The following is a 72,089-nucleotide window of genomic DNA, read 5'->3' as shown; positions in this document are numbered from 1 at the left end:
CCAAGCATCAAAGTAACACACACCTGCCTCCCCAAGCATCAAGGTAACACACACCTGCCTCCCCAAGCATCAAGGTAACACACCTGCCTCCCCAAGCATCAAGGTAACACACCTGCCTCCCCAAGCATCAAGGTAACACACACCTGCCTCCCCAAGCATCAAGGTAACACACACCTGCCTCCCCAAGCATCAAGGTAACACACACCTGCCTCCCCAAGCATCAAGGTAACACACACCTGCCTCCCCCAAGCATCACGGTAACACACCTGCCTCCCCAAGCATCAAGGTAACACACCTGCCTCCCCAAGCATCAAGGTAACACACCTGCCTCCCCAAGCATCAAGGTAACACACACCTGCCTCCCCAAGCATCAAGGTAACACACCTGCCTCCCCAAGCATCAAGGTAACACACTTGTCTCCCCAAGCATCAAGGTAACACACCTGCCTCCCCAAGCATCAAGGTAACACACCTGCCTCCCCAAGCATCAAGGTAACACACCTGCCTCCCCAAGCATCAAGGTAACACACCTGCCTCCCCAAGCATCAAGGTAACACACCTGCCTCCCCAAGCATCAAGGTAACACACCTGCCTCCCCAAGCATCAAGGTAACACACCTGCCTCCCCAAGCATCAAGGTAACACACCTGCCTCCCCAAGCATCAAGGTAACACACCTGCCTCCCCAAGCATCAAGGTAACACACCTGCCTCCCCAAGCATCAAGGTAACACACCTGCCTCCCCAAGCATCAAGGTAACACACCTGCCTCCCCAAGCATCAAGGTAACACACCTGCCTCCCCAAGCATCAAGGTAACACACCTGCCTCCCCAAGCATCAAGGTAACACACCTGCCTCCCCAAGCATCAAGGTAACACACCTGCCTCCCCAAGCATCAAGGTAACACACCTGCCTCCCCAAGCATCAAGGTAACACACACCTGCCTCCCCAAGCATCAAGGTAACACACCTGCCTCCCCAAGCATCAAGGTAACACACACCTGCCTCCCCAAGCATCAAGGTAACACACCTGCCTCCCCAAGCATCAAGGTAACACACACCTGCCTCCCCAAGCATCAAGGTAACACACCTGCCTCCCCAAGCATCAAGGTAACACACACCTGCCTCCCCAAGCATCAAGGTAACACACACCTGCCTCCCCAAGCATCAAGGTAACACACCTGCCTCCCCAAGCATCAAGGTAACACACCTGCCTCCCCAAGCATCAAGGTAACACACCTGCCTCCCCAAGCATCAAGGTAACACACACCTGCCTCCCCAAGCATCAAGGTAACACACCTGCCTCCCCAAGCATCAAGGTAACACACACCTGCCTCCCCAAGCATCAAGGTAACACACACCTGCCTCCCCAAGCATCAAGGTAACACACCTGCCTCCCCAAGCATCAAGGTAACACACCTGCCTCCCCAAGCATCAAGGTAACACACACCTGCCTCCCCAAGCATCAAGGTAACACACCTGCCTCCCCAAGCATCAAGGTAACACACCTGCCTCCCCAAGCATCAAGGTAACACACCTGCCTCCCCAAGCATCAAGGTAACACACCTGCCTCCCCAAGCATCAAGGTAACACACCTGCCTCCCCAAGCATCAAGGTAACACACCTGCCTCCCCAAGCATCAAGGTAACACACCTGCCTCCCCAAGCATCAAGGTAACACACCTGCCTCCCCAAGCATCAAGGTAACACACCTGCCTCCCCAAGCATCAAGGTAACACACACCTGCCTCCCCAAGCATCAAGGTAACACACCTGCCTCCCCACAAAACATTACCATACACCAATCTTCCCTACAAAAAACAAAGGGATATAATAATACAAACATTTCGTTAAAACATTTTCTTATTCACAGTAACATGCTGAATATATATACTCATTCGACGTAAACATTATAGCAAACATTTTGCTTCGTTCAATAATACATAAAACATTCTGAATAAACATTTGTGCACGTTCCAGGTGACATAAATGTTCGAGGTAAACATTTCGGCTCATCCCAATTCACGAACGGATTTCCAGATTGAGAAATGGCTTTTTGAATAGTCATTTTCCACACTTGGCGACAGATTATGAAGGATCTCTGTGTCACTTTCTCCGTCCTCCTCGTACAGGTACGTGGGTGCCTGCTGTCCCACTACCATCAACAGCGAGGGGGTGACGGCGCCCCCACCACCGCCCCCTACCCCCGCCCCCACACCTCGCCCCACCACCCCTCCAAGCGAGGCTAGAGGTAAGTACCGCCTCCATCACCTACCTCATCACCACCTACCACACACACCTCATCCCCTCATCCCCAACAAGCACACAATCTAACCACGACGCTCCAACAACATTTAAAACATACAAAACACAAGGAAATCACATTAAGGTGATGTATCAGTGAGAAAAATCAATTGGAGAAAGGAGGGACTCGAACCCTTGACTTGGGCAGTCCTAAGCAGCGGACCTAACACGTAGCACTACGACATGGTGAAAGTCATGAGAGAGGAAAGTCAACACGACCTTTTGCCTTAAAGTCATAAGAGACCCTACATCTCCTGCATTGTTCAGAGACAAATTATTAAATGCTGTTAACACCCTATTGACTGGTGCCGACATACCAACTCACTCCTTTTATGATAAATGGCTGAGCAAAATTGCCAACAATCTCATCAAATCAACATTCCTTTTAAGTGCAATCTACCTGTCTCTGATATTCCTCTTTATCTGTACCCCACCATTCAAGTATCATACACACCTGTCACCAAGAAAGGTAATTAGAATCTTGCTCTTCTCAAAGCTGTCACACTTGAAACAATTGTCTCCTCCATCGAGAATTTAAGATCTCACGAGCACTGTGTCTACACCGACGGCTCAGTCCACTCTTCTACTGGACGGACTGGATCAACATGTAGGTTTTATAGAAACAATATTTTCACACAGACTGTCAGTGTTAGATTAAACAACTGGCTGACCTCCACACAAGCAGAACTAGCAGCATTACAACTAGCTACCAGTACATTAAAAAACATTGGAGGAGGAGTAATATTCTGTGATTCAAAGTCTGCTCTTCAAGCAATCGAAAACTTCTCCTGGAAGATCGACAGAAAGAACCTCATATTACCAATTATAAATGACCTAATCGCTGCACAGAGTAAAGGGTTTCGAATTTCCTTTGTATGGAAACCATCACACATAAATATTACCCATCATAATCAGACAGACATTGCTGTCAAAACAGAGATGACATTGTTGTCATCTCTGCTGTCAAAACTATATTGTTCCAAACACTTAGATCTGACAGGAAAGAAATTACTGACTTCCAACTACTTGAAAGCACCAGTATAAAAATCTATGATATGCTCAGATCTGAAACCTATATTTATAGGCAGCACAAAACGTCCACCAGACTGTGCGACACAGTGGTTGCCAGGATCAGGTTGGGTTACCGTTACCTGTGGCAGGTGGCTACAGGTGACAGATCTCCCAATCCTGAGCACTCCAGGTGCAAACTCTGTGAGCAGGAACTACGGCATGATCTCCCGCACTACATCACCGAATGTCCAGTTATTAGACCTTTCAGACCCGTTGGCATGAGGTACCTAGAGCTTTGCAATTACTTTATTCACTCTCGTGTTCTTGAAGATATCCTCATATTGCACATAAAATTTGCCAGTGCAGGCTACTGAACATATGGCCCTGTATGACTAACCATCCTGCGAGATGGGGACGTTTAGTATCACTGCTATCTTATTCACTCTTGTGTTGATGATGATATCCTCATAATGCACCCGGAGTCTGCCAGTGCAGACTACTTATCACATGCCTCTGTATGACTAACCATCCTGTGTGATGGAGATTTTTAGCAACATGTAGCTAGCTTTTTGACACTCTGTACTCCCCTTGATATAGTCTAGGGCAGCTGCACAAATGCAGATGTATCTAAATGTGTTAATAAAAAAATAACAAATGTAAGTCATACAATCTGGGATACCACTGAAGTCACAGGAAGTCTGGACGCTAGTATGATTTCATTGTGTATGTGAAGCTGGAGTGTATGGTGGAAGTACTCCATTACCTAGTCTAGAGTGTATGGGGGGTTATATGTCAAGTGTGAACTGGCTTCAGTAGAGGCCTCCAGATGTCATGTGGCTACAATGGTATCTCAGGTTGTATAACTTATACCATGTTGTGGTCCAGAGGTAAAGTGTGCGGCTTGCGAGTACCCAATTCCAGGGTTCAAAGTCCCTCATTGCTCCAATATATTTTATCGATAATAATACTTATTATTATTATCTCGACAGGTTGTGGGTTGGTGGCCAAGAGGCCTCCGACGCGCATCGTGGGCGGGAAGCCAGCCGACCCCCGGGAGTGGCCGTGGGTGGCCGCCCTCCTGAGGCAGGGCAGCAGTCAATACTGTGGGGGAGTCCTGATTACCGACCAGCACGTCCTGACTGCTGCCCACTGTGTCCGCGGGTAAGTCTGCCTAGAGAATCATTTATGGTTAACAACCCACTTGGGCATGATTCGTATCTCTCTTTATCAAACACACACATGGTAATGAGTCCAGCCAAATAAATACTTTTCCGCCGCCAGATTTGACCATAAGACGATCTCTGTCCGTCTGGGAGAATATAACTTTAATCAGAGCAGCGCAGGAGCCCAGACCTTCGGGGTGCTGAAGATCAAGGAGCATGAGGCCTACGACACCACCACCTACGTCAACGATCTCGCGCTCATCACCCTAGAGAAGAGCACAGAGTTCAACGCTGACATCTGGCCCATCTGTCTGCCGGAGGGTGACGAGACATACGTTGACAGGCAGGCTACCGTCGTCGGTAAGTCGGTCTCATCTGTCTCATCTATTATGTTCTCATCTATCATGTTGGCAAGTCACCATAAAGCCTCCTGCCTCTCACGTCTCCATGCGCGAGAAAGTAACAACGACATCAATAAGAACTTACTATCCCTCTAACTATCCATTTGAAGATGCACTGCTGCTTTCAACTAGCCAAAATCTTGAAATTTTGACAGTCTTAGGAGAGTTATAGGCTAATATAATTTTATTTATATTTGCATTCAATTTGCCTAAAGTGATGTTTGCACGTGTTGTATGACAGAGTCGGACCCGCAGCTCTCACAAACAAGCTGTTCTGGTTAATATGTAGAGTCTCTTATATTCTCCAAGGTCATTACTCTCATCTTACCACAACCATAACTAGTTGGCCGAGACGGAGAGGTCAAACAACATGTTTAAGCTTTCCTAATGAAATAACACTTAACTTGCAGGACATAAAATTAAATAAAAAATAATAATTAGCAATAATAAAACAAAAGACTCCCTACAACGAAACTTTATATTAGCGCATAACTTGATAACTCCGCAGTAACTGACCTGTTCTCCTTACATGACTCCTCATGTTCCCCTACAGGCTGGGGGACCATCTACTACGGGGGTCCGGTGTCCAGCGTGCTGATGGAGGTGTCTATTCCCATCTGGACCAACAGTGACTGTGATAACGCCTACGAGCAGGACATTATTGACAAGCAGCTCTGTGCCGGGGACAAGGCATGGGGGCAAGGATTCCTGTCAGGTATGTTGTGGTTGTGTGGTGGTGACTGTGTGGTATGTTGTGGTAGTGCGGTTGTGTGGTGGTGACTGTGTGGTATGTTGTGGTAGTGCGGTTGTGTGGTGGTGACTGTGTGGTATGTTGTGGTAGTGCGGTTGTGTGGTGGTGACTGTGTGGTATGTTGTGGTAGTGCGGTTGTGTGGTGGTGACTGTGTGGTATGTTGTGGTAGTGTGGTTGTGTGGTGGTGACTGTGTGGCGTGTTGTGGTAGTGTGGTTGTGTTGTGGTGACTGTGTGGCGTGTTGTGGTAGTGTGGTTGTGTTGATGTGACTGTGTGGCGTGTTGTGGTAGTATGGTTGTGTGGTGTTGAATGTGTGGCGTGTTGTGGTAGTGCGGTTGTGTGGTGGTGACTGTGCGGTGGTTATCTCATGTAAAAAACTAAGAATTTAGGAAAGTGCAAAAGGGCTATTGGCCCATATGAGGCAGCTCTCATTTACATCCACCCAAACTCATTAAAATATGTCTCAACTCTGCTTGAAAGACGGTCTTCTTGCCTTATTTTCTCTTAATTTAATACTATCCTGGAACATTGCATTTCGTATAACACTTGTCAGTTTCACTTCCATTATTGCGATAATGTGTGGTTATTCTGCCACTTTTCCCTGTACCTCTTGCCCTTTACTTGTAATTCCATCTGCATTAGTATGCAGAATTTTTATGCTTCTCATTACTACTGATTTGTTTTTGGTTTGTCCGAGGAGTACTTGCTCCTGGTTCTCCTTTCCATTTCTGATAGGGAGAGGAGTGAATGACGATGGAGTACTTCCTCCTGCTGGGGATGGGTTCCTCATCAAGCTGCTCTTTCTATCTGTGGTACTCTCTCTGTTGTCTGGTTTGTTTGTTCTCGTGTATTGTTTGTACAATTTTGTGGATCTCATTGCATTTTTTACTTGATCTTCTTTCCGTATTTCTTGCTGCCTCCGTCTTCTTTCATCATATCCTGTCTAATGCTTTATCATAGTTTGCTTCATCCCTTAAATGTCTCTTGTATGCTAATATATTTTTAACTGGATTATTGATCTTTAGGATAACTTTAGCAGGCCAATTTCGTTCATTGAAAAATCTTCCTAGCTGACATTTCCAGTGTTGCCTCTCTGGCCATTATTTTGTGTTGCAATCTTATTATTTTACACTCAGGCTTCCTGTCCCCCTCAATATAATGAATTATTATTTCATTTTGGTCTTTCTCCTATTTTCTATGTATTTCCTTCTGGCTTTGGTAGATTGTTGATTACTGCAGATCCATCCCCAACTCCAGCCTTGTATATTTCACAACTTGTTGAGATCTTACAGCTTTTATTACTCTTTACTTAATTAGTTTCTTTCTTCTCAGGATTGTTGCTACACCAACAAATATTTTATCTTGTCTTCTTTCCTATTTCTCATGCAATCTACCTTTTTGATTCCCTACATTGCCCTAATTACTTCACTAGTTCTCTTTTCTTCCTTTCCCACCACTTTTATTGTCTTGTAACTCATTTATATTTCCCTCCTTTGAGAGATTGTTTTCTTTCAGTTCGTCTACTTTCTTAAAAGTTTCTTCGTGGAGTTCGTCACTCCTGGTGAGTGTAACCATCGGGTTCTCAATGACTTTAATTTTCCTTTACCCCTCATGTATTTCCTGAAAGTGTCTTTCGAAATAGGTTTCCACTTTTTGCAGTTCCCCGCACACGATAACAACTCCAACACGTACAATTGGCTACACTGACGCACTAATGCATAAGACCCTCACCAATTCTGAGCATAAATCACTGACCTGGAGTCAGTTGGTTGTTATTATTGTGAGGTGTCCCAAAGTTTCCTGTCTGGGAGTCTTGTGGTTGTGTGGTGGTGAGGTGTGGTTGTGGTGGTGGTGTGGTTGTGGCTATGGTGGTGGTTATATGGTCATTAGAAAGTTGTACGGATATGCGTGACTCCTGAAAGCAGTACGTATGAGAAAATTGCACCCGTTGATCCCTTGTCTGGTATAACAATTTCTTGCACTGTATTGTTGCAGGGAGACAGTGGTGGGCCGCTCATGTTGCAGCAGGGAGGTGCCAACAGGTGGGCCGTGGTGGGTGTAGTGTCCTGGGGTATACGCTGTGCTGAGGCTGCCAGCCCCGGAGTTTACACCAGAGTCAGCAAGTATACCGACTGGATCAGAGCAAACCAATAGAGACCCCCCACATCTTCCACTATGGACTAACAAACGAGAACTTCCAGTGAAAACCATCCACCAGAGGGAGCTTCCATGAGCCACTCAACATCCTTCACCAACTCTCTTCAAGACCTCATCCAAACCTAACATGAACTGTAATAATTTAGCACTATCAAACAATACTGGGCAAAACATATATTAAAGTCATCTCCGTTTATTGTTGCAAGTGATATAGGGTTTCCAGGCACATAATGCTTCTTTCTGAGGCACATAAGAAAAGAAGAATGATGCGAGTAAAACGATTAATTATGATTAGAAGAGTTTGCCCTAACACAGGAAATATACAACACAGAGAATGGTGCAGGCGACCAAGGACCTTTCATCCAAGCAACCACCTCTGGGTCCTGTAGCGCAGTAGTCTAAGTCCTCGACTCAGATCGAGAGACCCGAATTCAACTCTCCTTAAAGAATAAAATTATTTGGACACAGTTCCTTTCACCTGATACCTCTGTTTACCTAGCAGAGGTACCCAACTCTTGTGGGTAACATCCAGCAGTAGGTCAGTAGTTGGCCTAGATGGACATCAAGTAAGCCTAAGTAAAGTTTTCTTTCCCCCAACAAATGAGAAATATATGTCGATTCGGTAAGAAAACTTACAGTCATGCTTTAAACGGAATTTTCAGTGTTGCATAGTCAAAGTTAATGAGCCATGCTGCTGCTGTCCTTCTCTGGTGATGTTCCCTTGTGTCTTGACAAGTTCTGCACCATCAAAGACTCGTCACGATAGGAGAATTTGGCTGGGTTGACCCTTACATTGTTACCATCATCATCTGAAATTTCCTCTTAATTATGCTGAAATCACCATATGTCATTGATCTATGTGGGTTTTCAATTTATATGTTTCTCGTGCGCACTTGAGTATAGGAGTTTTAAAGATTTAGCAGTTTAAGGGTCAACATGTTCTGATGTTATGAAGACTCAATTATTGTTCACTGAATGGGATTATAACAAAGAACGTGACGGTGTTTAAAACTTCACTCAAAAAAAGCCGATTTGATTTATGAATATGAACTTATTCATAATATTTTTTTATGAAAATCTCAGTTAGTAGAGTATGGAAAATTCAAATGGTGCAATTATTACCAACATGGAATAGAATTAAGAGGAGTTGAAGATACTTGGACAACCACTTCAGGATCTCAAAACAAGAAGCTTGTCAAAGACTTTGTGAGAGATACTCAAGTAACATTTATAGTAACCAAACAACATTAAGGAAGAGAAATTATATAAAATTAATATTACTCAAAAGCACTCTCGCAGAGGGTTGCAGGACCCCCCCCCCCATACACCAGCCCAGAGCAAACATGGGCAAAACAACAACATCCTCTGGCAAGGTTGTGACAACTACAGTTATCTACAACAACAACATCATCTGGCAAGGTTGTGACAACTACAGTTATCTACAAAAACAACAACAACATTCTCTGGCAAGGTTGTGACAACTACAGTTATCTACAACAACAACAACATTCTCTGGCAAGGTTGTGACAACTACAGTTATCTACAACAACAGCCTACAGTTCCCTGCCAATGTTACCTCCCTTCACAGGGACAGGAAGCCGGTGGCTTGACAAGTTATATGAACAATATATATATAGTGGATCAATGTGAGGACATTGAAATCTCCATGACAACAATTTTTTAGTATTCAAAGAAGTTGTAATTTTAAGTTATTTCATAATTAAATATTCATAAAAAATTAAACTGTTTATTTTATCCGTTTTTAATTCAGTTGTTCTGAGGTCATACTGGCTGAAATTGAAATTGAAATTGAAATTGAAATAAGTTTATTGAGGTAAAATACACAGAAAGGGATGAGGTTAGCTCAAGCTATTCTCACCCCGTTCAGTACATCGTGTTAATATATACATAGACACACATCACAAACAATAAACATATTACCGAACATTCTGAGAGATAAACATATACATTTCCTTACTGGCTGAGTAAACTAGGTCGTTATGTACACACAAGTTAGTCAGGTGGAAGTAAATCCCACTTCACAGGTATTTAAACTGATTGACTACTGTAGCGCAGTAGTCTACGTCCGCGGCTTGCAATCGAGCGCCCAGGGTTCAATTTCCGCACATGTTTCCTTTCACCTCATGCCTCGTTTCGCCAAGCAGTAATACTGGTAATCTGGAGTTAAGCAACTATTGTGGGTTGCATCTTGGGGGAAGGTCCGCAGTTGGCCTAGCGGGAAAGGTCTGGGATAAATTCCAAGAACAGGCTTCCTGTCCCCAACTGACAGGAATTATTTCACATGTAATGTTTCCTTATCTCATCACCGCCATAACATTCATTTAATCCAAGACTCCTGGACAGTCACAGTCAGAACTCCTGGGGGGGGGGGGGGGGGAGGATGGTTTGGTATGTTTCCTTTTTTCCTTTCACCTAATGCCTCTGATCACCTAGCAGTAAATATGTTTCCCGGGAGTTAGGCAACTGTTAAGTGGCTGTATCCTGGGAGGGTCATTAGTTTGACCTGGAAGGGGGGGGGGATATAAGGGGCGCTCGATACAAGCCGAAAATGCATGTATGTATGGTAGGTGGTGGGTGGCAGGGGGAAGTGGGTACAATCACTGGTGGGTGGCAGGGGGAAGTGGGTACAATCACTGGTGGGTGGCAGGGGGAGGTGGGTACAATCACTGGTGGGTGGCAGGGGAGGTGGGAATAATCACTTGGTGGGCAGTGGGTGGCAGGGGAGGTGGGAATAATCACTGGTAGGCAGTGGGTGGCAGGGGAGGTGGGAATAATCACTGGTAGGCAGTGGGTGGCAGGGGAGGTGGGAATAATCACTGGTGGGCAGTGGGTGGCAGGGGAGGTGGGAATAATCACTGGTAGGCAGTGGGTGGCAGGGGAGGTGGGAATAATCACTGGTGGGCAGTGGGTGGCAGGGGAGGTGGGAATAATCACTGGTGGGCAGTGGGTGGCAGGGGAGGTGGGAATAATCACTGGTGGGTGGTGGGTGGCAGGGGAGGTGGGAATAATCACTGGTGGGCAGTGGGTGGCAGGGGAGGTGGGAATAATCACTGGTGGGCAGTGGGTAGCTGGGGAGGTGGGAATAATCACTGGTGGGCAGTGGGTGGCAGGGGAGGTGGGAATAATCACTGGTGGGCAGTGGGTGGCAGGGGAGGTGGGAATAATCACTGGTGGGCAGTGGGTGGCAGGGGAGGTGGGAATAATCACTGGTGGGCAGTGGGTGGCAGGGGAGGTGGGAATAATCACTGGTGGGCAGTGGGTAGCTGGGGAGGTGGGTATAATCACTGGTGGGTGGTGGGTGGCAGGGGAGGTGGGAATAATCACTGGTGGGCAGTGAGTGGCAGGGGAGGTGGGAATAATCACTGGTGGGCAGTGGGTGGCAGGGGAGGTGGGAATAATCACTGGTGGGCAGTGGGTGGCAGGGGAGGTGGGAATAATCACTGGTGGGCAGTGGGTGGCAGGGGAGGTGGGAATAATCACTGGTAGGCAGTGGGTGGCAGGGGAGGTGGGAATAATCACTGGTGGGTGGTGGGTGGCAGGGGAGGTGGGAATAATCACTGGTGGGCAGTGGGTGGCAGGGGAGGTGGGAATAATCACTGGTGGGCAGTGGGTGACAGGGGAGGTGGGAATAATCACTGGTAGGCAGTGGGTGGCAGGGGAGGTGGGAATAATCACTGGTGGGCAGTGGGTGGCAGGGGAGGTGGGAATAATCACTGGTGGGCAGTGGGTGGCAGGGGAGGTGGAAATAATCACTGGTGGGCAGTGGGTGGCAGGGGAGGTGGGAATAATCACTGGTGGGTGGTGGGTGGCAGGGGAGGTGGGAATAATCACTGGTGGGCAGTGGGTGGCAGGGGAGGTGGGAATAATCACTGGTGGGCAGTGAGTGGCAGGGGAGGTGGGAATAATCACTGGTGGGTGGTGGGTGGCAGGGGAGGTGGGAATAATCACTGGTGGGTGGTGGGTGGCAGGGGAGGTGGGAATAATCACTGGTGGGTGGTGGGTGGCAGGGGAGGTGGGAATAATCACTGGTGGGTGGTGGGTGGCAGGGGAGGTGGGAATAATCTCTGGTGGGCAATGGGTAGCTGGGGAGGTGGGAATAATCACTGGTGGGTGGTGGGTGGCAGGGGAGGTGGGAATAATCACTGGTGGGTGGTGGGTGGCAGGGGAGGTGGGAATAATCACTGGTGGGTGGTGGGTGGCAGGGGAGGTGGGAATAATCTCTGGTGGGCAGTGGGTAGCTGGGGAGGTGGGAATAATCACTGGTGGGTGGTGGGTGGCAGGGGAGGTGGGAATAATCACTGGTGGGTGGTGGGTGGCAGGGGAGGTGGGAATAATCACTGGTGGGCAGTGGGTGGCAGGGGAGGTGGGAATAATCACTGGTGGGCAGTGAGTGGCAGGGGAGGTGGGAATAATCACTGGTGGGTGGTGGGTGGCAGGGGAGGTGGGAATAATCACTGGTGGGTGGTGGGTGGCAGGGGAGGTGGGAATAATCACTGGTGGGCAGTGGGTGGCAGGGGAGGTGGGAATAATCACTGGTGGGTGGTGGGTGGCAGGGGAGGTGGGAATAATCACTGGTGGGCAGTGGGTGGCAGGGGAGGTGGGAATAATCACTGGTGGGCAGTGGGTGGCAGGGGAGGTGGGAATAATCATTGGTGGGTGGTGGGTGGCAGGGGAGGTGGGAATAATCACTGGTGGGCAGTGGGTGGCAGGGGAGGTGGGAATAATCACTGGTGGGCGGTGGGTGGCAGGGGAGGTGGGAATAATCACTGGTGGGTGGTGGGTGGCAGGAGAGGTGGGAATAATCACTGGTGGGCAGTGGGTGGCAGGGGAGGTGGGAATAATCATTGGTGGGTGGTGGGTGGCTGGGGGAGGTGGGTATAATCACTGGTGGGTGGTGGGTGGCAGGGGAGGTGGAAATAATCACTGGTGGGCAGTGGGTGGCAGGGGAGGTGGGAATAATCACTGGTGGGCAGTGGGTGGCAGGGGAGGTGGGAATAATCACTGGTGGGCAGTGGGTGGCAGGGGAGGTGGGAATAATCACTGGTGGGCAGTGGGTGGCAGGGGAGGTGGGAATAATCACTGGTGGGTGGTGGGTGGCAGGGGAGGTGGGAATAATCACTGGTGGGTGGTGGGTGGCAGGGGAGGTGGGAATAATCACTGGTGGGCAGTGGGTGGCAGGGGAGGTGGGAATAATCACTGGTGGGCAGTGAGTGGCAGGGGAGGTGGGAATAATCACTGGTGGGCAGTGGGTGGCAGGGGAGGTGGGAATAATCACTGGTGGGTGGTGGGTGGCAGGGTTTGTGGGAATAATCACTGGCGGGTGGTGGGTGGCAGGGGAGGTGGGAATAATCACTGGTGGGCAGTGGGTGGCAGGGGAGGTGGGAATAATCACTGGTGGGTGGTGGGTGGCAGGGGAGGTGGGAATAATCACTGGTGGGTGGTGGGTGGCAGGGGATGTGGGAATAATCACTGGTGGGCAGTGGGTGGCAGGGGAGGTGGGAATAATCACTGGTGGGTGGTGGGTGGCAGGGGAGGTGGGAATAATCACTGGTGGGTGGTGGGTGGCAGGGGAGGTGTGAATAATCACTGGTGGGCAGTGGGTGGCAGGGGAGGTGGGAATAATCACTGGTGGGTGGTGGGTGGCAGGGGAGGTGGGAATAATCACTGGTGGGTGGTGGGTGGCAGGGGAGGTGGGAATAATCACTGGTAGGTGGCAGGGGAGGTGGGAATAATCACTGGTGGGTGGCAGGGGAGGTGGGAATAATCACTGGTGGGCAGTGGGTGGCAGGGGAGGTGGGAATAATCACTGGTGGGTGGTGGGTGGCAGGGTTTGTGGGAATAATCACTGGCGGGTGGTGGGTGGCAGGGGAGGTGGGAATAATCACTGGTGGGCAGTGGGTGGCAGGGGAGGTGGGAATAATCACTGGTGGGTGGTGGGTGGCAGGGGAGGTGGGAATAATCACTGGTGGGTGGTGGGTGGCAGGGGAGGTGGGAATAATCACTGGTGGGCAGTGGGTGGCAGGGGAGGTGGGAATAATCACTGGTGGGTGGTGGGTGGCAGGGGAGGTGGGAATAATCACTGGTGGGTGGTGGGTGGCAGGGGAGGTGTGAATAATCACTGGTGGGCAGTGGGTGGCAGGGGAGGTGGGAATAATCACTGGTGGGTGGTGGGTGGCAGGGGAGGTGGGAATAATCACTGGTGGGTGGTGGGTGGCAGGGGAGGTGGGAATAATCACTGGTAGGTGGCAGGGGAGGTGGGAATAATCACTGGTGGGTGGCAGGGGAGGTGGGAATAATCACTGGTGGGCAGTGGGTGGCAGGGGAGGTGGGAATAATCACTGGTGGGTGGTGGGTGGCAGGGGAGGTGGGAATAATCACTGGTGGGTGGTGGGTGGCAGGGGAGGTGGGAATAATCACTGGTGGGTGGTGGGTGGCAGGGGAGGTGGGAATAATCACTGGTGGGCAGTGGGTGGCAGGGGAGGTGGGAATAATCACTGGTGAGTGGTGGGTGGCAGGGGAGGTGGGAATAATCACTGGTGGGTGGTGGGTGGCAGGGGAGGTGGGAATAATCACTGGTGGGCAGTGGGTGGCAGGGGAGGTGGGAATAATCACTGGTGGGTGGTGGGTGGCAGGGGAGGTGGGAATAATCACTGGTGGGTGGTGGGTGGCAGGGGAGGTGGGAATAATCACTGGTGGGTGGTGGGTGGCAGGGGAGGTGGGAATAATCACTGTGGGTGGTGGGTGGCAGGGGAGGTGGGAATAATCACTGGTGGGTGGTGGGTGGCAGGGGAGGTGGGAATAATCACTGGTGGGTGGTGGGTGGCAGGGGAGGTGGGAATAATCACTGGTGGGTGGTGGGTGGCAGGGGAGGTGGGAATAATCACTGGTGGGTGGTGGGTGGCAGGGGAGGTGGGAATAATCACTGGTGGGTGGTGGGTGGCAGGGGAGGTGGGTATAATCACTGGTGGGTGGTGGGTGGCAGGGGAGGTGGGAATAATCACTGGTGGGTGGTGGGTGGCAGGGGAGGTGGGAATAATCACTGGTGGGTGGTGGGTGGCAGGGGAGGTGGGAATAATCACTGGTGGGTGGTGGGTGGCAGGGGAGGTGGGTATAATCACTGGTGGGTGGTGGGTGGCAGGGGAGGTGGGAATAATCACTGGTGGGTGGTGGGTGGCAGGGGAGGTGGGAATAATCACTGGTGGGTGGTGGGTGGCTGGAGGGGCATTTGGAGGTTGTCCTTGTGAGATGGGTCGTTGTGGGTGCGCATTGAGCCGTGTGTCCAAGGTTGTCTCCAGAAGGTGACCTCTGGAAGGTGGGCATTGGGCCTCTGCAGGTGGGTATAATGGGTGTTTGGAGGTGGGTAGTGGGCGGTGAGGCGTGGGGTTTGATCAGTGTGCCCAGGGAGATTTGTGGCAAACGGTGGGCGGTGGGTTGTGAGCACTGGAAAATGGGTCTTCATAGGTGTGCCACGGGCGGTCGTGGGTGAGTGGAGCGCCATGGGTGATGACGGTTTGGTGGTGGATCAAAACGGTCGCCCTGGACGCTGGAAGGTTGGTCACTCAACCCGTCCTCTTAACAATAACGTCACTTTTCGCTGGTATGCGCGCTATGGCCAAATTTGGACGTAATTGGAAATGAAATCGACTGACAAAAGTGACGTACTGTTCCGTTTTCTGTTTGAGTCGTCCGGCTTACTCGGCAAGCTTAGAAAAGAAAACTTTCCATTAACGTTTTTCATACAGTTTTGAAACTTTATGAAAATTTCCTGCCCACCTAACCTACCAGAGGACCCTTAACTTACTGTTGTTGAAAAAAAAATCTCAAATATATTTTCATTTTTTTTTTCATTTTCAAAATACGTCCAAATTCGGCCATACGGGCAAACGGTTAAAAGCGACGGTATTTTTAAGAGGACAGGTTGGCGTCGTGAAACATTAAATACAACAGATATTTATCGTGTAAACAGATAAAAAAAAACAAAATAGGGAGGACCTTTGACAAACCGCTGCCTTCCTGTTCTCGTCGAGGCAACTGGAGATGGTGTCCCTCAGGTAAATTCAGGTAAACGGCGAGGAAGTCCTGCGGCCGAGCTGTGAAAATCCAACAGGATCCCAGTTGGAGGAGGTGCCAGCTAGCGCGACCTGTCCTTTCTGGATTATAAACCTCCGTCACTTTGTTGTCAGCTGCTAGTGTATTCCAGAGTACGAGCGGGGTCCTGCGGTCCTGGCCAACGCTCCTTGGAGCGAGGGACATATTGCCTTCATGGTGAAATATTCACAGGAGATCACAGAAGGAATATTACACCACAAGAGCGGCAGTTTAGAGAACTTGGACACTAGAGAGCGAGGCTATATAACTGGGCACCGGAACATGTGGTTGAAGTCTCCTCTGGTGTGTTGTGGAAGGTCTCGCTGACAGAGACTTCACTTTTGGGACATTGTGGAATACTTGAGGCTGTACGACGCTGTCATCTCGCTGGAGGGTATGTGGGTCAGCCTTATAGTAATGAACGACGCTCTCCTTCACTGGATTGTGTCCGCCAGTGACTGTCGGGTCCCTCCCATACATTATTCACGGCTCCAGACTTGCCGTTGTGCGTCTTACTAGTCCAAGACCTGGTGTTGTGCGTCTTACTAGCCCAAGACCTGGTGTTGTGTGTCTTACTAGTCCAAGACCTGGTGTTGGGCGTCTTACTAGTCCAAGACCTGGTGTTGTGCGTCTTACTAGCCCAAGACCTGGTGTTGTGTGTCTTACTAGCCCAAGACCTGGTGTTGTGCGTCTTACTAGCCCAAGACCTGGTGTTGTGCGTCTTACTAGCCCAAGACCTGGTGTTGGGCGTCTTACTAGTCCAAGACCTGGTGTTGGGCGTCTTACTAGTCCAAGACCTGGTGTTGTGCGTCTTACTAGTCCAAGACCTGGTGTTGGGCGTCTTACTAGCCCAAGACCTGGTGTTGTGCGTCTTACTAGTCCAAGACCTGGTGTTGGGCGTCTTACTAGCCCAAGACCTGGTGTTGTGCGTCTTACTAGCCCAAGACCAGGTGTTGTGCGTCTTACTAGTCCAAGACCTGGTGTTGTGCGTCTTACTAGCCCAAGACCTGGTGTTGTGCGTCTTACTAGTCCAAGACCTGGTGTTGTGCGTCTTACTAGTCCAAGACCTGGTGTTGTGCGTCTTACTAGTCCAAGACCTGGTGTTGTGTGTCTTACTAGTCCAAGACCTGGTGTTGTGTGTCTTACTAGCCCAAGACCTGGTGTTGTGCGTCTTACTAGCCCAAGACCTTGTGTTGTGCGTCTTACTAGTCCAAGACCTGGTGTTGTGCGTCTTACTAGTCCAAGACCTGGTGTTGTGCGTCTTACTAGCCCAAGATCTGGTGTTGTGCGTCTTACTAGCCCAAGACCTGGTGTTGTGTGTCTTACTAGTCCAAGACCTGGTGTTGTGTGTCTTACTAGTCCAAGACCTGGTGTTGTGCGTCTTACTAGCCCAAGACCTGGTGTTGTGCGTCTTACTAGTCCAAGACCAGGTGTTGTGCGTCTTACTAGCCCAAGACCTGGTGTTGGGCGTCTTACTAGCCCAAGACCTGGTGTTGTGCGTCTTACTAGTCCAAGACCTGGTGCTGTGTGTCTTACTAGCCCAAGACCTGGTGTTGTGTGTCTTACTAGCCCCTGAACCCCACCAAGACGGCGGGATACCTCCTCCCAACACATTCCTGTGAGTACCAAATTGTGCTTGTAAGGGTTGAGCTTCGACTATTTGGTCCCACCTCTCAATGGTCAATCACCTGGTGTACAGGATCATGGGATTATTGGGCTTTACCATATCTATCATGTCTATGGAGTCTGGCTCCATCTGCTCCCTCCTTAGTACACCACATCTATTTACTACTCTGACACTGACAAAAATGTATTTATAATGTCCCTGTGGCTCATTTGGGTGCTTCATTTCAACTTTTTTTCCTTGTTCGAGCACCACCTTTGATAGTCTATTCTTGTCTGCCATATTAGTTTCCCGGGGAATTTTGTATGTGGGAATCATGTCTTCCCTAACTCCTATATTTTCCAGTTTCTTAGTTCTGGGAATAGTCAGGGCGGGATATTCTTGAACTTTCTCCAGCTTCATTTTACTTTGCGAGGATTTCGGGGCTCAACGTCCCCGCGGCCCGGTCCTCGACCAGGCTTCTTATATATTTGTGTTTAACTAGATCTTGTGTTATCAAGATATATTATGCAATCTAGATTATCTTGTGTTTAACTAGATAAGGACTCCACGCTGGAGCTGCATACTCCAGGATTGGTCTGATATATGTGATATACAAGGTTGTTAATTATTAATTACTCAAATTTGTAAAAGCAGTTGTTATGCTAGCCATCCAAGCATAAGCCATTGATGATATCCTCTTAATGTGTGCTTCAGGAGACAAGTTCGAAATTAAATAAATTCACGGGTCTCTCTTTTTCTCTCGGCCTGATTCTAATAGGATTTCATCTCCAATTTTGTACTTTGTGTCTAACCGTTTTTACCCTTCACCCAATTTCATTACTTTGCACTTACGTGAGTAACCATTTCAGTTTATCACTGTCATCTTGTAGTGTGTGGCTATCAGCCTCCCTCTGACTCCTCCTCAACAGTATTAAGAGGAATGAGTCTATAACCTCCGGATGATCATTTACATATATCTGAAACAGGATACGTGTGAGTACTGGATTATGTTGGACCTCGCTGGTCCCTGACCCCATCTCCCCTGGGCATGGGTAAAGGTGCAGGGTAAGCCAGGGAGAATGAGGGTTAGTCTGGGATGAGGAATGTGTAAGGGAGGGAGTGTGTTGGGAGAGTAGGAAGGTGGAAGGTCTAGGCTTCTGTTGCACTTCTCTTCTTTGTCACCCTGCAGGTTGTGGGTTCCCCACTCCCCTCTGGAATTGTTGATTGTGGTTTCCCGGTTCCCTTCCTTTCTCTGTACCTTAGTACATTTAAAAGTTTGCTCTTCTTTATTGTTTGCTGAATTGGAGCTTCAGCTCCTGGGCCTCAACTCTCAATCATAAACTGCCTGTCTGACTCTTCACACAATCCTCGTGATTTTGCTGTACAGACACTTGAATTAGTATAGTTTGTGAATGGCCTAAGTGTACAGTCAGTACACAATCTATCGACAGTCAGTAGATAGATTTATTGTTAGTATATGGAGTTAGTGTATGGAGTGAGTGTATGGAGTTAATGCATGGAGTGAGTGCATGATGTTAGTGTATGGAGTGAGTGCATGGAGTGAGTGTATGGAGTGTAGAATAAAGTGAAGTTAGCCTCCACTTTTCTCACGAGTCATTGGGTTTCCTACATCTTTCTTTCAAGAAGAATATTTGTCCGATGACTTTTATAACTGCTGTAAATATGTGCACGACACTGCACTGTTATAGTACACATTGTTCCCGCTTGTCGCACTTGTCACCACTAACACGTGGCAGCACGCTACACGACGGTCACCACAGGTCTATCTGGTTAAGAAAACACTATAATACAGATCTAAGTAAAACAATTAAGAGAGAGAAACAGAGAGAGAAGAACGGGGAAGGGAAGATGGGGGGGGGGGGAAGGGGAACGTAAGTGTCCCCCGCCCATTTAAACATCACCGGAAGGGGGAGAAGAGAGAATTCCCCCAAGGTTACCTGTGGAGGAGGTTCGTTCCGCCCCCACCACCCGAACCCCATCACCACCCCTCACCCCCCCCACCCCACCATGTCCCACCTCCCCCCCCCCCACACACATACAGCTCTAGCATCCGGACTATTCTCCACCAATTTCATTAATGCCCTTATTAGATTAATTTCTAAGTCAGGAAAACCCTAACTCAAGCGAAAAATTAGAGACCAGTTTGTCATGTCGAGGGTCCAGGCAAAATATTTGATAAAATAATTAACCTCAGACTTATGAAGCACATGGAAGAGGAGCAAATATATAACACCAAAAGTATAACGTCAGAGTAGTTAACAGATGGACTACATTAGGCAGTGATGTGGAGGAAGCAGACTTCATACATCAGTTTCAAATACAGATATGATAAGAGCCCAGTAGGCTCAGGAATCTGTACACCTGGTGATTGACAGGCGGGACCAAAGAGCCAAAGCTCAACCCCTGCAAGCACAATTAGGTGAGTACACTTAGGTGATTACCAGACAACATGGGTTTAGAGACCCCAGAGGAGTTCATGTAGCTGTAGCCCTCATCTACGAACATATAGCCAACGGCAGAGTCGAAAAAAACCCAGTGTAACATAAACGTGCTCGGAGATGTCTCGAAAACTGTCGACAAAGTCTGGCACACTGGCAACAGAATACAAGATATCTGAACTAGATCTTCCTCAGAGAGAGTGTGCCACGCCGTGCTATAGACAACAGAACAACCCAGCTCACTATTGGCAGCTACTTGGGTGACGCAACAGCACTGACAAGTGGAGTGTCACAAGGAAAGTTCCTCTCGGCCACGTCTTCAACAGGCGGACAGATATTTCATAAACAACGAGAAAAAAATTGAAAAACAAGTGCAAGAAACAAGTTTAAAATAATGCACATTGCAAAAAATCGAGAGTATGACTTTTGACAATCGGCCCAACCAACACACGAATGTTGGCAGAATACTCAGTCAGAATTAACAGAACAGGAATTAATAATTATCTTAAATGACACAATAAACGAAATCAAAACAGCGTTAGACAAACTGAGAAGATTCCGTACCCCCTTGGCAGCACGACAACACACCTACACTCATACAAGGCTCCAGTCCGGCCGTGTCTACAACATCCTCCAGTACCACTTTACACCTTAATGAAAACTAACATAGAAAAGCTAAGAGCAGTGCAAAATAGGGCGCTAAGAAGAGCAACAAAACACCGTCCAGCCATATGATCAGACAGTCCAGGAGCTCCGAACACCATCAAAGTGCTAGAAGACCCAATGCTAGGTAGACTACCCCAAGATGAGACGCCCCGCTCCCACAGCTGGTGGCCCAAGATGAGACGCCCCGCTCCCACAGCTGGTGGCCCAAGATGAGACGCCCTCGCTCCCACAGCTGGTGGCCCAAGATGAGACGCCCCGCTCCCACAGCTGGTGGCCCAAGATGAGACGCCCCGCTCCCACAGCTGGTGGCCCAAGATGAGACGCCCCGCTCCCACAGCTGGTGGCCCAAGATGAGACGCCCCGCTCCCACAGCTGGTGGCCCAAGATGAGACGCCCCGCTCCCACAGCTGGTGGCCCAAGATGAGACGCCTCGCTCCCACAGCTGGTGGCCCAAGATGAGACGCCCCGCTCCCACAGCTGGTGGCCCAAGATGAGACGCCCTGCTCCTACAGCTGGTGGCCCAAGATGAGACGTCCCGCTACCACAGCTGGTGGCCCAAGATGAGACGCCCCACTCCCACAGCTGGTGGCCCAAGATGAGACGCCCCGCTCCCACAGCTGGTGGCCCAAGATGAGACGCCCTGCTCCCACAGCTGGTGGCCCAAGATGAGACGCCCCACTCCCACAGCTGGTGGCCCAAGATGAGACGCCCCGCTCCCACAGCTGGTGGCCCAAGATGAGACGCCCTGCTCCCACAGCTGGTGGCCCAAGATGAGACGCCCTGCTCCCACAGCTGGTGGCCCAAGATGAGACGCCCCACTCCCACAGCTGGTGGCCCAAGATGAGACGCCCCGCTCCCACAGCTGGTGGCCCAAGATGAGACGCCCCGCTCCCACAGCTGGTGGCCCAAGATGAGACGTCCCGCTACCACAGCTGGTGGCCCAAGATGAGACGCCCCACTCCCACAGCTGGTGGCCCAAGATGAGACGCCCCGCTCCCACAGCTGGTGGCCCAAGATGAGACGTCCCGCTACCACAGCTGGTGGCCCAAGATGAGACGCCCTGCTCCCACAGCTGGTGGCCCAAGATGAGACGCCCCACTCCCACAGCTGGTGGCCCAAGATGAGACGCCCCGCTCCCACAGCTGGTGGCCCAAGATGAGACGTCCCGCTACCACAGCTGGTGGCCCAAGATGAGACGCCCTGCTCCCACAGCTGGTGGCCCAAGATGAGACGCCCCACTCCCACAGCTGGTGGCCCAAGATGAGACGCCCCACTCCCACAGCTGGTGGCCCAAGATGAGACGCCCCACTCCCACAGCTGGTGGCCCAAGATGAGACGCCCCGCTCCCACAGCTGGTGGCTCAAGATGAGATGCCCCGCTCCCACAGCTGGTGGCTCAAGATGAGATGCCCCGCTCCCACAGCTGGTGGCTCAAGATGAGACGCCCCGCTCCCACAGCTGGTGGCCCAAGATGAGACGCCCCACTCCCACAGCTGGTGGCCCAAGATGAGACGCCCCGCTCCCACAGCTGGTGGCCCAAGATGAGACGCCCCGCTCCCACAGCTGGTGGCCCAAGATGAGACGTCCCGCTCCCACAACTGGTGGCCCAAGATGAGACGCCCCGCTCCCACAACTGGTGGCCCAAGATGAGACGTCCCCGCTCCCACAGCTGGTGGCCCAAGATGAGACGCCCCGCTCCCACAGCTGGTGGCCCAAGATGAGACGCCCCGCTCCCACAGCTGGTGGCCCAAGATGAGACGCCCCGCTCCCACAGCTGGTGGCCCAAGATGAGACGTCCCGCTCCCACAACTGGTGGCCCAAGATGAGACGTCCCGCTCCCACAACTGGTGGCCCAAGAGCCTCAATTTACTCAACAACAATCAAGTCCCACAATACATAATTGCAAGATGAAATAAAAACGTAAACTCCGCGAGAGAACAAAGAACATGACCTTCAGAACAGAAGAACAAAACATGTACACAAACATCTCAGTGTATGTGTGTGTGTATATATATATATATATATATATATATATATATATATATATATATATATATATATATATATATATATATATAATGTACATGTTACATCATGTACAATAGAGTGCACATATTGTGAATGGGTGTTACCTATTAACAACGTGACTTGGAGGTCATGGCTGACGTAAATTGCTTCATCTTCGTCACTCTCAGAAAATGGCAGACTGTCATGGCTGAAGTAACGGTGCTATCTTTTGTCACGCTGACAGAGATAACAGTCCACAGCTGCAGTAACTGACTTGAACTCATCACCTCGGAATATCGAGTCCAATAATACTGGTGAAGGGGCAAGGTGGAGGCCCCTGACCTGACCTTTAGACCGTGCCAGAGTCACCGTGTGTGATGCTCTGGTGACTCAGGTGAAGGCCACACACACACACACACACACACACACACACACACACACACCTCGCCGCACTCCACTCCACTTGGACTCACTTGCGTGGCCACCGCCTTACGCAAGTCACTGCTCAATGGGACAATTGAGAACAAACAATTAAATGTTTATTCATGGCCGGAGTAACGCCACGCTTGGCTGTCGAGCACACTGTCAACGTTATGCTACGTCTGTGTCTTTACTGCCATGAAATGTCTGACAACAAAGTTTCGTCATCTAAGATGTTTGAGTTAGTTGAGAGCCATTGTCGATTAGCTGGCTTCCTGTTGTACTCACCTAGATGTGCTTGCGGGGGTTGAGCTTTGTCTCTTTGGTCCCGCCTCTCAACCGTCACTCAACTGGTGTACAGATTCTTGAGCCTACTGGGCTCTATCATACGTATATTTAAATCTGTGTATGGAGTCAGCTTCCACCACATCACTGCCTAATGCATTCCATTTATTAACTACTCTGACACTGAAAAAATTCTTTCTAACGTTGTTGTGGCTCATCTGGGTACTAAGTGTCCACCTGTGTCCCCTTGTTGGTGTTCTGTGTGGGTTAGTAGACGAGAGAAAGTGTAAATGCCATATTAGGTAGGGTCCTGCAACGGGTGATTGCCTTGGATCTGTAGTATAGTGGCTTAATGACTTGGTAATTGCTGATGATTTATTGGTAAAAACAGAATTTGGGATAGTTGAGAAGCACTGTCGATTAGTTGAAGTCTTGTGAGGGTCAGAAGATGAGAGAATCAAACCTACTATAATTTACTAACTCAAGAATCACCCCATTGTTAATATTATATATTCCACACCTTATTCTACTCCACTTTAAGCACATTATACATTCCACCAAAATTTACATATATTAAATAACTATAAAACAAAGTTCAAAGCAGAAACCAAACTTTGCAACACTCCGCAAGAAGAGAGTTTGGGTTAGTTGAGAGCCGTTGCCGGCGATGAGTCACAATAACGAGGCAAAATTATGTTGACCAGACCACACACTAGAAGGTGAAGGGACGACCACGTTTCGGTCCGTCCTGGACCATTCTCAAGTCGATCGAGAACCGATCGGTTCTTGAGAACCGTTGTCGATTAGTTGACGTCTTGCGAGGGGCCAGGAGACGAGAGAAGTGTCGTGCCGTAGTGGGCAGGTTTTTGCTACGGCTGATTACCTTGGATCTGTAGCAGTAGGGTTAACCCTTAGGCTGCTACAATCGCTTTCTGCAACTTCTTCCTCTGTACAAATCGACATATACAGGCTATTTCTTTTTGGCTTTTCAATACTTTTTTCTACTCAGACCACGTTATAGTGCTTTTAAATACCTGCGCTGTTTAGGGGGTTAATGACTTAGTAATTGCTGATGGATTATGTATGAAAACAAATACAACCACGAACCACCCCCCATCCCCCGACAACTGTGGTGGCCTGGTTATCTGGGGCGTGTGCGTGGGACTACCCACCGCACAGGTTCGAATCCTCATCACGGTTCCTTCGGATTTTCGCATTGATACAATCACCTGTGATTACTCTCTGTGTATGATCTCTCTGGTTACACATTGTATTTTGAGCAGCCTATTCCTCGTTCATTATGTATTACCCCCCATACTATACATAAATTACCTAATTATGTTAAGTTATGTCCTAAACGATCTATGTATTACTGGCTTTATATATTATACGTTGTATACCTACAAATATTCCACTATATCATGTTTCAGATATATCTGTGTATAAATATATATTTTTATTAGTAGTAGTATGTGGCTGTAGGCCTGTGGCCAGTGGTGGAGTGTGGTTGTTCACGCCTTGTCCCACACACCATCAGCCAATTACTCATAGTTGCAGTATTTACTGGGCACAGGACCCCCCCCCCCCCATGTGCACGCTGCGTCCCATCTTGACGCAGTGCTGTATGTGGGACGCAGTGCCTCATGTCCCCATGTGGACGCAGCAGCCTATGCGGACGCAGAACAGTGGACGCTATACCATGTTTGGGTTGCGTCAGGTGTTGTACACATAACAACAACCGAACAACCGCTAAACACTCACTGAGAATTCACTAATTCAGAGTTTACTAAATAATCATTAAACACATGCAAAATCACCAATCAACAATCATTGAAAAATTATTTATCATCACAAAATAATTACCAATCACTGCACATTAAATAATTACAAAATAATTACCAATCACTGCACACTAAAATAATCACAAAACAATCACTCAAGAACCACTAAACAACAACTAAACCAACGACTGAACAGTCACTGAACAGTCACTAATCGAAATAACTGCAAACAATCATTAAACCATTAATCACAAAACCTCTAACAGTCACTAAAGAACCATTAAACAACCACAAAACATTAAATAAACCACCAGTAAACAGGTCAGATGGTCCGAGAAGTCGTGAAGGAACGCCAACTTACCCGTCCCGGGGAATTTCCATGTTTCTTGATAACCTTGGCAGAGGTCGGTTTTTGCTTGGCTCGTGTGAACACGTGTAGGCAGGTGCCGGGGTCCCCGAAGGCAGGTGCTGGCTGCCACGAAGCACAGGTGCTGAGAGGGGCCACGTGGGCACGTGTTGAGAGGGGCCACGTGGGCACGTGCTGAGGGGGCCACGTGCTGAGAGGGGCCACGTGGGCACGTGCTGAGAGGGGCCACGTGGGCACGTGCTGAGAGGGGCCACGTGGGCACGTGCTGAGAGGGGCCACGTGCTGAGAGGGGCCACGTGGGCACGTGCTGAGAGGGGCCACGTGCTGAGAGGGGCCACGTGCTGAGAGGGCCCATGTAGGGAAGTGCCAGGGGACAGGGCACAGGTCTGACTCCATCCACAAGTTTCCCACTCTGACTTAACTCCATTTATGCTAACTGTTTTTCTCTGAACTAACCAGGCTGTGATGCAACACTTGATACCCGCCAATACCGTGAGCCTCTAGTCTTCCAGTGTCACTCGTGGAACACAGTATCAGAGGTCCTGCTAGAGCCAAGGTGCAGAATGTTGCAATGTTTTCCACTATCAACTACTTGATATATGCTGGACAAGAATGAGAGTATATTTGGCAAACATGAATGAGTCTTACTGAAGCCACGTGAGTCCTTGATCAGTCTGTTTTCAGAGATGTAAACGAATGACTTTTGTAATTATTGATTCAAGAAATTTTCCTCCAGTTAATAAAGATTCAGCAACTATTCAGGACGATAGTTCGACGGACGCAATCATAGTAATAATTTACACCACATTAGCAACTTTCATATATAATAAGTCAATGGAGTTGTGGAAAGACAAGGGAGCCGCTATACCTTCTTTACCTTCCTTGGACATCCTGCCCATCACCTCAGGGGCCTGGCGCCTTGCCGGGGTTTAATTGTTCGGTTTAATAACTTCCTCGCTGGTAATAAGCTAGTCAACCGGTCTTCTTGACCACCTACATAGATGGGTTCAGCTGTTGACACATTATCAAGTTCTTCACTAGTAAACACAGAGACAAAGTGCTTATTTAAAATACCACCCAAATGTTTCTTAGTTAACCTGTTCCAGTTCTCAGTGGGTCAGACTTCTCCCTAATCTTTGTTTGATATTCCTCAAGAAAAACACTTTAGGATTAGTCTTTGCCTGTCTTACAATGCGTTATTCATAACTTACTTTCGTAACATTTATTTTAAGTTTGAGAAGCTGTTGTTCTCTAATAACTTCCTCCATTCTTATTTCGTTTCTATATGCTGTAGTTACCTTTTACCTAGACAGTTGTATAGTCTCAAGACTATCATTTGGGGTCACTCTTAATCGTCCCGACCAATTTATATGATATTGAATATTTCTGCTTTGTTCCGAGTTATTCCCATAGCTTGACGCTAGCGTGCTGGAGCGTCAGGTCACTTACTGGTGACCCCCCTGGTGACCCCCCTGGTGACCCCCCTGGTGACCCCCCTGGTGACCCCCCTGGTGACTCAGTCTGACCTCTAGGGTCATCACACCTCATCTCCCCCCCCCTCTTTGGTCAAGGCTGGTCAGTCTGTCCTTCTCCATAAACTCCTTAATCCCTTAAAATCAGTTTCACGAAACTGATTTTGGTGGCACTACACCAGGGTGGGGGGTTTCTCCATTATTATTAGTAATTATTATTAGTTAGAAAATCAGTAGGAGCCGTGAAGAGGATTCGAACCTGTACTTTGGGTACTCCCAATGCCTTAGGCCACTACACCCCGTCATGGTCAAAGAACTGCAACCTGGGATCCCACTGAGTCGTCAAGGGTTCCTGAGGCTTCACTTGAAGCCTAATCATCGTTGTACACAATTCCCCCCTCCCCCCCCCCCCCTGGACTCTGTAACCCTGCGAGCAGTAGAACAGAATATATGATAAACATTAAGATGAAGCAATGAGAGATAATAGGACGGGTTCTCTTCTTGTTTGGAACAGGTGTTGACCAGGTGTGTGTACCAACAGGTGTTGACCAGGTGCGTGTACCAACAGGTGTTGACCAGGTGTGTGTACCAACAGGTGTTGACCAGGTGTGTGTACCGACAGGTGTTGACCACGTGCGTGTACCAACAGGTGTTGACCAGGTGTGTGTACGGAGAGGATGAAGAGTGTGGTGGCGGTGTTGGTGTTGTGGGTGGCGGTGTGGGCGGCCGCGGGCGTGGAGGACACGCACCAGGAGCACCAGCAGCTCCACACCAGAGTAAAGAGGCAGTGTAAGTCCTCATTCACTCACTCACTCACTCACTCACTCATTCATTAACGTAATTTCCTCTCATATTCAAATTCCTTCAATTAAGTAAAACAAACGTCATTCACTCGTACAATTTCACTCATACACTCATTGCTCCCTCACAGGTGCCTCGGCTTCTCACACTTCTCATAACCAACCCGTTCTCGCACTTTCTTATAGTCAATATTGACTTATTAAATACGTGCATATGTGACATACTAAACATACTAGTTTACCTTGAAAAGCTTCATAGAAAACACCGACCTTACCTAACCTTCTTAGTATGTTAAGATAAGCATCTTATTGCTTCGTAATTACAATTATTACTTAACGTATTATAGGTATAGGTAACCTATACCTATTATAGGTATAGGTTAAGTAATAATTGTAATTATTAATCCCTATAATAGGTATAGGTTACCTATAATAGGTATAGGTAACCTATACCTATTATAGGTATAGGTTAAGTAATAATTGTAATTACGAAGCAATAATGATGCTTATCTTAACATACTAAGAAGGTTTGGTAAGGTCGGTGTTTTCTATGAAGCTTTTCAAGGTAAACTAGTATGTTTAGTATGTCACATATGCACGTATTTAATAAGTCAATATTGACTATACGAAAGTGCGAGAACGGGTTGCATACTCACACCTCCCACTCTGATGCCTCGCTAACTCATCCCCAACTTACTCGTGTCTTATATTATGATGTGTAAATGTTTAGAAGTTGGGCGCGTTTCCTATCACCTAATGCACCTGTTCACCTAATAGTAACTAGGTACCCAGGAGTTACTCAGCTTGCTGTAGGGATTGCATTCCTGGGGGGGGGGGAAGTCAGTATAAGTCTAACACGTATATATACATTGGCTTATATACAATGTATATATGTATACATATATACATTGGCTGCCTGTCCCCCAACACAATTATTATTATTATTATTATTTAAATCATCATTATTACTAATTATAATTGTATCATAAAATAGGCTGCATTTTATGCAATGTTTGCTGTTGTTGTTCGTGTTGTTAGTGTATTATTTTTGTATCATTATTGTGAATGTATTGTATATACTGTATTTTTTGTATTAGATTTCTTTATCGACTGCATCTTTTTTTAGTTGGGTTTCACGGCAGACGAGGCGGGAACCCCCACTTTCTCAACGACCGTTTTGGTAAGTCGGTAGAGGCTAGTTGGCTAGTTAGCTGCCTGGTTATTTACCTTGTAAACTGGCTGGCTAGCTGGACGGCTTGTTAGTTGTCCAGTTTACTGGTTAGCTGGGAGACTGGTTTATTAGCTGGCTGGCTAGTTTGGCTAGCTGGCTTGTTGATGGCTAGCAGGCTAGTTAGCTGTCTGGGTGATTGTTTAGCCGGATGTCAGGCTGGGCTGGATGACTAGGTAGTTGGCTAGCTGACTAGCTGCATAGCTGACAGGTTGGCTAGTTGGCTGACGGCTAGGTGAAAGGCTTAAAAAAAGCTTAGTCTGACTTCATCAGTTAGAACTTAATGTTGCTTATCGCGTGGCTTTGTACACAAAATTAATGCTTAGCTAAATCAGTTTAAAATATATCTAAAGCATTTTGCCAATATTGTTCCTAATATATAAAGCTTCAAATCTTAAGCTTTGGATGCTTAGCTTTTATTAAATGCCGTTTTTGGTAACTCTTTTGAAGTTCCTAATGCAATATTGTATATATAAAGTGATTTAAATTAAATAAATGTACACTCACACAGTCACTGCTGTACACTCATGTGTGGACTGCTGTACTTACAGTCAGTTGTACACTCATTCAGGCACTGCTGTGTATACACCCACACAATAACTGTTGTACACAGTCCTTTACACACACACTGTCACCCATGTACACTCACTGTGTCACTGCTGTACATACACTCGATCTATCGTGTACGAAATCAATCACCGGTTTAGACTCAGTCACCCACACAAGCTCTTGACATATCTATTATCTCTCGCCTCTCTCTCTCTCTCTCTCACTTCTTTCTCATCCCTCACCCGCCTCACCCCCGGCAGGAGGCCGCCAGGACAGCCTCTTCCTCCCCGGTGAGACTCCCAACTTGGACGACTCGGCTTTGTTTACCCAGCTCGAGAACCCTCAGGACCCCTCCAGTTTCCAGGAGCGTGCCCCGCCCCGTTAGTCCCCAAGAACTGTTCGCGCAAGCTTGCCTCTCCCGCTTCAGTGCCGCTTCACTTCCTCCCCTCTAGCGCTTCCGCCACTGCTTGCGATTACAGCAGCTATAACTACAAGTCTTTAAGACTGTAAACGACATAACAGCTTATGGGAGCATGGGTTGTTGTATTATTCCTGATCTTGAAAAATACAGCAATATTTACATTTTTTCTTGGGTGGTGCTTTCAGTGTGGAGGCCGCGGCTTGTTAAAGGTTCAGGAAGTGCTGCTACTGGCCATAGGAGCGGTAGTCGCAGTGGTGATAGCAACGGGTTAGATATGGCAGCAGAAGTTGTGGTAGACATATCAGTAAAGGTAACAATAGTGGTAGATAGAGCAGTAGACGTTGAAGTAGCACTAGAGGTAGATATAGCAGTAGACTGAGAAGTAGCATCACTAATATCAATTTTACTAGCAGAAGCAGTTTGCAATGAGAATCATAAATAGATATAGACACACAATTATCGGCAGCTACTCTAGCAATAGCAGTAGAAGTAGTGGTACAGATAGTACTAGCTGTAGCAGCACTAATACAACTACATACTAGCACTGATCCATGATCACTAGTGCATGACCGGTAGTTCTAGCACTAGCCTATTACTAGAATCATTACAGTTGCTGCTTATGTTGCATAGTCGTGCATGATAAACATAGTTAAGTCTTCGTGACCAGGCCCTCCAAGACAGGATCCACTATCTTGTTAAGGTTGGTAAATAACTTGTGATTTTATACGTGTTTCTCTATCATGTTTCATTGTGTGTCTGTATTTTGTATACATTAATACGTCCATTTATATCTTAAGTCCATCCATATCATCCACTCTGTTAAAAAGGCCTATACGCTCGTGTGGATTTAGTCCATCCATACGATGGATAGACTAAATTATAGTCTTGTATTAAATGCGTCCGTACGACCCCGTCTATCACGACCGGCTACGGTATCTGATGTTACTTCTTCTTCCATGAGTCCTGATCTCAGGCACTAGGAAAACATTTTCCTCGCTTTTATGGCAGGTTTGGCAACACTGCCACTGTGACTGTGTCAGGTCTGGCAACACTGCCACTGTGTGTCAGGTCTGGCAACACTGCCACTGTGTGTCAGGTTTGGCAACACTGCCACTGTGACTGTGTCAGGTCTGGCAACACTGCCACTGTGTGTCAGGTCTGGCAACACTGCCACTGTGTGTCAGGTCTGGCAACACTGCCACTGTGTGTCAGGTCTGGCAACACTGCCACTGTGTGTCAGGTCTGGCAACACTGCCACTGTGTGTCAGGTCTGGCAACACTGCCACTGTGTGTCAGGTCTGGCAACAATCCATATTATATATATATATATATATATATATATATATATATATATATGTCGTACCTAGTAGCCAGAACTCACTTTTTGGCCTACTATTCAAGGCCCGATTTGCCTAATAAGCCAAGTTTTCCTGAATTAATATATTTTTTCTAATTTTTTTCTTATGAAATGATAAAGCTACCCATTTCATTATGTATGAGGTCAATTTTTTTTTATTGGAGTAAAAATTAACGTAGATATATGACCGAACCTAACCAACCCTACCTAACCTAACCTAACCTATATTTATAGGTAAGGTTAGGTTAGGTAGCCAAAAAAAGCTAGGTTAGGTTAGGTTAGGTAGGTTAGGTAGACGAAAAAACATTAATTCATGAAAACTTGGCTTATTAGGCAAATCGGGCCTTGAATAGTAGGCTGAGAAGTGCGTTCTGGCTATTAGGTACGACATATATATATATATATATATATATATATATATATATATATGTCGTACCTAGTAGCCAGAACTCACTTCTCAGCCTACTATTCAAGGCCCGATTTGCCTAATAAGCCAAGTTTTCCTGAATTAATATATTTACTATAATTTTTTTCTTATGAAATGATAAAGCAACCCTTTTCTCTATGTATGAGGTCAATTTTTTTTTATTGGAGTTAAAATTAACGTAGATATATGACCGAACCTAACCAACCCTACCTAACCTAACCTAACCTATATTTATAGGTAAGGTTAGGTTAGGTAGCCAAAAAAAGCTAGGTTAGGTTAGGTTAGGTAGGTTAGGTAGCTGAAAAAACATTAATTCATGAAAACTTGGCTTATTAGGCAAATCGGGCCTTGAATAGTAGGCTGAGAAGTGCGTTCTGGCTACTAGGTACGACATATATATATATATATATATATATATATTATATATATATATATATATATATATATATATATATATATATATAATATATATATATATATATATATCCATGTATATAATGTATACATATATACATTATATACCCCGTTCCTGTGCCAGGTAAGTTACGGGCTGGGTCAAGTTCCAAGTAGCATAGCCCGTGCTACTTGGAACTTGTTCTGAATAGCTGAATCTATAACAACAACAACAACAACAGTAATTTCTTATCACTTGAGAATGAACCATGTAGGTTCGAAACGTTGTGCAATTGTATAATAAGTGTAATACATTCTATAGTTATTCACTTTTTTCTTCACCTTGAAAAAACGGACATGACTTTTGGAGAACTCCTCTTTCAACTAATCCCTGATGCAAGAATAATAGAGGGATAGAAGCCCTAAACCAGAATATAGTTAATACAGAATATGCTGTCATATTCAATGAGACATGTTTAAAAGAAAACCTGCTGCTAGTATACACCAATATTATATATTATATATATATATATATATATATATATATATATATATATATATATATATATATATATATATATATATATATATATATATATATATATATATATATATATATATATTTCAAGAAGATGTTTCAAGAATTGTAAAGCGCCTGCATGATTAGTCTTTTACATAACAATTGAATGTTTTATTTACTCCCAATAGCTGGACAAAGAGGCTTCATCCCACCTGGCCACCGCGGAGGCAACAGAGGACGACCCAACAGACCCAACGCTCAGTTAACAAACCAAGGTAACGGAAATTTCTGTTTGGGAAGGAATAAGAGAAACAGGTCAGAGTATATCAACCAGGCCAGTCAGCAGCTGACTCAAGATGGGTTACCATAGTTACAGAGCTACTAGGCCCACGGACCTGTCTTTTGGGGTGCTCCTAGCTTGGACAATCATAGCCTGAGGACGGGTTGGGGTCGGCCGCTGCTTGGGTGAACATAGCTTTTAGACGGGTTGGGGTCGGTCGCAGGTTGGACGAGCATAGCGTCAAGACGAGATGGGGTCCGCCGCAGCTGCTTCCGTAATCTGTTATTTGGTCCCCAATTCGTCTCACTCAAAGAACAATCTTTGGGATTCACGTCACAGCAAACCCTAAGACGGTTCGCCAACGGATTTAAAACATTCTTAATTTTTCCCATCCTAGGCTAACCTAACCTAACCCAACTAAGCCTAAATACAGCCTAACCTAAGCTAATTCATTCTAACCTAACTCAACCCAAACGAACCTAATAATATATACAGTTTTAACAATCAGAAAACGGGCTTTACCGAGCCCATCCTTGAACCAACAGCATTACCATGAGAAACCACATCCATCCTTAAACCACCTGGATAATTATGTAGACTTTGTGATGGTTTGAAAGCATATTACTGTTCCGATAATAGTCTGCATGTAAATTGGCAAATGAACTTTTGTTGTAAATAGAGATAATTCTCAAGTTCTAGTTTTAAAGTAATATATCGCTTGGTTTAAAATATAAAATGTTTATGCTGAAAAAGTTTTCTTTGGAGAATTTGGTTTTCTGGAAATGTAATTCGCGGGCACACTCAAATAGTTTTCGAATTACATAGGTCATATTATCGTCAATAATACATCATATTAAAGTAACCATACATAATGAAACTTAATCTAACCTAACCTATCCTAACTTTAACCTAATCTATCCATGGATAGACAGTAGGTAATAGCACAAATTATGTAGTAGTTCCCAATCCATTCCCTTGAGCGGATCTCCTCCCTGAGGACAGGGTGTCAGCAGCGCCAAACCGTCTTATTCATGACTTCATTTTATTTTCTATTTTATTTTATTTGACTCTATTTTCCCTATTAATCTGTATATCTCTCCCCTCACAGGACATACCCTGACCCCCCTCTCTCTCTCCCCTCACAGGACATACCCTGACCCCCCCCTCTCTCTCCCCTCACAGGACATACCCTGACCCCCCTCTCTCTCTCCCCTCACAGGACATACCCTGACCCCCCTCTCTCTCTCCCCTCACAGGACATACCCTGACCCCCCTCTCTCTCTCCCCTCACAGGACATACCCTGACCCCCCTCTCTCTCTCCCCTCACAGGACATACCCTCAACGAACAGCTCTCGTGGTTCAATGACGTAGTCAGAAAAAACGACAACACCCAAATTGTTTTGGAGGGTCTCCCGAGAACCCCCAACAGACACGCACAGAACAGGTTCTTCCAGCTGGGTGTTGGGCGGGTGAGTAGCGTTGGTGGTGGTGATGGTGTGGTGATAGTGTGGTGGTGGTGGTGGTGATGATGGTGATGGTGTGGTGGTGATGGTGAGGTAGTGGTGTATTTACCTATCAATGTCTCCAGGAGAGTGAGGTCTGTAGCTCTTTATGCCCCGCCTACTAGCCTTGATGTACCTGTTGCGTTTCAATTTAACTATTCTGATTTTCAAATTTTTTGTCGAATCCGTCCTGAAAGTTGTGGATGGAAGTGGTTTCCACAACTTCCTCTTTTAGAGCATTCCATTAACTCCCCGTACAGGGCACGAGTACTTTCTTACGTCCCTTCGGCTCATCTGCGTTTCCAGCCTCCACCTGTGTCCTCTTGTCCTGCTTGTCCAATCATTTGGGCTGGACGATAGAGCGACGGTCTCGCTTCATGCAGGTCGACGTTCAATCCCCGACTGTCCACAAGTGGTTAGGCACCATTCCTTTCCCCCGTCCCATCCCAAATCCTTATCCTGATCCCTTCCCAGTGCTATATAGTCGTAATGGCTTGGAGTTCCCCCCCCTGATAGTTCCCTTCCCTTTTTGCCCTGCTTTCTCTTAGTCAGTAGAGGCTATCCTTGTCCACCTTATCTATTCCCCTCAGTATCTTGCATGTTGTGATCATATTCCTTCTGTTTTTTCTATCCTCTTCGGTTGAGAGAGATTTAGTTCCATTAGCTTATCTTTATAGAGTATCTCTCTTAGCTCTGGCACCAATCTTCTTACAAACTTTTCTACTTTTTCATCTTTAACTTTGTGCTTTGCAAAGTACGAAGTCCATGCCGGAGATGCATATTCCAGTATTGGTCTGGCAAATGTTGTGTAGCTTGTCTTAAAGGAGTCTTGATTTAGATTTCTAAACGATGTTTTTATATTTGCCAGCGTCTCATATGCTACCTATGTTATCCTGTTAATATGTGTCTCTGGTGTTAGTGTCGGAATTATAGCCACTTCCAAATCCTCCTCTTTTTCCAATTCCAATGTCTTCCCCTTTTGGTGTAGATGCCTTCAGCTCTCCTCTCTTCCTTTCCCATCTTCATTATCTTACATTTGTTGGGATTGAATTCCAGCAACCCCTTGTTTGACCACTCCTGGAGTCTGTCAAGATTCTCCTGTAACTTCCTGCAGTCCTCATCTGTTTTCACGTTCTTCAACAGAACGAAGAACGCATCATCTTTGCACACATTGGCATGTCTGAGCTCACTCCCTGAGATTGGTCATTGACATAAATTAGAAACAGCGTTGGTCCGAGGACAGAGCCTTGTGGGACCCAACTTGTTACATTCCTCCAGCTTGAAATTTCCTCTCTGACTGTGACTTTTGTTTTCTATCCTTCAGATACTCCTTTATAAAGTTCATTGTTTTCCTTGTTATCCCAGCCTGCTTATCCATTTTGTACAGTAATCTTTCAATGGGAACTGTGCCAAATGCTTTTTGACAGTCTAGAAAATTATATTCTACTTAATCTTCCATTTCGTGTATTATTTTAGTAACCTGGTCATAAAACTCAATCATGTTTGTCAGGCATGACTTTCTATTTTTAAATCCAGGCTGATTTTTCGTCACATAGTTGGTTCTCTTGAAATAATCCATCATTCTCGACGTATAATAATAATAATAATAATAATCTTTATTTAGGTAAGGTACATACATAAAGAGATTTACAAAGTTTGTTGGCTTTATAGATAGAGCTAGTACATACAATGCCTAAAGCCACTATTACGCAAAGCGTTTCGGGCAGGAAAAACATTAATGACTACAGCTTAAAACTAATGGGTAAAAAGAAAAGATGTGATGAGTACATATAAAAAATAGAGGTAAAAGAGGGGGGAACATTGTTGAAAAAGCAGCACAAATACAATTACAAATTATTACAGAAAATTACATTCAAACAGCGTTGATTTGAAAAACAAAAAAACAAAAAATATACATGGGTTGACAACAGGGGGGGTAAGGTGGGTTACATGGAATTTATTAGGTATAGCTTCGTTTTTAACTTAAACTGTTTGAGAGAGGTACAGTCTTTAACATGGTTGGGAAGGTCATTCCACATTCTGGGTCCCTTGATTTGTAGTGCATTTCTGGTTTGATTTAGTCGTACTCTAGGAATATCAAAACTGTATTTATTTCTGGTGTGGTGCTCATGGGTTCTGTTACAACCTTCTATGAAGCTTTTGAGATCAGGATTGGCATTATAGTTTAGCGTTTTATATATGTATAATACACATGAGAGAATGTGCAGTGACTTAATGTCTAACATATTCAGAGATTTGAGTAGGGGTACCGAGTGATGTCTGGGGCCAGAATTGGATATTGTCCTAATAGCAACTTTGTGTTGAGTAATTAGAGGACGTAAGTGATTTTGGGTAGTAGAGCCCCAAGCACAAATACCATAGTTGAGATATGGATAGATAAGGGAGTAATAGAGAGTCACCAGGGCAGGGCGTGGTACATAATATCTGATCTTAGAAAGAATGCCCACAGTTTTTGAAACTTTTTTTGATATGTTTAGAATGTGTCCCTGGAAATTCAGCTTGTGGTCAATGAGAATGCCAAGGAATTTGCCATCTAATTTGTTACAAATTTGGGTATTGTTTATTTTGAGATTTATTTGATTAGAGGATTTATTGCCAAACAGAATATAGAAAGTTTTGTCAATGTTAAGGGTGAGTTTGTTGGCAGTTAGCCACAGATGGACTTTATTAAGCTCAGTATTTACTGTGGCATTTAGAGCAAGGGGATCAGGACTGGAGTAAATGAAGGTTGTGTCATCAGCAAATAGAATTGGTTTGAGGTGTTGGGAGGCATTTGGAAGGTCATTAATGTAGATGAGAAAGAGGAGAGGGCCAAGTATGCTGCCCTGGGGAACACCAATGTTGATGGGTAGTGTGGGAGAAATTGTATTATTCACAGAAACACATTGGAGCCTGTCAGTAAGGTAGGATTTGAGGTATTGTAGGGAGTGTCCTCTGACACCATAATGATGTAATTTAAGAAGAAGGTTTTGGTGGTTGACAGTATCGAAAGCTTTACGCAGGTCCACAAATAACCCAACAGGGAACTCATTTTGATCAAGAGCTGTATGAATCGAGTTAAGCATACTAATAAGTGCATCGTTAGTGCTTTTTTTGGGCCTGAAGCCATATTGGCAAGGGCTAAGTATATTGAGTTTGGCTAGATATGAGTAAAGCTGCTTATAGATTAGTTTTTCAAAAATTTTTGACAAGTTTGGCAGGATTGATATAGGTCTGTAGTTGATTATCGACGTGATTATCTTCTCCAGCACTTTACACAGAATACTTGTTAATGACATTGGTCTATAGTTTAGTGCCTCCTTCCTATCTCCCTTTTGAATATTGGGATTAATTTTGCCTTTTTCCAGACATCTGGCAGATTTCTGGTCTCGAGCAGTTTATTAAAAATGTTAAAAAGAGGTGACAGAGTGCAGCCATTGTGAGATATTGTCTGGCCCAATTACTTTCGTCACACCTAGTTACTACAGGATTTTTCTCACCTCTTCTACAGTGATTACAATGGCATCCAGTATTTCCTCCAGCCTCTCATCTTGCAAAATCTTGATCTCAACACTGGATTTAATGTAAAAAACTTCTAAACTCTTTCGTCGAGTTCCTAGCTCACAAACCTCATTATAATTTTCTGTCAGAGCTCCCCCTTGTTTCTTAAATGTGAGCACATGTCTTGCACTTTCGTTTTTCTCTTTATATGGCTATATAACAGCTTTGCTTGTTCTTTAGCTTTTGCAAGACTGTCCATTGTTACTTGCTGGTGGACTGTATGCATTTATGATTATCAGTTTATCAACCTGATCACAAATCTCTAGTATCATTATGCCATCTTCTCATGTGTTGTCGGGTATTAATTCTCTTACCTTCAGGTGTTCTTTCACCAACCCAGTAGCTGCTCCATCTTTTCTAACTTTTCTGTTCCGTCTCCAAACTGAGTAGCTTCTCGGAAACACAACCTTATCCAAAATATTATCCTTGAGTTTCGTCTCTGCTAGTGCAACAATCTCTGGCATATTAAGCTGCATTATATCATTTAGCTCAAGTATTTTTTTTATCTCATTTCATCTTAGTATATACAATTTTCAGGAACATGTTTCCACTCCCTTTGTCCCTTATTCCCCCTTCCTCTATTCAATTTGACGGTTTAAATGTTTAAATGTTTTTATGCACCATTTTGCGGGTTTCCCGATCCTGTCACTGTTGAAAAAAAATTTCTTTCTTCTTCATTTCTACTCTCGTTTAATGTTTTGCTTCCTTAAGGTAAAGTTTTAGCTTCTCTGTATTTTAGAAAGTTTTTCATCTTCATCATTTAGGCATTTCCTGGCATTCCTAAGCACTTCTGACATTTGTTTCACTCCACTGAATATCACGTTTGGGGTGATTCTTATAATTTGTGTTTATCCTCCTAGAACCTCTTGACATTTTCCTTTAACCTCTCTAGATGGCATCTTTTACAAACACCCAAAAATTATTGTAGACTTGCTTCTATTTGTAGTGTTTTGCACGAATTTACTGCTGGTACAGTTCTTTCCTAATTTCTTGCCTAATATCTGTGTTTTACTGTTAATTTATGTTTTTAACTTCCAAATATACTTCTTTGATTGTTTCTTTCTCTTTTACATTTGTTACACCTGTGCATTTGTTTGTTTCACTTCCTTTCTACACTTTTCCAATCCTTTATTAAGCTCTTCAAGTTGAGCTGCTGACATGGTTTCACTTAGCATGCCCTTGCATAATTTTTTATTTTAGCTGGTCACAGCCCCTGTTGGTGTAGTGGCAACACACACTCTGTGCTTTGCGAGTGATTTGGTCTAGGTTCGTATCTTGACCAGAGAGGATTGACTAGGCGCCAGTTCTTAACTGTAGGCTTCTGTTCACCCAGCAGTGACTGGATACCAGGTCGCTAAACGAGTGGCAGGTCGTATCTAGGGAAACTATAGGAAGGGAAAGCTCTCGGTCTGCAAACACGCGTCAACAGTCGTCTGTTCCTGTCCTCACCTGTGTAAAAAAAAATGATGAACCAAGATCTGTTCCAAATTTATCTATTTTCATATTAACTTCTTCAAATTCGTCCCCTTTTACTTTCCACGTGTCATATTGCTTCTCTAGTCCTGTGATTTGTGGTTTGTTCTTATCCTGCTGGACAATACTTTCTCTTAAAGTAATTATTCCACTTTTCAGGCCTCCATTTTCTTGTTCTAATTAAAAAAAAAATCCTACATAATTCTTTAGCAAATCCTCAGTCATGACTTGCTTGCTAAGATTATCATCCTTCATTATCTCTTACACCGTGAAGCCCTTCATACTTCCACCTGTTGATGTGTTACCCATCCCTGAGGCGGCGGCCATCTTTGGTGTTTACTCACTCAATTGTGCTTGCGGGGGTTGAGCTTTGGCTCATTGGTCCGGCCTAAGTGTGTGTGTGTGTGTGTGTGTGTGTGTGTGTGTGTGTGTGTGTGTGTGTGTTTGTGGGTATAATTGTGAAATTTGCTTCCCTGTGAGTGGTTTCAAAAAATCTTTTCCTTTCCTTTTGGATGCACTGCGGTTAATGTGTCTCCCCGTCCGCAGCCCGACACGCCCTTCCAGCAATGTGTGACGCCAAAGTTCGAGCTGGGTCATTGTCGCTACCTGCAACACTGCATTTTACCGGAGTTTGCACAGAATTTCCAAGTCTTCCTGCAGTATGTGTGCTTCATTGAGGGCGTGTGAGTATCCAACACATACATAACGTTATATAATTTTTATTTAAAAAAGTATGGGAAGAATTTAAAAAGTAAAAGAAGTATGGGACAAAACTTTAAGTAGGTTAAGGGCCTTAGAGCATGCAACACGGAGGTAAGAGACATGGGGCGACCAAGACAAACGAGTGTCAAAGAATAACTCCAAAAGCTTCGCGGAATCTTTGTACTCAAGGGGATGACCATAAAGTGACAAAGAGGGACGAATAACGACCCACTTCCGAGTAAAAGTCATGGCACAAGTCTTAGTAGCAGAGAACTTGAAGCCATGATTGGTGGCCCAAGATGACACGGCATCAATCGCAAGTTGAAGCCCCTGTTGAAGGAGAGGCGAATCATCACCTCGACAGCAAAGAGTAAGATCGTCAACATAAAGAGTGGAGAAGATGCCTGAAGGAAGAGAGGAAAGAAGACCATTGAGGGCAACCAGAAAAAGAGTAGTGCTCAGAACACTACCTTGGGGTACACCTTCATACTGCCGAAAAGAGGTAGAGAGAATGGTACCAAGCCTGACTCGAAAGGTACGACGAGAGAGGAAGCTTTGAAGGAAGAGAGGGAGGTTACCACGAAGGCCAAAAGAATGAAGTTGAGACAGAATATGGTATCTCCAAGTCGTGTCATAAGCCTTTTCCAGGTCAAAAAGGACAGCAACAACGGAGGTCTTCACAGCAAAAGCAGTACGTACATAGACCTCCCAGTTCACCAGGACATCAGTCGTACTGCGGCACTTGCGAAAACCAAATTGAGAAGGAGAGAGATGGTGATGGTGTTCCAAGAACCACATAAGACGGACATTTACCATATGCTCAAAGAGCTTGCAGACACAACTCGTGAGAGTAATAGGGCAAAAGTCCTTAGGGGACGTACCGAGAGACCCTGGTTTCCGAATAGGGAGTACAACGGCATCAAGCCAGTCCTCAGGGACGGACGACGACTCCCAGACCTGGTTATACAGACCCAGTAAATACCGAGACGTGCACAGAGGGAGATGGTGAAGCATCTCATAATGAACGTCATCCGAGCCCGCTGCCGTAGATCTGCAGAGGACCAGGGCAGACTGAAGTTCAGAAAGTTCGTTATAGGGAAGGGGGAGATGAGTGTGGAAATCTAAAGGATAAGATTCAAGAACAGGCTTACGAAGAAGAAAGGATGGAGGAAGATGAGTACCAGAGCTAACAGTAGAAAAGTGAGAGTACCACGGAGGTGGCCAGAAGAGTACCACGTAGGTGGAGAGCCGGTGAGACATCTGGAACGAACTTGCCCGCAATCTTGCTGATCTTCTTCCAGATCTGCGGCAGAGGAGTATTGAATGTAATGGTTGAAACATAAGATTTCCAACTCTCACGTTTAGCTGGTCCTACAGGCCACCGCACTTGCCTTCTGAAACAAAATAAAAGAATCAGCCATCTGCCGGCGGCGGTGTTTCTTCCAGGCTGCACGCTTACAGCGGACAGCCCGAGCACAGTCCGCATTCCACCAGGGAACGCACTTCCGCGTGCCCCGGGAGGAAGAGCGAGGAATAGAGCGAAGGGCAGCGTCGAAGACAGTGTCGTAAAAAAGAAGGAGGGCGCGAGGAAGAGGCAGAGAGGAGAGGTCAGAGAGAGTAGCACGGAGGGTAAATAGGCACCAGTCAGCCTTGGCAAACTGCCACCTAGGGAAGGAGAGGGGAGGGTGGAAAGAGAAAAAGGAAACGAGGATGGGGAAATGATCACTGTTATGGAGGTCATGAAGAACCCGCCACGTGAAATCTAAGTAAAGGGACGACGAGCAGAGAGAAAGATCAAGACAGGAAAGGGTGCGAGTCCGAGAAAGGGTGCGAGTCACCAGAATTCACAAGAGATAGAGAAGAAGCGAGGATGAACAGTTCAAGAAGGCGGCCTCGGGTGTTTGTCAGAACATCACCCCAGAGGGAATGTTGACAGTTGAAATCACCCAAAAGGAGCAGCGGCTCTGGCAAGGAGTCCAGAAGGTGCTTAAGATCAAGAAGGGAAAGCAGGACATTTGGAGGGAGATAAATGGAACAGACTGTATACCATTTACTCACAAAAACAAGGGCAGCAGAACAATGGATAGGTTATGGAGAAGTAGGGGGACGAAGGGAATATCAGATCGAATTAAGAGAGCAGTCGAGTTACGGGCCCCAGCAAGAGCTGGGGGAGGGGGGAGGGAGAAAGAAAGGAATAACCACGAAAGTAACCAGGACGAGCACCAAGCATTGGTTCTTGGAGACAAACACAAAGTGGTGTAAACTGTGTAATTAGAAGTTGGAGTTCATGGAAGTTGGCATAAAATCCACGAATATTCCACTGAAGAATAGACATTACCAAAGAGAAAGGTCAGTAACAGAGAACAATAAAAAACAAAGGTAAAGAAGAACACAGTTTATTAAAGAATCTCAGGATCAGGGTTAGGCTCAGGAGCAGGGTCAGCAAAATCAGGGTTAGGGGGCATGGGTAAACTTAGTAAGGATGGAGGGAAGGGAACGGGAGGACAGACCAGAGGCGGACTGACGGGGTCCGGAGGAGGAGGAGACAACTGAGAGGGGCAGTCAAGGACAACTTGAGGAGGATGGGGGGGGGGGGTAGAAATCAGGGAGCGCACCTCAGCAAAGGCAGCAACCGAGACGGAATCGGGGGCGAAAGAAACCTCCATATCTGGGACAGGGGGGCCTGACCACTGAAATGGGAGGGGACGTAGTGACAGAGTCAGAGGGAGGGGGCGAGGAAGTAAGCGATATATTCTTACCTGCTGTGGTAAGAAGGAGAAGAGCCAGGCTTACGTTTCTGACTCGAAGTGACAGGCGTTCCAGTAACAACGTACCGGGCGACAGACTCAATGGTCTCAGCAGAAGAGGAACGTGAACGAACAACACGAAGATTGCTGGGAGGATGATGGACATCAGCCTAGACAGACAGGCGGTGTGAAGGGACAAGAGACTGGGGGGAGGGTTGGGAAGAAAGAGGAGGGGGGGAGATGGGAAAGAAAACATAGAAGATATGGTGGAGTGGGCACGAAGGGGGGGGGGAACACCAGGAGGAGAACCAGGAGGGAGACCTTTCGGGACAGGACGCAAAGGAATAGGGGAGGAGGTGGAGGGCGTGTTCGGGTCTAAGGCCTGGAAACGGTTGTGAGACTGAGGAAGGTGGGAAGGACGAGGAGAGGTAGAACGCAACACGCGAGCGTAGGAGACGCCCGCGAAAGGGGTGAGACGACGAACCTGGCGTCTCGCTTCAGGAAAAGTCAGATGATCACAGTGTTTCAAGTTGAGAACGGGTTCCTCGAGTTTGTAGTGTATACACGAGCGTGAGAAGGTAGGGTGGGCCTCACCGCAATTGAGGCAGCGAGCCTGGGGAAAAGTGCACTCGGACTTAGAATGACTATCGTCCCCACACATGGGGCACAGATACACAGTACTTGTGCATTTGAGGACACTGTGCCCGAACTTTCAACACTTATTGCATAGTCTAGGAGAGGGAATGTACTCCTGAACGGAGCATCTGGCACCAGCAAGAATAATAGAGGGCGGAAGCGCCCTACTATCAAAGGTGATTTTTACAACTCGAAGGGGCTGACGGCGACGACCACGAGGGGGTCGAGTGAACGTGTCCACCTGGAGGACAGAATGGCCTTGGGCTTCGAGGATATGTTTAATATCCTCATGGCAATCTTTGAGGTCCCGAACACCAGTTGCAACATGGTGTGGGAGGAGAACAGTGCCAACACTGGCATTTAATCGAGCGTTTTTGGAGACCCGAACAGGGGGTTTCCCCAACGCAGGACAAGGCGGCTAAGTGAGTAGCTGCATCCTGAGAAGGAGCAGCAACGACACGCGTACCGTAATTGGTGGGGTTAAAAGTAACAGAGCCATCTACTGAATCAACAAGGTTTTTATGGAGGGAGAAATCGTCAGGAGGAGTAGAATCCAGATGGTGGAGATCAAAGTATTTAGCCCATGTAGTGGGACCAAACAAGTATTGCGTTGTAAGTATTTGTATGGGAAGGGATCGTGCGAGTGCGGCCGTGGCGGGGATGACGTTGAGAACCCCCAGAGAGGGGGTAAAAGGCGCAGTAGTCACAATGAGAGACGGAACCGTGCCAGGGGACGAGGTGGTCACCACTGGGGGCTGGGAATTCTACCCTACCGCAGAGGGAGAGAGGGAGGGGAGTTGAGGGGAGTAGTCAGGAAGGTCAAAGGAGGAGCAAGGTCGTGGTCCAATGCAGCGGGGCTACAGGGCCTGTTCTTCCAACACAGTCCAACTCAGGAGCTTGGTCGCCCACCCCACGAGCCTGAGAAGGTACAAGGAAAACATTATCTGCCATGAAAACGAGGAAAGACTTTCATTCACGAATGTGCCCCCACACCCATTATGGAGCCACAGTTAGAGGCAGGACACCCAACAAGAAGCTATCGCCGATCATGCCGGGGCCCCCCAGGGGTGTGTTGTGAGTATACGCCCCACAAACGCCACCTTAAGAACCGTCAGTCCATCGAGATCGGGTTCAGTGATGAAAGGAGGATTGACAATAAAAAGAGTCCCCTCGTTCGAGACGTCGGGTACTACAGTTCTACGGGTGCAAGAGTATGCCTCCCCAAACACCCGGACGTCAAAATAAAAGAAGGCCGAAAGAAGAATCAAAACAGGCAAAAGGTCGGCGGGGAATGACAATGAGAAAGGAGAAGAGGGGGGAGAAAAACGAAACAGAAAGGAAAAGGAAAAGGCGTCCAGCAAAATTTGTGAGGACAGCAGCAGGAGTACAAGGCTACAAAAGGACAGGGGACCGCCCCAAAAAGTATCACACTCCGGCAGCTGCCCACCAAGCCCCCTCACGGCAGCAACAAGCTGGACAGGGAGGGGGAGGCTGGTGGTAGTCGTAGGCTGGTGGTAGTTGTAGTATGGTGATAGTTCGTGTCTGCTCCTGAGTGTTGCTTCCTGTGCCAAAGTTTTCTTGTTTCATAAGTTACACAGTAGATTTGTATATGATGTGTCATTAATATAAATGTTCATTGTGACCAGGAAGACACAGAACTTTAATCATTATCAACACTTGGCAACAGGTTATAAAGGGATTCGTCTCACTTTATCTCTCCACTGTGACAGGTATGTGGGTGCTTGCTGTCCCACCAGCGTCAACAGCAACGGGGTGACGACGCCCCCACCACCGCCCCCAACCCCCGCCCCAACACCTCGCCCCACCACCCCTCCAAGCGAGTCTAGAGGTAAGTAACCTCATCACCGACGTTTCCAGAGAGGGCTTACTTGGGTGACACGGCTCATCCGTAGACTGATGAAGGCTCTGTTGTGATGCTGAAGTTCATCATAACATTACTTCGTCTTCTTTGAGAGTCACATTCGCCCACAACCAGCCTGAAGGCCTGCTAGAGTTTATATTATTTATGTTAGAATGTATAAACTTATGGTTGAAGTTGCTGTCTAGGTGCATCTATTTTTAAGTATTATTTCAGTCATATAGAGCCAGGTCTATCTCAGACGTCACATCCATCGACAACACACTACAGATCACGTTACCTTGTGTAACCCATGGGAGGAGACCTATGCTGTCAGCCTCAGTGAGACTGTCCCATATTGTGCCCCGACTCGTCATTACCCGTTTGATGTAATGGAGTGAGAGTGATTGACCTTGTTACTCAGGTCAGTTGAACCTTAGAATGTGCGAAGCCTCGTACATGAGATCCAGCCCGTCCTCGTAAACAAGGCTCAAAGTCCATTCCATGCACCCGCCAAACCCCCTGTTTATGAATGAAAAATGGTTTACACACGACTCACAACTGATGACGTTCGAACACTTCCGGAACAAGTGCTTCACTGACGACTTATGTTCGAACCACAACGCTGTAAATGCTTCACCCACGTACTACAAATACAAATAATCGCCAAAAAAATCTAAACACCTAACATAACCTAACCAGTGCCTAAATATGCACAATATGCTAATATATATAACAATATTAAATTATATTTGAGAAAATTTCTATTTTGAATGAAGAGCATGTTGAAATTGATGAATGCGTCTTTGGGGTCGACCAGTGGATGGAATGGACTTGGTCTGAGAATGGATTGAGAGATTGTCTCATTATAATGCAGGAGTACCAGAAGACCCACTCTTAAACATTCCTGATTGAAAGTTTCAAGAATTTGATGAAAAACTGACAAGAAAGCCGAGAGGTCTCTGCTTTGTAACACAAAGTTACGAGTCTGACCGTGGGCTGTGTTGACACTGTCAGTGAGCCGCACTCTGCTCATTTATGGAATCAACAGCAATTCACCCAGAAGCTACCTGCAGGACCAGCGTGGATTATTTGTAAAGAACTGCATTACTCAAGCCTGGAAACCAGCCATGTGAGCAATAAGGTAAGTTGCACTCAGTTTGGTGGGGGAAGTCTTAACAAGATGATATGGAAGTGGTCGCTGTTATAGAGGTCGTTAACGACCATTCAAACCATGTCAGTGTAAATGGAAGAAATGGAGAGACAGATCAGTACAGGAAGAAGTGTGGACGAGTCAAGAGCACCAGTATTGAACAGCGACGAAGACAAAGAAAGGAGGAAGGACTCTGAAAGACAGCCAGGGGTATTAATAACAGAATCTCTCCATAGGGTATATTTATTGTTAAAATTATTTGTAAGGAGTAAAGGCACAGGTAAAAGTTATAAAAGAAGATTAAAATAAAAAAAAGAGATCGAAGACAGGAAAAATAGACGGAAAAAAGACAAATCTATTTATTCATTTATATATAATGAGCAGCAGTGGAATATAAGGGAGAGAAAGATAACATCATTCCTGATTAAAACAGCAATGGTGCTACGACGACCATTAAAATTGCGTGGCAATGTTTAAAAGGAATAATAATGGAAGTGACCAGAATGAGCGCTGAGCAACGGTTCCTGGGACACACACAATAGGATAACTTGAAGATTAAAAGCTGAAGTTCAGAGAACTTCAGATAAGTTAGATATATTCCTATGAATAACTGACATGTTGGAAGAGAAAGGAAATGGAGAGAGACAAAGGGTTTACAGCAAAGGAACGAGCAGGTAAAATAATAGAAGCAGTTAAGCTCGAGATTTGCGAAATCAGGGTCTAGTGGGGCAGGTAAATCAAGTCTTGAAGACTGGCATGGTAGGAGTGGGGAAGAGAACTCAGTCATGGTCTCAGTGGAGGGAGTAGGCAGAGGTACACGGGCCTCAGGTTAGAGGCGCTGCTCCAGACTCTGGAACGCTGGAACAAGAACGTTCATGCTCGAAGAATCAGAAACCGAGGACTTTGGGTAAAAAAGATTACGATGGAGCTGGTTTGCACATTTGGGAGGTTGTGATGTAATTCACGATATCCGCTGGAGTTTCGGCCTAAGAAGAATGAATGTTGAGGTGACGGGGAGGGAAGAGGAAGTCAGCTTCAACCATGAGGGTGGTAAGCGTGCCAAGCGATAGAGAAAAGGATAGAAGATCAAAGTGTAAATGGAACCTGTAGGGGCCAGCAACAACAATGGTATCGCTGAGAGAACAATCTGTCCTCCTACAAAGACCGTCGCTTTTCGCTTGCATGTATTACATGAGGCTAAATTGTCGTCCTAGAAAATGGAAGCGGCTCGCAAAAGTGACATACTCTCCTCCTTTCTGCTTTGGGTCCTCTGGTTGGTTAGGAAAAGACACTTTAAATTAACAGTTTTCTTGACGCTGGGAAACCTTAGGACAACGGGCTGGAGAAAGAAGGGAGCAGGGGACGCGGGTCCGATAATGGATCAAGGCCTTAGGAGGGTAGACAGTAAGGGACGTGGCTGTGGAGAGGGCAGTACTGGGCAGCAGACTGTTGAAGGGTCGGAAAATGAAGAGCATCTTTCGAGGTCTCTGATGCGAGGACATGGAAACGATTCTGGAACTATGGACAGGGAGGAGAGGTCGAGCGCTCTGCAAGAAGCGCAAGCTATGTCACGTCAATGAAGATTCCCAAACGCCGCAACTGGCACCTTGCCTCCGCAAAAAAGAGTTTGTTGCCATTGTGCTTGAAATGCAGAACGGACTTCTTCCTTTCAGAGTGTGCACAGGTTTGCGAGAATGCAGAGTGGTCTACAGCAATTAATGCATCGAACTGATAGGGTTCCAAAGGACCCTGCCTTCCAAGAGAAAGTTTAAAACTAAGAATGTTAAGACAGAAACAGGCAAACACTAGCTTAAAAACTGGGTTACAGAACTCGGAAATGAGTTATAAAAGGTTATAGAAGCATATTCTCTAGAAAGCATCAAGCAGCTGCGAGAAAAATATAATAGTTGTAGTTTAATATAAATACAAGTTGCCATACATGGGCTAATACACCTTCTGCAGCTACCGTTATAAAGTTCGTAAAACCATTTAACTAGTCCAGCAAGACTATATTAACGTTATTGGTTCATCTTGACAGGTTGTGGGCTTGTGGCCAAGAAGCCTCTGACGCGCATCGTGGGTGGGACTCCATCCGACCCCCGGGAGTGGCCTTGGGTGGCCGCCCTAATGAGGCAGAACACCAGTCAGTACTGTGGGGGAGTCCTGATTACCGACAAGCACGTCCTGACTGCTGCCCACTGTGTCCGCGGGTAAGTCTGCTTAGAGAATCATTTATGGTTAACAACCCACTTGGGCATGGTTCATATCTTTGTTTATCAAACACACACACATGGTAGAGAGTCCGGCCAAATAAATACTTTTCCGCCGCCAGATTTGACCAGAACACGATCTCTGTCCGTCTGGGAGAGTATGACTTCAAGCAGATCAGTGCAGGAGCCCAGACCTTCGGGGTGCTGAAGATCAAGGAGCATGAGGCCTACGACACCACCACCTACGTCAACGATCTCGCGCTCATCACCCTAGAGAAGAGCACAGAGTTCAACGCTGACATCTGGCCCATCTGTCTGCCGGAGGGTGACGAGGACTATGTCGATAGGCAGGGCACTGTCGTCGGTAAGTCAATCTTGTTTACCTAACCTATCTATACACTGATATCTAGGCTCCAATTTGCATTTTGATGCATTTTGACGTGTACCCTACCTAAGGCCAAAAATCGTCGTACTAGAAAATAGTAGCGGCTCGCCAAATTGACATACTGTCCCGTTTTCTGTTAGGTAAGGAGAAGGCACTTTAGTATGACAGTTTCTTTACGTTGGAAAACTCTAGGAGGGCGGACTGGGTGAATAGTCCTAGATGACTTGTGTATTACATTATTTCAATCCTGGCCACTTGGTGACACATGGGACCTCCTGTGTACGTGCGACGATGCTACGTTTCAATGGCGTGTGTGTGGCGTGTGATGGGATGAATCGCTGTCATCATCATCGTCGTTCTGTCTGAGCGTCATGTGGCCACAAGTTGTTCCTGGGTCTGCCAAAGTGTCGGCTACAGTCCATGGCCGGATGTTCTTCAAGTTTTTGCAGCTCTGAGTTTGTGTTCCCCAAAGATACCAAATGTTATTGATTTACCTTCAGCATCTGGACACCTTGGACATCTTCAAGAGAAAATTAGATAATTTTCTCTAAGGAGTGCTGGACCAACCGGCTGTGGTGGATATGTGGGCCTGCGGTTCACTCCAAGCAACAGCTTAGTGGACCAAGCTCTTACAAATCAAGCCTGGCCTCGGGCCTGGGCTTGGGAAAGTAGAAGAACTCCCAGAACCTCATCAAGCAGGTATCTACTAGATAGTGTGAGAACATCGATAACACATTATACCTCTAGCCAATTTAGAAGAAACTCCTGGAGTGTTCAACAAATCCTACGTCGGAGCCGTGTTTATGTCGACTTTAAACATGATGCAAGATTGTAAGGGGTATGTGAAAGAACATTAGCTCAGAAAGGCACAAAGGTTTGTTCGAACGCTATTATGTAAACCACAAGTCTAGTATGGTATACATTTTAGCGCCCGTTGGTCCAACGCGAACAAATATGTTATTGATTTAGGGGAGACGACCATTAGCTCAGATGCGCCCCGGCGTACCCGAGAAGGGTTAATTCCGAAGCCTAATAGCGAAATGCATGTCACTAATCAGCGGAAGCTAATGTGCCTCACGACAAATAAACGCACAGTCAGGCAGATGATTGGGGAGCCCCAGGAGTCCCTCAGGGTGACAAGCACCGGCCCCGCCCCACACACAGAACTTTGGGTAGCAAAACCAAAACTCAGCCCCCAACCAAAACGCAAAAATCATCCAGTGTCCTCCGGCAGAGCAGAAGCCGGCCGCCCACCACGACTGAGGGCACACCAGGAGCCCACCAAGACCTGCCAACCCCCGGCACCTCTCAGCCAAACCGGCCCCGGAACACCGTCACCCCGCCGGGAGAACCAGCCAGAACACGCTAAAAAAAAAATCTATCAACAATCCCGGGACCCAAGGCGATATGTGCGCCAAGTGTCGTACAATCGGACTGATGAAAAGGGATGCCAAACGGCAGTAACAAAGCCATAACGCGAAAAAAAGACGTGATCAGGCGGCTCCCAGGCGGAGGAGGTATCCAGACGTCCGCTCGGCGTCAAGGTTGAACCAGGAGTCTGCGATCAAATATCATGGTGTCTCCTGCCTGTGTTGGCAGTCGGTTACTCAACTATTGCCAAGCCGGTCGCCGACTCTTAACAAAAAACGGGATGTTACCTATCTTTATACGTAATTCATAATTAATTATGATTACTCTAATTATTATGATTCAATAATAATTACTCCTTATTATGAAGCAATTACATCTTTATGTAAGTTAGATGCGCTTCCTAGTGTTGACATACTATAAGATAATTAGTAAGGTGAGAAGTGTATACTAATGATATTCTAACTTAACCATGGCTAGTCGGACATGACGTATTATTTTGCTGATTACAACTAATATCAGAAAGTTCTCGAAGCTCTGGGCTGATGCAATAAAGCATTTGGTCTTTATCAGTGGCCTATGGGTAGAATTTTATTTGACGTTTTAATTTTATTTACTGCCTTAAATTTAATTATTTTCAATAACGGTGGAATGATAATTATCCCATAGTCATGGTTCTGGGACACAATGGCCCCGCGGCCCGGTCTCTGACCAGGCCTCCTGGTTGATAGTTTGGTCAGCCAGGCTGCTAGATGCTGCTGCTCCTCGCAGTCTCATATTTTCTTCACAAAATATTTTGTGTATAAATGCGTACAGTAATATCTACACTAATGTGTCACTGTGGTAGCTCTTCCCTGATTGCTGACCCCCCATGGTCCATCCCATTCATTTTCCCCATTACCATGCTATAGTATGCTCCAGCTCCCCCATTACCATGCTATAGTATGCTCCAGCTGCCCCATTACCATGCTATAGTATGCTCCAGCTCCCCCATTACCATGCCATAGTATGCTCCAGCTCCCCCATTACCATGCCATAGTATGCTCCAGCTCCCCCATTACCATGCTATAGTATGCTCCAGCTCCCCCATTACCATGCTATAGTATGCTCCAGCTCCCCCATTACCATGCTATAGTATGCTCCAGCTCCCCCATTACCATGCCATAGTATGCTCCAGCTCCCCCATTACCATGCTATAGTATGCTCCAGCTCCCCCATTACCATGCCATAGTATGCTCCAGCTCCCCCATTACCATGCTATAGTATGCTCCAGCTCCCCCATTACCATGCTATAGTATGCTCCAGCTCCACCATTACCATGCTATAGTATGCTCCACCATTACCATGCTATAGTATGCTCCAGCTCCCCCATTACCATGCCATAGTATGCTCCAGCTCCCCCATTACCATGCTATAGTATGCTCCAGCTCCCCCCATTACCATTCTATAGTATGCTCCAGCTCCCCCATTACCATGCCATAGTATGCTCCAGCTCCCCCATTACCATGCCATAGTATGCTCCAGCTCCCCCATTACCATGCCATAGTATGCTCCAGCTCCCCCATTACCATGCTATAGTATGCTCCAGCTCCACCATTACCATGCTATAGTATGCTCCAGCTCCACCATTACCATGCCATAGTATGCTCCAGCTCCACCATTACCATGCTATAGTATGCTTCAGCTCCACCATTACCATGCTATAGTATGCTTCAGCTCCCCCATCACCATGCTATAGTATGCTCCAGCTCCCCCATCACCATGCTATAGTATGCTCCAGCTCCACCATTACCATGCTATAGCTCACCCCATCCTCTTGATCATGCTGTTCCCTCACCATGACCCAGTGAAGGAGGGAGGAAATACTCTTAACTTCTCTATCTTTTTGAGATGTATTTTATTGTCTCAATAAACGTACTTCACCTTGACCCAGCTATTCCCTCACTACGACCCAGCTATTCCCTCACCACGACCCAGCTATTCCCTCACCACGACCCAGCTATTCCCTCACCACGACCCAGCTATTCCCTCACCACGACCCAGCTATTCTCTCACTACGACCCAGCTATTCTCTCACCACGACCCAGCTATTCCCTCACCACGACCCAGCTATTCCCTCACCACGACCCAGCTATTCTCTCACTACGACCCAGCTATTCTCTCACCACGACCCAGCTATTCCCTCACCACGACCCAGCTATTCCCTCACCACGACCCAGCTATTCCCTCACCACGACCCAGCTATTCCCTCACCACGACCCAGCTATTCCCTCACCACGACCCAGCTATTCCCTCACCACGACCCAGCTATTCCCTCACCACGACCCAGCTATTCCCTCACCACGACCCAGCTATTCCCTCACCACGACCCAGCTATTCCCTCACCACGACCCAGCTATTCCCTCACCACGACCCAGCTATTCTCTCACCACGACCCAGCTATTCTCTCACTACGACCCAGCTATTCTCTCACTACGACCCAGCTATTCCCTCACTACGACCCAGCTATTCTCTCACCACGACCCAGCTATTCCCTCACCACGACCCAGCTATTCCCTCACCACGACCCAGCTATTCCCTCACCACGACCCAGCTATTCCCTCACCACGACCCAGCTATTCCCTCACCACGACCCAGCTATTCCCTCACCACGACCCAGCTATTCCCTCACCACGACCCAGCTATTCCCTCACCATGACCCAGCTATTCCCTCACCACGACCCAGCTATTCCCTCACCACGACCCAGCTATTCCCTCACCACGACCCAGCTATTCCCTCACCACGACCCAGCTATTCCCTCACTACGACCCAGCTATTCCCTCACTACGACCCAGCTATTCCCTCACTACGACCCAGCTATTCCCTCACTACGACCCAGCTATTCCCTCACCACGACCCAGCTATTCTCTCAGTACGACCCAGCTATTCTCTCACCACGACCCAGCTATTCCCTCACCACGACCCAGCTATTCCCTCACCACGACCCAGCTATTCCCTCACTACGACCCAGCTATTCCCTCACCACGACCCAGCTATTCTCTCACCACGACCCAGCTATTCCCTCACCACGACCCAGCTATTCTCTCACCACGACCCAGCTATTCTCTCACCACGACCCAGCTATTCCCTCACCACGACCCAGCTATTCCCTCACCACGACCCAGCTATTCCCTCACTACGACCCAGCTATTCCCTCACCACGACCCAGCTGTTCCTTTGTCACAGCTCTGTGATCGTTGATACTCAGTGTAAACCTACCACTATACAGTGCTCCAGGGCTGCCTCATTCATTCCATACATACAGTCTAGTAAGCCCTCCAGATGAGATGGGGTCAAGGCCCGGTCCCTAGAGAAAGTACTCCCACAAATTGACCTATTCTAGGGTAAGATAGAGCCCTCCACACTGGTCACAAGGAATAACTAGTATATATAAACAAATCAATATGGGCCTTGATCAGGGTTTGAACCTTTGCTTCGAGTGTTCCCAGACGCACCTTAAGGCCCTTGTGGATTTGTTCCTTTGATGTATCAAGTTATGGTGATTTCTGTATATAACTAGTATACATATATACTTTATGGTTTATTACTCACAGAGCCCATTCCCATTATAAAACCCCCCTGGCACTGCCTCTTGACATGAACTTTATGATCACAAACCCCCTGGGACAGGGATAAGGGCTTATAAACCCCTGGGACAGGGATAAAGGCTCACAATCCCCCTGGGACAGGGATAAAGGCTCACAATCCCCCTTTGGACAGGGATAAAGGCTCACAATCCCCCTGGAATAGGGATAAAGGCTCACAAACCCCCTGGAATAGGGATAAAGGCTCACAAACCCCCTGGAATAGGGATAAAGGCTCAAAAACCCTCTGGGACAGGGATAAAGGCTCACAATCCCCCTGGGGCAGGGATGAAGGCTCACAATCCCCCTGGGACAGGGATGAAGGCTCACAATCCCCCTGGGACAGGGATGAAGGCTCACAATCCCCCTGGGGCAGGGATGAAGGCTCACAATCCCCCTGGGGCAGGGATGAAGGCTCACAATCCCCCTGGGACAGGGATAAAGGCTCACAAACCCCCCTGGGACAAGGATAAAGGCTCACAACCCTCCCCCCCCCCCCTGGGACAGGGATAAAGGCTCACAATCCCCCTGGGGCAGGGATAAAGGCTCACAAACCCCCCTGGGACAGGGATAAAGGCTCACAATCCCCCCCCCCTGGGACAGAGATAAAGGCTCACAACCTCCCCCCCCCTGGGACAGGGATAAAGGCTCACAACCTCCCCCCCCTGGGACAGGGATAAAAGCACACAACCCCTTTTCCTGGGACAGGGATAAAGGCTCACAGACTAAACACTCCAGGAAGGCCCAAAAACCTCTGAAGGAGATACAGCTGGAATATCCCGTAACCTCCACAGACAAGAAAATCCTCTCTAGACTCACTCCCACAAACACAACAACAGTGGAGCAAGCCTAGAGTTGCATGCAGTAAGAAGTGACCAATACTTCAATACATAAGGACTTATCTGAGGCAAACTCCCAAGATTCAACACAAATGACTGGCCACCATCCATTTCTGTTACCAATTTAATCCACATTCCCACGATGCCTCAGAGTAGCCCAACTGATCCTGCCGAAACAGTTTGCTCTGACTCATTTGACTACCACCAGTTTCTTACATTGTCAGACCATATATACTGTACCCTTCTGGCTGTTTATTCATTCACTAACTTACACATTATCTTTTCTTAAAACTCGGCAGGAGTTTACATGGCAATTGTGGGAAAAACCTGCTGGGATTGATACAAGAGGAGACTACCAGGGACTTGTACTGAACTAAATTAAAAAATTACTGTCTGCAAATTAATTCAATTAAAATCTCTAGCTAGGGTTGTAAATCCTAGATCCTCTTTTCCTAATGACAGATTGTGGGCTGTAAGGGACAGGTGGGGTGAATGACTTAGTTGATAGAAGTTCCAATCCACCTGTAGACAGGGATCTCACATCAGCTTGTATTTTATACAAGGATAAGATTTAATAAATTCAGTTATCTGACTGAACACTGGCTCTGTTTAAATCAGAGATTTAAACATACATAGTCTAACCTAGTACCATAACTTAACAGCCAATAGATTCTTATACTATAAACAACAAATTAAATTGTAAAAGTATAATAAATGACCTTAAATGTAGTCTTAATACTGTTAACTTAGTACTAGAAATTATATTCAATTAAATGAACTTATATGATAACTTATAAATAACTAAGCAAGCAATTGATAACTTAATTTATATATTCAAATATATATGCAGACATATTCACTTTATACAGTTAGCTCGACTGAATCTCTTCCAAGACTGTGGACACTTGTGAGGTTTTTACTTATTGAGGCTGAATTATTTTCTGACACAATGGACACCCATGAGGTTCAGTGCTTGGATAAGATTCACAGCTACACTACAATTTTAATAAACTTACTGAAATGTGAGGCTTAGCCTCGCTTTTTAACCAACAGACAGATTTATAGGATATTAAAGCTACACAAGCATACAATTGGCCAATCATATACCAAATAACCTTCAATATACTTCTCTGCCAGTCGGGGTGCCTGTCTGACAAGTTTGCCAGACTGATTAACTCTCTTGTTGAGTTTAGGCACGATATTTTGCTACAGCGTTGCTGTATGATGATCTGGTAGCGTTGCTACGTGATTATCCTGCAGTTGCAGAAGAATGATTCGAGATAAAAGTTTATGAATGAAGGTGGAGGAAACCGTGTCACTGATCTCCACTATACACTCTATTTTATGTGAATGTTCACGGATTTTCCTTGTAGATATTGTCCAGGTACTCCCCCAGTTCTAGAGAGTATTCACTGGCGATAAAAATGTTAGATAAGGTGTCCTTGAGCTGGTAATGTTCGCTAAGGATCAGTCACATGTTCACTCATTTGTAAACAAACGCGGAGTGCCGCTGGGCTTGTTGGTGGGCGCTTCACTCCCCCCATCGCCCTGCCATGCTCTCTGAGCACGGTAGCCTTCAATGAATATTGATTGATTATTTTTACAGTCTAGACTTATGATTAAGATAAGATGTGATTATAATATAATTAGATATAAGATTTAAAGATTATAAGTAGTATTTGAAAGTACCACTGATTCTTATTAAGGATTCGATTTTTAATCCTACCGGATGTTGAATCAATGTTCCAATAGTTTTTTAATTAAGAAGTCCTTCTAGAAGCTTCTGGATCCTTGAGAAATCATGTACAAAGTCACGTAGGCATCAAAAGGGCCCCTGTTGCGTACGTGTTCATGGTGCCATTGTCATCCAGGATCAAGCTATAATGAATCTTTAAAGATTCATTATATGATTTTGATACATTTTAGATATGATTTTGATATGATTTAGATATGATATAGAAATTATACATTTCTTAGATGATTATTAGATATGGTGGGTAAAAATTTCCCACATCTTCCAGAGGGAGAGAACTGGCACAGAGTCCAATACTTAGGACAATAGTAACCATATGTATTTATTTACTCTCCATTGGATTGATAATACAAGTGCAGATTTTGCTTGCACTTTTCTGCTGCTGTCCGTTGTGGACGATTGTGTCTGTTAGGAGTCTGTGGGTCTTGTGGAGTTAGAGTGTCTTGAGGTCTCTCAGGATCTAACTGCAGCTGGCTCACTGATTCCATGTGGATGAGTTTGTCCAATGTCTTCAGGGAAGTTGTTCCTTTAGACAGGATTTTGACTATTCTCAAAATCCCCTGACTATCTGGATGGACTGAGACAACTTTACCTAATGGCCAGTCAGCCCTAGGGCCATCACTGTCTACCAAGACAATATCGCCAGGTTGGAGATTAGCTATATTATGTGGGACGTTGGCCCCATAGTGATGTTCTCGTAGAGATGTAAGATATTCTTTTGTCCAAACATCATTCCATTTTTGGATTATGCTGGACAGATGCTTATACCCCTGAACCAACTCGCTCTCACCCACATATGAGGGATCTCTGATCTCATCATCCACTAGAGATGGTACTGGAGTCAGAAGTCTTCCATACATTAGGTGGGCAGGACTTAATGGCTCATGTTGAGTAGGATCCTCAGACAAGTAAGTCAACGGCCGGTTATTCACCCTCGATTCTATCTCCGTGATTACTGTCTGGAGTTCTTGAAGATTGATTTTCTGACGGTGTAGAGATTTTCTCAAGGATCTTTTTACAGTTCCTATTAACCGTTCATAAAATCCTCCGTGCCATGGGGCTCTCGGAGGGATAAATTTCCATCTGCAATGACGCTGTTCCAGTGTGGAAGTAACTGCAGGATGGGAACAGATTTCCCGTAGACATGCTTCTCCAGCTACCAAGTTTGCTCCGTTATCTGAAATCATCAGCTTAGGGCATGATCGGCGTGCTGCGAATCTGCGGAAAGCTTGAATAAATGATTGAGCAGTCATATCGGGTGTTACCTCTAGATGTACTGCCCTGGTGGTAGCACAGGTGAACAGACAGATGTATGCCTTGATAGGTTGCTTATCTGCAGTCCCTGTTAGATATATTGCTCCTGTATAATCTACTCCTGTCGTTTCGAAAGGTTGTAGATGGACCACTCGTTCCTTTGGTAGGGGTGGTGGCCCTGGATAAGAGCAAGTTCTTGCATCGTACCTTCGGCATATCATGCAATTCTTCAAGATTGATTTGACTGACTGTCTTCCCTGAGGAATCCAGTACTGCTGTCTGATTTGTGTGAGTGTGTCTAACACTCCTCCATGTTTGATGATTTGTTGATGTGTATGCAACACAATCAACCTTGTGATCCAATGATTTTTTGGTAAAAGCCATGGATGCACGGTATCTAGATTGATATCTGCGTGTTTAAGTCTCCCTCCACAACGCAGAATGTTGTGATTTTCTTGGTCTATCCACAGACCGAGATTGTGTTTTAACTTATGCGGAAGATTTTCATAGTTATTCCCATAAGTTTCTCTCTGGGCTTGTCTTACCCAATAGATAAGTGCATCAGGAAAAGTGTATTTTATACCTTTTTTCCTGAGATAATGAAACACGTTCTGTGTTACATTGATTAATTTGATGAGCGAGGAGTAACGAGTACAATCCAAGACTGATATTTGAGCTTGCTGCCTGGTGGTAGTTATGGTTTGTGTCGTAATGACGTGTGGCTTTTGTTCAGGCCAACTACCATTCACTAACCATCGAGGCCCATGAAACCAAATATCTGCCTTTGCAAACTGTTTAAATGTCATACCTCTTGATAAGAGATCAGCTGGATTATCCTTTGTTGGTACATGCAACAATTGAAAGCCTGCGGAAATTTCTTTAATTTCCGAGACGCGATTTTTTACATATGGAGTTGGACAGTTGTCGTTTCGTACCCATTGTAAGACAGCTTCATTGTCAGACCATATAATGACATCTTTGATGTTCATGGTAGACAAGACTTGTTTGATATGCACTGCTAAGCGTGTTCCAGTTAGCAGTGCTGTTAGTTCCATCTGAGGCAAAGTCCTCTTTTTTAATGGAGCGACTCTGGCCTTAGAGGTGATAAGATATGATTGATTAGAAGTCACTAAGTAAGCACAAGCTCCAAAAGCTTTGGCTGACGAGTCTGCGAATACATGTAGTGATACTTCTTCATTTTCCTCGACTATGTGTCTCGGAAAGATTATCTTTTCAACTAAAGTTTGTTCTTGAGCCACTTCCATCCAAGCTTTTTGTAACTGGATTGGTAGTGGATCATCCCAACCAACCTTAGCCTTCCATGCTTCTTGCACCAATAAACGCCACTTGATAGTCAAAGGATTTAGTAGACCAAGTGGGTCAAATACTTTGCTAACTTGTGAAAGCAAATCCCTTTTTGTAGTGATGTTGTAATTTACTGGCACAGATTTGATCGATATTGTGTCCGAGATTAAATCCCAATCCATACCTAACACCTTTTGTGATTCTGGTACGTGATATTCAGGGTAATCTCTTGCTATTTGATTATTCAATGTTGCATTATTAGAGGCCCAAGATTGTAGTGGCATGTTTGCACCTTGTAGCTCCTTGTTAGCCTCTTGATATAATTGTAACAGTTCAGTAGTACTGTTAACTGTCCCTTGAAAATTATCTACATATAGATTTTGACTGATTTCAGTCTTACAGGGACTTGATGATTTCTTCAGATGAGTATCTAGAGTTGCTTGCAACAGAAATGGACTGCTTGTCGCGCCGAAAAGAACTGAAGAGAATCTGAAAGTCACTACAGGACTATTGACATCTTCTGGGTTCTCTACCCATAGAAACTTAGTGAAGTCTCTATCTTCTTCTTGTAAGCCAACTCTTAGAAAGGCCTTACTTATATCTGCTGAATACGCATATTTGTTAAGTCTAAACTTCAACAGTATGTCATACAATTTCTGAGTTAGACTTGGACCTGTTTGCAAACAATCATTTAGACTGGTTCCTTGGGGTCCAGATTTAGAGCTACAATTAAAAACTATCCGTAAAGGAGTTGTTTTTGATTCTCTCTTTACAGCCATGTGTGGTAAAAAATGGCCTGTTTGCGTATTGTCATGTTTCACGACTTCGATGAATTTATTCTTTAATTGTTGAGCAATAATCTCATGATAGAGTTTTAAATGCTCAGGCCTTTTTCTTAGCTTTGCTAGTTGCGATTTAAATTGACTATAAGCCATGTGATAATTGGTAGGTAAGGTTTTATGGTTGATTTTCCATGGTAGCCTTACCCAGTACTGTCCATCATAGTACTGTACAGTTTCTAAGTATTGATTATATGCACAGACATCATCAGGACTTGGTTGTTCAGGAATTATTCCTATGGCATCAAGTTCCCACAATTGAGGTACAGATTCTAATCCATCATCAATCATGTGGGGGATTTTAAGTGGTGACTGTTCTTCGCCTAGTCATGCCACTATTACAGTTTCTGTATGATGTGATTTTTCAGGAGTTGAAGGTTCAAGATCTAGTATAGGTCCTGTCATCAATATGCCTCCTGCTGATTTCAGGATATTCATACCCATAGATTCTTCTGATCCCAGAATGAATCGATGATAGTAGTCAGCTCCAATCAGGATTCCGATATCTCCTATGTAGTCAGAATCGAGTAGAGGATCTGCTAATTGGATTCCTTTTTCTTTTAGGAATTTAATAGTTGCTGTCAGACCAGTCACTTCCATTTCAGTAGGAATTTTATCAACTACTATGGCTTCTACTGTCCTTTGGGATGTACCTAGACAGACATTGAGTTTTACTACTGGAAAGGTTCTACGACCAGAATTAGTAAAAAACCCTGATATGGAGGTAGATACTTGCTTTGAAGATTTAAGTTGTAAATCTTCTGCCATCTTTTTACTGATAAAGGTTTTCTGTGACCCTTGATCAAAAAAGCCTCTAGTTGGAATACAAATTCCTTGATTGCATAGTTCTAGCTGTGCAGTAGGCAATATGGCTGCTGTAACAATTTCTGTGTCCAAGTCGTTGACATTGCTCATTACTGTACAGAATTGTACGGCTGTTGTGGTATTATCATCTTTGGGCTTTGCCTGAGATGCAGGTTGATTATTGGAAGTCTGTGATCTGGATTGAGTGTTAATATCACTACAGAGTGCTGTGTGATGTACACTTTTATGACAATATTGGCAGTTCTGCAATTGAGTGATACACTCACTTGTATCGTGCTTCCGTAGACAACGGATGCACCTGTTCAGAGATTTCAGTCGATCGATTCGACTGGCACGGCCTACATAAACTGTGCATTGATAAATGGTATGTGCTTCTTGACAGAATAAACATTTTGGGGCACTTGTAGCTCCTTTTGTCTTATCTGTCTTAGGAGCTTGGTTTCCTACAGTTCTGTTAACTGTGGGGGATATAGCATAAGAGCCAACATTATTCTTTTTCCACTTTGCAGAAGAGGAATTTTGTTGCCTTGATTTTTGACTGCCATTTTGGACATTTTTATTTTTGTCCGTGGATTCACCTTTGGGGATTTTTTCTTGAGATCTAAGTTTTCCTCGGCTTCGTAATCTTTGTACGTAAGCTCGAAGTCCATCAAAGATTTGGCTTTGTGATAAGATGTTGTTACAAGTATGTAAAACTTGTAGGTAAGTAATTACATGCAGGTAGGTCATACAAGCATGTAACACTTGTACTCCTCCAAGGATTTCCTTAAAGGATGAATTGTATCTGTAATAATGTGTATCTACATTATTCATGATGTGATGAAGCATTTTGCTTTTGCTTTTTTCTCGGCTTTGCCTTTTCTATTAAGTAAGTCTCTTTGAGATGCTTGATTAACTTCAGATTTTCTGAGGCTGCTTTCACTCCAGTGAAAGCATGAGATTAGGTGATCAAGACTTTATTCTTGGATTAAGATAGTTATCTTAGATGGATGATAATATTTGTATTGACATTGTCAATGGGCTGTTAGCCTTTCAGATTGTGTTGTGAGATTAAGATTGGTCTTAATCCCCAATTGTAGACTATTGTAGCCAAGTGATGATGACATTTGTCTATCACCTGATTTAAATGGTCTGTAGGCTGTAGATTCAAGTGATTTTTTAGACACTTTGTGTCCTCTTCTTTTCTGTTTCAGCTGCAGGTGGAATACTGTTAGTCATTTTGACCTTTTCCGAGTTTCGGAGATTCCGAGATTTTTCTCTTTTTTCTGATAAATATGTATGATGTTAATGTATTTTGATAAATGAGCTTTCCTGTCTACTTAGGTAATGATTCCAAAGATCGTCCTTCATTTCCTCCCTGGAATCTGGTTGTAGCAGGTGTTCAATTATCAAAAGTACTGTAATAATTTGATTTGTGACCCGAATGCACGAATGCACCAAGTTGGTAAATCCTGTAATAATTTTTTAAAAATAGTAAATGGCACTATTTTTGCAAAGTTATTACAAAATCTGTTACCATAATAATTGTTAGATAAAATACAGTAGAATGTCTACTGGTTTTACCTGTTATAGGGTATGATATAGTTGATTATAGTTAGATTGTAATGAATGCTCTTACAGTGATGATAACACTTTTTTAAAGAATATTATGTAATGAGCAGCTCTGAAAATCAGTAGATTAGAGATAATGCAAGATAATACACTTAAATATATATGTAATGTTACCACAATGAGGTAGATAATTGATATTTATGATTAAGATGCAGTTGTGTCTTTGACACTGATATACTTAATTACTGTGGTTTCTTAACACAAAACAGTATCAGTTTGTTATGAATGCTTACTAGTTAATGGTTAATGGATATGGTGGCTTAAGCCACTGCAAACTATTTGTTTACTTAGATATATAGCTATGATAAATATTGGCTGATAGCTAGGTTAGGCTAGAATATGTAAGAATTATTCCAATGCAAAATCAAGAAGTTTCTTATGTATTTGGCATTGAAATATTCGGTAAACGAATGATCATAAATATCTAGGTACAAAAGACCATTATTATCTAGGTTCGAAGGACCATTAATGTGGGAAAAACCTGCTGGGATTGATACAAGAGGAGACTACCAGGGACTTGTACTGAACTAAATTAAAAAATTACTGTCTGCAAATTAATTCAATTAAAATCTCTAGCTAGGGTTGTAAATCCTAGATCCTCTTTTCCTAATGACAGATTGTGGGCTGTAAGGGACAGGTGGGGTGAATGACTTAGTTGATAGAAGTTCCAATCCACCTGTAGACAGGGATCTCACATCAGCTTGTATTTTATACAAGGATAAGATTTAATAAATTCAGTTATCTGACTGAACACTGGCTCTGTTTAAATCAGAGATTTAAACATACATAGTCTAACCTAGTACCATAACTTAACAGCCAATAGATTCTTATACTATAAACAACAAATTAAATTGTAAAAGTATAATAAATGACCTTAAATGTAGTCTTAATACTGTTAACTTAGTACTAGAAATTATATTCAATTAAATGAACTTATATGATAACTTATAAATAACTAAGCAAGCAATTGATAACTTAATTTATATATTCAAATATATATGCAGACATATTCACTTTATACAGTTAGCTCGACTGAATCTCTTCCAAGACTGTGGACACTTGTGAGGTTTTTACTTATTGAGGCTGAATTATTTTCTGACACAATGGACACCCATGAGGTTCAGTGCTTGGATAAGATTCACAGCTACACTACAATTTTAATAAACTTACTGAAATGTGAGGCTTAGCCTCGCTTTTTAACCAACAGACAGATTTATAGGATATTAAAGCTACACAAGCATACAATTGGCCAATCATATACCAAATAACCTTCAATATACTTCTCTGCCAGTCGGGGTGCCTGTCTGACAAGTTTGCCAGACTGATTAACTCTCTTGTTGAGTTTAGGCACGATATTTTGCTACAGCGTTGCTGTATGATGATCTGGTAGCGTTGCTACGTGATTATCCTGCAGTTGCAGAAGAATGATTCGAGATAAAAGTTTATGAATGAAGGTGGAGGAAACCGTGTCACTGATCTCCACTATACACTCTATTTTATGTGAATGTTCACGGATTTTCCTTGTAGATATTGTCCAGGTACTCCCCCAGTTCTAGAGAGTATTCACTGGCGATAAAAATGTTAGATAAGGTGTCCTTGAGCTGGTAATGTTCGCTAAGGATCAGTCACATGTTCACTCATTTGTAAACAAACGCGGAGTGCCGCTGGGCTTGTTGGTGGGCGCTTCACTCCCCCCATCGCCCTGCCATGCTCTCTGAGCACGGTAGCCTTCAATGAATATTGATTGATTATTTTTACAGTCTAGACTTATGATTAAGATAAGATGTGATTATAATATAATTAGATATAAGATTTAAAGATTATAAGTAGTATTTGAAAGTACCACTGATTCTTATTAAGGATTCGATTTTTAATCCTACCGGATGTTGAATCAATGTTCCAATAGTTTTTTAATTAAGAAGTCCTTCTAGAAGCTTCTGGATCCTTGAGAAATCATGTACAAAGTCACGTAGGCATCAAAAGGGCCCCTGTTGCGTACGTGTTCATGGTGCCATTGTCATCCAGGATCAAGCTATAATGAATCTTTAAAGATTCATTATATGATTTTGATACATTTTAGATATGATTTTGATATGATTTAGATATGATATAGAAATTATACATTTCTTAGATGATTATTAGATATGGTGGGTAAAAATTTCCCACAGCAATAATCACTTATACGTCTGGCAGCAATGCAGGTTTAACTGCTTCCATACTCAATGTATTCACTTTATCTATTTGCAACATTATCATATTTCACTATCAAGACCCAACCTGTCATAATATCCTTCACCGTGACTTATTATGACACAGCGGTTCCCTCACCATGCCGCAGCTGTCTCCTCACCATGTCCCAGCTGTCTCCTCACCATGACCACTCATGTACCAGGTGTTCCCTCACCATGACCCCTCATGTTCCCCTACAGGCTGGGGGACCATCTACTACGGGGGTCCGGTGTCCAGCGTGCTGATGGAGGTGTCTATTCCCATCTGGACCAACAGTGACTGTGATAACGCCTACGAGCAGGACATTATTGACAAGCAGCTCTGTGCCGGGGACAAGGCTGGGGGCAAGGATTCCTGTCAGGTATGTTGTGGTTGTGTGGTGGTGACTGTGTGGTATGTTGTGGTAGTGCGGTTGTGTGGTGGTGACTGTGTAGTATGTTGTGGTAGTGCGGTTGTGTGGTGGTGACTGTGTGGTATGTTGTGGTAGTGCGGTTGTGTGGTGGTGACTGTATGGTATGTTGTGGTAGTGTGGTTGTGTGGTGGTGACTGTGTGGCGTGTTGTGGTAGTGCGGTTGTGTGGTGGTGACTGTGTGGCGTGTTGTGGTAGTGTGGTTGTGTTGTGGTAGTGTGGTTGTGTGGTGGTGAATGTGGTTTTGGGCGCCCTTCATGTCTTTGACTCATGCCAGAACATGGAGTCAGACACCACCTAGTTTTCAAAGCAACGTTATAGGCAATGACCTGTTTCACTAGCATTGTATACCTAGATTGTTGTGGAAGCAGGAGAGGGGGAGTTTGAAGACAGAGTGCGTTTGGATACAATGGAAGGGGGGGGGGGGAGAGGGACGGAATGGAGTGTGTGGGTCGTAGGCAGAGAAGGTACAGTACCTCTTGGCTGGTCTTGGATAATAACGTCAGTACGTTTGAAAGTAACCTATTCACCGTTCAGATTCTTTAACGAATATAATCTTTATCTTAGTAGTACTTTGAGTACGATGTCACATTTTCTTTAATGATAAATTCATGTAAAGTATATACTGTATACTCTTTCTACTAGTTTTTTATTTTTTTTAATAGTATACTGGCTAGTTAGTCCAAATAACATTCCCCTTGTTTCCCTTCCCTGGTTTAATAATGTCAAATCATCCTCCGCGAGTTATATAACTACGTGATCAATGTTGAGGTGGTCAACATGTGCAGGAGTTCCCGGGGGCTAGAGGAGAGGAGCGGGTCTCTCCCTGGAGAGCAGGTAACGTGTGTAGTGAGGGTCAGGTCAGGCGCTACTGTACACTGGGGTACGGAGACCTGCGCTCATAATACAGTCACCTGGCTTACATGGAAGGTGGACAGTAGTATTAAAGAATCCACAAGGGTTATAATGACCGTCTAAAGTAGTGTCATAAAGGTCATACGCCACATTGTTACACCGATTTCTATAGGCCAGTTCCTTATTTGATTATTGAGGTGTGGTAGTTGTGTGTGTTCAGTAACACCTGAAAGTGGTATGAAATGCTATACCTGTTGATCCCTTGTCTGGTATAACAATTTCTTGCACTGTATTGTTGCAGGGAGACAGTGGTGGGCCGCTCATGTTGCAGCAGGGAGGTGCCGACAGGTGGGCCGTGGTGGGTGTAGTGTCCTGGGGTATACGCTGTGCTGAGGCTGCCAGCCCCGGAGTTTACACCAGAGTCAGCAAGTATACCGACTGGATCAGAGCAAACCAATAGAGAACCCGAACATTCTACCATTCACTATGGCTAACAAACGGTAACCTTCGGGAGCCACCAACACACTTCCTGTTCCAGTGTGGACCAACACAAGCCGCTGTGAAATACCACCACGAGTCAATGATGTCGCAGTATGATAAAGGAACAGTACGTACCTCTACGGTGCCGGTGTGGGGCACAGCGGCCCACGCTCACAAGCTGCACCTCTGTTAGGTGCATACCGCTGGTGACCTGGGACCTCACTACACTCAGTTTAGCTTTGCTTTTCACGAAACAAAAGTTGAATTGCTGTGCCGCCCTGCGCCGATAATGGCTGGCTGAGATTCAACAACCCATCCACATGCTAGGCTCGTCCCATCTGCGACCGATCACAAAGAAGCATTCGTCAGTTTTAACATACTGTGTAACCAAAAACAATTTGTTCTCAAATATAAATTAACATTTAAGCGTATTACAACTGTGTGTATAATAAGACTTAGAAGTGGTTATGTTAGGTGTTTTGGTTCTGCTGCCAATTATTTGTATTTGTATCCCGATGTTAAAGCTTTTAGAGGTGGCATTCGACCCCAGGGAGAGAACGAAACACTGGTCAGAAAAGTTTGAAATTGCTCAGTGTGTGATCGTCCAAAATTTGACTGAACTCTGATCCATTTGTATTTTTTTCTGTGCAATAAAAATAGACTTTTATCAAATATTAATAAATGTTATTATTTATTATATTTTTGGGATAGGTTAGGTATTTTGAATCTGTTATCAATTAATCAACCCGTCCTCGACTCAAGTCTATTACATCCAGCGGTCGCCCCCACAGACGCATTCATAAATTTTAACTTGCTGTTCATTCAAAACAAGAATTTTCTCAAATATAAATTAATATTATAGTATATTAGCATATTGTGCATATATAGGTTAGGTTCGGTTGGCGATTATTTGCATTTGTAGTACGTGGGTGAAGCATTTATAGCGATGTGGTTCGAACAAAACTCGTCAGTGAAGCACTTGTACCGGATGTCTTCGAACGAAATCAGTTGTGAGTCGTGTGTAAACCGTTTTTCATTCCTAAACAGGGGGTTTAGGCGGGTGGATGGAATCATTTTTGGATCTTTGTTTGGAGGGCAGGCTGCAATTAATTTATATTGAGAACTGAGACAGGTCAAATAACAGATAGTGATGAAGAGATGAGTAGTATTTTTAATAAATATTTTGTATCTGTATTTACTAAAGAGGAACTTTAGTAAATACAGATACATATTTACATAGATACAGATACAAAGGCATATTGTTAAGAGGAACTTAACAATATGCCTTCAGCCGAACAAGTCTATGTGGGTGGGGACGAGGACAGGTTGACGAGTTTAGCAGTTACCAGGGAGGATGTTCTTAAACAAATAGTAAAACTCAAACCAAACAAATCCCCAGGGCCGGATGAAGTGTTTGCCAGGGTGCTTAAAGAATGCAAAGAGGAGCTTTGTGACCCACTGTCAACCATATTTAATAAATCAATAGAGTCAGGCAGAGTGCCAGAGTTTTGGAAAGTTGCTAATGTGATACCAGTTTTTAAGAAAGGAGATAGATCACTTGCGTCTAACTATCGACCAATTAGCCTAACGTCTATTGTGGGAAAGTTACTCGAATCTATAATAGCAAATAAAATTCGTCTTCATCTTGAAAAACATAAATTAATAATTGAGTCGCAACATGGTTTTATAAATGGCCGTTCATGTTTAACAAATTTGTTATCTTTTTATTCCAGCATAGTTGAGGCAGTTGATAGTGGTAAGGATTGTGATGTTGTGTACCTTGACTTTAGCAAAGCTTTTGATACAGTGCCACATGAAAGACTGATTAAAAAGATAGAGGCTCATGGTATTGGGGGTGCTATATTAAACTGGATTAGGGCATGGCTATACCAAAGGAAACAGAGTTAGTATAAATGGAGTCAAGTCAGAGTGGGAAAATGTTGTAAGTGGAGTGCCTCAAGGCTCTGTCCTGGGACCTCTGTTGTTTATAATATATATAAATGATTTAGATTCAGGTTTGAGTAGCAACATTTGCAAATTTGCCGATGATACGAAAATCGGTAGGGAAATTAATTTGGAGGAGGACTTACTATCACTTCAAGTTGATCTAGATAGGGTTTTGAAATGGTCAAAGGATTGGCAGATGCAGTTTAATGCTGATAAATGTAAAGTTCTGAGGTTAGGTAATGATGATAGAGTTACAAGATACGAGCTAGATGGTGTTGAGATTGCGAAGTCGGATTGCGAAAGGGATCTGGGAGTTATGATTAGTAAGAATTTAAAACAAAAGGATCAATGCATAAATGTTCGTAATAAGGCAAATCGGACACTTGGATTTATTAATCGCAGCGTTAGTAACAAGACACCTGGTGTGGTTCTCAAGCTATATCTTGCTCTAGTTAGGCCCCATTTAGATTTTGCAGTTCAGTTTTGGTCGCCATATTATAGAATGGATATAAATTCACTTGAACGTGTCCAGCGTAGGATGACTAAGTTAATTCCCCAAATTAGAAATCTTTCATATGAAGAAAGATTAACAAAGCTTAAGTTGCATTCACTGGAAGGCGAAGAGTTAGGGGTGACATGATAGAGGTTTACAAGTGGGTGAATGGACATAACAAAGGGGATATTAATAGGGTATTAAAAGTATCAACACAAGACAGAACACGAAACAATGGGTATAAATTGGATAAGTTTAGATTTAGGAAAGACTTGGGTAAATACTGGTTCAGTAACAGGGTTGTTGATTTGTGGAACCAATTGCCGCGTAACATTGTGGAGGTGGGGTCCCTCGATTGTTTCAAGCATGGGTTGGACATGTATATGAGTGGGATTGGGTGGTTATAAATAGGAGCTGCCTCGTATGGGCCAATAGGCCTTCTGCAGTTGCCTTTGTTCTTATGTTCTTATATTTGCAGTACGTGGGTGCAATTCGAATATGGCAAGTGAGTAAAGCAGTGTTCGAGAAAAGTTCGAAGGTAATCAGTTGCATTTGCAGCCCGTTCTCATCAACAAAGGCCGAATGGTCGTTAATCCAGTTCCCAAACCCCCTATTTATGATTGAAAGACAGTTTACACACAACTCACAAGTGATGATGTTCGAACATTTCTCAAACAGTGCCTCGTTGACCACAACCCTATAAATGCTTCACCCACTTATTTCAAATACAAATAACCGACAAGTGAACCTAAACACCTTACCTACGCCTAACTATATATTAATCTTTAATTAATACTAATATTAATTTATATATGAGAACACACCTATTTTAATACACAATATTTTAAAGTTGAGGGCTGCCGTTGTCCCCCCCCCCCCCTTTAGATGGGGGCAACGGCAGTCCTTTTTTAATGAGCATGGCTAGAGGACAGGTTGAAATAATACAAATTGTCAACAAAACCTAACCAACTAACCTAAGTTAGGCCTAACTATTCAGTACATTCTAGTATTATAATATTACCTTTTATTTGAGATAAAACAAGTTGGTGAATGAGGCTTTGTACTAGGACGCCGCCTGGGTGAACCTAGCCTGAGGACAGGCAGCCGTTGTATGGTAAAGAATCTTTCATTCATTAACATGGAATTGACAGCTGGATTAATGATTATTTGGTTAATGGTTTGAGGATAGGCTTCGAGGTATGTAGGATCCACGACTCATGGGTGAGTCGTAGGTAGGATCCACGACTCATGGGTGAGTCGTAGGTAGGATCCACGACTAATGGGTGAGTCGTAGGTAGGATCCACGACTCATGGGTGAGTCGTACGTAGGATCTCAAGAGACCACCTTAAAAGAGTTAACAGGTGTTTTTGCCATCAATTATCATTGAGTAGCATTCGAACGTAGAGGATACACTATTAGTACTGTGCTACAGAATTTGAAATTCCTTATGCAAACCTAGCTGGGAACTGTGAAAATTATATATTACGATGCTGTTAAAAATAATGTGAAAGTTCAGCTAGGTGTGCATGACTAAAAATAGTGAAATCAAATAGAAACAAATTGTATATTTCGACTGGAGCAGTGTAAGGGTTAAAGGTAACCAATCATCGTTTAAGTTAAACAAACAATACTTAGGAGAACAGTGCACAGTGCTTAGGTGCACAGTGAACTCTCAACCTAATGTATTTATGAGAAAATATTCAGGCTGTATGGTAGGATCGAACCCGCGTCCCTGGACCTCCCAGGCACACACACTACTAACTGAACTCGAAACACCAAGAAAAATATGCATGTGATACTTGGTCCTTATGTGCCACATATTAATTTGTTGAGGTTCTTAAACAATGCCCGTCAGAATCACATGTAATATTTATGTTAATTATGTCTGCTCAACTTAATGATTCAGTATTAACCTAAAATTCATATCTTTTTTTCTAGTGTATAAATGTATCATGAAACTGAAATCTCCATGACAACCATTTGTTTATAGAAGGCCTACTTGTCATGCTAAAATTAAATATTTCTTGAATACATGGATATTCTTTGTTACATCCTTGAATATATTATATATTATATATTATATATATTATATATTATATATATATATATATATGATATATATATATATATATATATATATATATATATATATATATATATATATATATATATATATATATATATATATATATATATATATAATATGCAAACAAGCCTGAATGGTCCCCAGGACTATATACAACTGAAAACTCACACCCCAGAAGTGACTCGAACCCATACTCCCACAACTGGTATGTACAGGGACGCCTTAATCCGCTTGACCATCACGACCGGACATAAGGAAGTGATAGCCGAGGCTATATGAACCACTTCCCCGCCGGCACTCGGATGGTAATCTTGGGCATAGCATTTTATCAAATCACCTCATTCTTTGGGGCACACGTGAGGAACACAAATGCAAACAAGCCTGAATGGTCCCCAGGACTATATACAACTGAAAACTCACACCCCAGAAGTGACTCGAACCCATACTCCCACAACTGGTATGTACAGGGACGCCTTAATCCGCTTGACCATCACGACCGGACATAAGGAAGTGATAGCCGAGGCTATATGAACCACTTCCCCGCCGGCACTCGGATGGTAATCTTGGGCATAGCATTTTATCAAATCACCTCATTCTTTGGGGCACACGTGAGGAACACAAATGCAAACAAGCCTGAATGGTCCCCAGGACTATATACAACTGAAAACTCACACCCCAGAAGTGACTCGAACCCATACTCCCACAACTGGTATGTACAGGGACGCCTTAATCCGCTTGACCATCACGACCGGACATAAGGAAGTGATAGCCGAGGCTATATGAACCACTTCCCCGCCGGCACTCGGATGGTAATCTTGGGCATAGCATTTTATCAAATCACCTCATTCTTTGGGGCACACGTGAGGAACACAAATGCAAACAAGCCTGAATGGTCCCCAGGACTATATACAACTGAAAACTCACACCCCAGAAGTGACTCGAACCCATACTCCCACAACTGGTATGTACAGGGACGCCTTAATCCGCTTGACCATCACGACCGGACATAAGGAAGT

The 72,089-nt window shown here is 45.1% G+C and overlaps 2 protein-coding genes and 1 pseudogene across 8 annotated transcripts; 2 read left to right on the top strand and 1 right to left on the bottom strand.

Annotated features, from left to right (window-relative positions):
• The window catches only part of LOC123758587 (proclotting enzyme-like), a 38,375-nt pseudogene extending 29,343 nt beyond the window's left edge, over window positions 1–9,032 (top strand).
• A 6,969-nt stretch (window positions 9,033–16,001) lies between these two features.
• LOC123758570 (trypsin-1) lies at window positions 16,002–71,018 on the top strand. Of its 7 annotated transcripts, none has more exons than XM_069328792.1 (13): window positions 16,002–16,284; window positions 25,940–26,036; window positions 27,602–27,741; window positions 28,879–28,932; window positions 29,790–29,909; window positions 32,836–32,922; window positions 34,258–34,397; window positions 40,011–40,147; window positions 45,280–45,398; window positions 48,599–48,770; window positions 48,893–49,134; window positions 65,003–65,163; window positions 66,368–71,018. In XM_069328792.1, exons 3-13 carry the CDS (start codon window positions 27,630–27,632, stop codon window positions 66,524–66,526), a joined length of 1,503 nt encoding a protein of 500 aa, XP_069184893.1. In that variant the 5' UTR covers window positions 16,002–16,284; window positions 25,940–26,036; window positions 27,602–27,629; the 3' UTR covers window positions 66,527–71,018. The 7 variants fall into 7 exon arrangements, 6 of the variants coding, with proteins under 6 accessions (XP_069184893.1, XP_069184892.1, XP_069184891.1 ...); XM_069328791.1 differs by having other exon boundaries at window positions 25,940–26,137; XR_011229321.1 differs by lacking the exon at window positions 25,940–26,036 and having other exon boundaries at window positions 16,004–16,284; window positions 66,368–70,249; window positions 70,281–71,018.
• Window positions 55,317–60,555, bottom strand: LOC138367349 (uncharacterized). The gene is made up of 2 exons (XM_069328789.1): window positions 56,003–60,555; window positions 55,317–55,508 (listed from the first exon to the last, which is right to left on the bottom strand). Exon 1 carries the CDS (start codon window positions 60,426–60,428, stop codon window positions 57,066–57,068), a length of 3,363 nt encoding a protein of 1,120 aa, XP_069184890.1. The 5' UTR covers window positions 60,429–60,555; the 3' UTR covers window positions 55,317–55,508; window positions 56,003–57,065.
• Window positions 71,019–72,089: the final 1,071 nt, after the last annotated feature.

Source organism: Procambarus clarkii, chromosome 22, assembly GCF_040958095.1.
Source record: "Procambarus clarkii isolate CNS0578487 chromosome 22, FALCON_Pclarkii_2.0, whole genome shotgun sequence".
Classification (NCBI taxonomy): Eukaryota; Metazoa; Arthropoda; class Malacostraca; order Decapoda; family Cambaridae; genus Procambarus; species Procambarus clarkii.
Note: the sequence above shows the minus strand (reverse complement) of the source record. Positions and strands in the feature narration are given on the sequence as shown.

Coding starts and splice junctions, on each gene's coding strand:
- LOC138367349 (XM_069328789.1), bottom strand. CDS start 60,428: ATGATTGATGATGGATTAGAATCTGTACCTCAATTGTGGGAACTTGAT.
- LOC123758570 (XM_069328792.1), top strand. CDS start 27,630: ATGAAGAGTGTGGTGGCGGTGTTGGTGTTGTGGGTGGCGGTGTGGGCG. Junction 27,742..28,878: donor CACCAGAGTAAAGAGGCAGT/GTAAGTCCTCAT, acceptor ATCTTTTTTTAG/TTGGGTTTCACGGCAGACGA. Junction 29,910..32,835: donor CCAGGAGCGTGCCCCGCCCC/GTTAGTCCCCAA, acceptor TACTCCCAATAG/CTGGACAAAGAGGCTTCATC.